Source organism: Magnolia sinica, chromosome 19 (assembly GCF_029962835.1).
Source record: "Magnolia sinica isolate HGM2019 chromosome 19, MsV1, whole genome shotgun sequence".
NCBI classification, from domain to species: Eukaryota; Viridiplantae; Streptophyta; class Magnoliopsida; order Magnoliales; family Magnoliaceae; genus Magnolia; species Magnolia sinica.
In genome coordinates, this window is record NC_080591.1 from 21,312,636 (window position 1) to 21,384,724 (window position 72,089).

A 72,089-nucleotide genomic window follows, 5' to 3' on the forward strand; every position below is an offset into this window, starting at 1 on the left:
GAAATAAAACCCTAGCTCTCTCATAACTCTCTCCTTTACTATAACCACCAAGGAGTAAAGGGAGAGTAAGAGAGTAAAGGGAGAAGAAAGAGAGAGTGAAGAAGAGCAAGGTGGACCTTAGATCGAGGTGGGGCCCAAGGAAATCAAATCTTGTGATTTCCTACCTCTCCTCCAAGAAGAAACTCTTCACCAAAACCACACCAATCGTTCCGTTGATCGTCTAGGTGAGATCCTCCATCCATTTTCTTGAAACCCTTGTGTTGAGGAGGGATTTGCTTGGGATTCTAACATGCAAATGGTTGCTTTAGGGATTCCGGCCGTTTGACCCCAAAAGCCTTCATTCTTAAGTTGTTTTCCAAGTCTCTAACGGTCCATAGGTGCGGACTATTGTTCTTAAGTGGCTTAACACCAATTTCACTTCACGGTCATTTTCACACATTTCACGGTCAATTCGCTTCACTTCACAGTCATTTCCATGCATTTCACGGTCATTTTCGGTGATTCTGTTTAGATTCACTGTCATTTCCATGCACTTCACGGTCAATTCCCTTCACTTCACAGTCATTTCTATGCATTTCACGGTCAATTCGCTTCACTTCACGGTCATTTCTATTCATTTCACGGTCATTTTCGGCGATTCTGTTTAGATTCACAACCATTTCCATTCACTTCACGATCAATTGCCTTCACTTCACGGTCATTTCCACGCATTCCACGGTCAATTCGCTTCACTTTAGGGTCATTTTAATGCATTTCACGGCAATTTTCGGCGATTCCATTTAAATTCACGGTTATTTCCATGCACTTCATAGTCAATTCCCTTCGCTTCACAGTCATTTCCATGCATTTCACGGTCATTTCGCTTCACTTCACGGTCATTTCTATTCATTTCACAGTCATTTTCGACGATTCCGTTTAGATTCACAGTCATTTCCATTCACTTCACGATCAATTGCCTTCACTTCACGGTCATTTCCACGCATTCCACGGTCAATTCGCTTCACTTTAGGGTCATTTTTATGCATTTCACGGCAATTTTCGGTGATTCCATTTAAATTCACGGTCATTTCCATGCACTTCACGGTCAATTCCCTTCACTTCACAGTCATTTCCATGCATTTCACGGTCATTTCGCTTCACTTCATGGTCATTTCCATTCATTTCACAGTCATTTTCGGCGATTCCGTTTAGATTCACGGTCATTGTCATGTACTTTATGGTCAATTCCCTTCACTTCACGGTCATTTCCATGCATTTCACGGTCATTTCGCTTCACTTCATGGTCATTTTCATGCATTTCATGGTCATTTTCGGCGATTCTGTTTAGATTCACAGTCATTTCCATGCCCTTCATGATCAATTGCCTTCACTTCAAGGTCATTTTCATGCATTTCACGGTTAATTCGCTTCACTTCACGGTCATTTCCATGCATTTCACGGTCATTTTCGAGGATTCCGTTTAGATTCATAGTCATTTTCATGCACTTCACGGTCAATTCCCTTCACTTTACGGTCATTTACATGCATTTCATGGTCAATTTGCTTCACTTCACGGTCATTTCCATGCATTTCACGGTCATTGACTATGAAATCGAAATGAAATCGCCGGAAATGACCGTGAAATGCATGGAAATGACCATGAAGTCAAGTGAATTAATCGCGAAATGCGTGGAAATGACCGTGAAGTGAAGGGAATTGACCGTGAATCTAAACGAAATCACTGAAAATGACTGTGAAATGAATGGAAATGACCGTGAAGTGAAGCGAAATGACTGTGTGCATGGAAATGACCATGAAGTGAAGGGAATTGACGTGAAGTGCATGGAAATGACTATGAATCTAAACGAAATCGCTGGAAATGACCGTGAAATGCATGGAAATAACCCCGAAGTGAAGCAAATTGATCGTGAAATGCATGGAAATGACCATGAAGTGAAGGCAATTGACCATGAAGTGCATGGCAATGACCATGAATCTAAATGGAATCGTCGAAAATGACCGTGAAATGCATGGAAATGACCGTGAAGTGAAGCGAAATGACCGTGAAATGCATGAAAATGACCGTGAAGTGAAGGGAATTGACCGTGAAGTGCATGGAAATGACCCTGAATTTAAATGGAATTGACGAAAATTATCGTGAAATGCATGGAAATGACCCTGAAGTGAAGCGAATTGACCGTGAAATGCGTGGAAATGACCGTGAAGTAAAGGCAATTGACCGTGAAGTGAATGGAAATGACTGTGAATCTGAACGGAATCGTCGAAAATGACCTTGAAGTGAAACGAATTGACCGTGAAATGCATGGAAATAACCGTGAAGTGAAGGGAATTGACCGTTAAGTGCATGGAAATGACCGTGAATCTAAACAGAATCGCTGAAAATGACCGTGAAATGCATGGAAATGACTGTGAAGTGAAGCGAATTGACCGTAAAATGCGTGGAAATGACCGTGAAGTGCATGGAAATGACCATGAATCTTAACGGAATCGCCAGAAGTGACCGTGAAGTGAAGGTAATTGACCATGAAATGCATGGAAATGATCGTAAATCTAAACGAAATCACCGAAAATGACTGTGAAATGCATAAAAATGACATTGAAGTGAAGCGAATTGACCGTGAAATGTATGGAAATGACCGTGAAGTGAACGGAATTGACCGTGAAGTGCATGGAAATGACCGTGAATCTAAATGGAATCGCCGAAAATGATTGTGAAATGCATGGAATTGACCGTGAAGTGAAGGAGAATCGCCGGTATTGACCGTGAAATGCATGGAATTGGTCGCGAAGTAAATGAAATAAATGAAATTGACCGTAAACTAATTGAAGTTGTCCACGAAGTGAATGAAATGGATTTTCGACCATTGACCTGATCTAATCTTGGAAAATAACAAGGTTAGTTGGCTAACGTAGATTCTCCTACCCCAAAATCATATATGGTAAGCCAAGTAACTAATTTTGGTTTAGAAGATATTCTTGTTAAATGAATAAAGAAAGAAATGAAAAAAAGAGAGAAAAATTTTTATATGCTTATATATACATATTTATATAAATATGTGTTAGAGAAAATTGTAGGCAGAATAAAGTTATCCATGTAAAATAATAATAATAATAATAATAATAATAATAATTTTGCATAAACTTTTACGGCCTATAGTTGTGGCTACGGCTAAAATCCGTAGCTATAGCTTCGATACATATCGAATACACTTCGATATGTATCGAAAATTGCAGGATTTTTTAGGCAAACTCACTGAACAGATGTGGACCTTTTTCGATCATATCGAAAGACCTTTGATACATATCAAAGTACATATTGAAAGACCTTCAATACATAGCCAAGGATATAGGGAAAAAGGATGGGCTGCGGTTATGGCTACGGTTATAATCCGTAGCCATAAGTTCCCCGCTTTCTTTTTTCTTTTTTTTCCTGTTGTAATCTCAACTGCTTTTTGTGGGTTCTGTTATGAGGTATGTGTTATATCCAAACCGTCCATCTATTTGGCAAACTCGTATTAAGTCTTGGGACGAAAAATAATAAAGATTTACCTATTAAGTGGACCACACTATAAAAGGCAGTGAAGGATTGAACGTCTATCATTGAAACGCTTTTAGGGGTAGCAGAAGTTTTAGATCATTATGAACTTTGTTTTTCCTCTTCATCCAGGTCTTTGTGACCTTATGAATAGATTGGATGGAAAATAAATGTTATGGTGGGCCCTACAAAAGTTTTAACGGTGAAAATCAATTTTCCCGCTGCTCTTTGTGGTGTGGTCCAGTTGATCTTTTGGTACGATTTTTTTTTTTGATAATGCTACGAAATGATCTCGAAATATGGATAAACGTTGTGGATATAATAAATACATAACTTTGGGGCCCATGTAACTTTGATATCTTTTGAACCGTTCGTACAACTCGGTGTTCGAGGAGCGTCAGCGCTCGTCTTCGAGCACCAGCCGATCGCTTGCGGAAGGAAAAGCAGGGGCATTTTCGACCTTTGGGAAGCCGTCCGTCCGTACGGGGCTTATTCTTAAAAGGAAAAAAAAAGTGGTCTTACAAATATAAATGGGCCATAAATGGGTCTTACAGTTGTAAATTCTCTTTCAAAAATCCAGCACGTGAACATGATATAGTGCTCTAAAGGAACTTATAAGGTCTAGCTCCTATATTTCCATCATAATATATGGGGCCCTCCATTTGATCGATCTGAACCGTTAGTTAGGTACAACACAAAAATTATAGCAAATCAGGAAAATATGACACTGATCAGAAAGATTCGAACCATCCGATCAAAAACCCATAAAATGAACAGTAACTGTAACTACTTCTAAGTAGATCCAATCGATAAATTTTCAGCCATCTATTTATTAGGGCCCACCATGGATTTTTTATGATTCTTAAGAATTCTTTATAATGAAATTCCAGTGGTACGATCCGTGCCTGGGAAAATGGAAAAAATGGATGGCTTTTTGAAAAGCGGGCTAACTTTTCATTGGTCTGGATGATGAGATGTCAGTGACTGTTTGAAGGATAGCCAGTAAACCGTGCTCTTGGCCTAATCAACGGTCTGGATCGATTTTATTGGACTATTAAACTGCCAAAATGCAACTGGGAGCACTGTAAAGATCAATTCTATTTTCCCTTATGTGACGTCAAGATAACCTGCACCTAATTTTGACGGAATCGGATTGGCTACTCCCCCGGCCGCCCGCCCCGTGGCCGGTGGTCAGTGATCTGTTGATTAAGTCATACAGGCCCAGATGAAGGAAAAAAACAAAAATCAGCTTCATACATAGCTTTTATGGCCACCAAAATGTTTTTAACGGTGGACGCTCTTTCAACACTGTTTCCTGTAATGTGGCCCACTTGAGATTGGGATATACCTCATTTTTGGTATCATACTGTAAAATGATCTATAAAAATATATGGACAGCATGGATGAAACACATATATCATGGTGGGGCCCACAGAGCACCGACCACCAGCCATTGGCTGATGTCAGGGGGGTAGCCAATCCGTTTCCAATTTTGACCATCAAAATCGATACTTTTGTTGACCGTCTGACCAGCTATTAATATACTTTGCTAGCCCCAATTACCAATCTGGAAAGGGTGGGGTCCACATCAACATTGAAAAAAATCAGAACTGTCCAATCTTCAGGTGGGCCTCAGTTGGTGATAATGGGTGCAAGTTGTTTGACACTGGACTGACGACTTCATAGTTTGACTTTTGAATGTTCATCTTCACCGTGGGGCCCACATTATGCTCGGATCCGATGCTACGGACATTTTTAGGTTGGCACGTGTGTTACGTATAAAAGCGCGCATGGAGAGGGTGCGATGGAATGCATCAGATATTATAAATGAAAGGAGGCTACTGTGGTGTCAGTTCTATTAAACGGTGACAACTCATTGACCAGAAACGTGCCACATATGTGTATTAATCTAGACCGTTCAAATTGTGGAGCCATTGCAGATGAGCATAAACGTTAACGAAAATTGTTAGACGATCCTATTCATCCAATCAAGGCTTATCAAAACTGAAAATAGAAAAACGGTCAGGATTATCTGCTATGTATGAATTTCGTCCTTCATTGGTAGGGCACAACTTGAACAGTATAGATTAATGTTCATCAATGTCACATGTAGGATGGATGAGCTTCCACCATTTAGTTAATGGTAACAAAAGCACACCGTAACAAAAGGTTAACGATCCCGAATCGAACGGACGCGGTTTGCGCCCTACCCCCCGCCGGGAACGGGAAGGAGCTTTGAGGGGCCACCGTGTATGGGTCTTATCGACACCGTCCATCCATTTTTTTTCGTATCATTCTAGATTATAGGCCCAAAGATGATGCAGATAAAAGGCTCAAGTGGACCACACACAGGAAGCAGCGGTGATAATGATTCTCACCGTGTAAAAGCGCGCATGGAGAGGGTGCGATGGAATGCATCAAATATGATAAGTGAAAGGAGGCTACTATGGTGTCAGTTCTATTAAATGGTGACAACTCATTGACCAGAAACGTGCCACATGTGATTAATCTAGACCGTTCAAATTGTGGAGCCCATTGCAGATGAGTATAAACATTAACGAAAATTGTTAGATGATCCTATTCATCCAATCAGAGCTTATCAAAAATGAAAATAGAAAAACGGTCAGGATTATCTGCTATGTATGATTTTCGTCCTTCATTGGTAGGGCCACAACTTGAACAGTATAGATTAAAGTTCATCAATGTCACATGTAGGATGGATGAGCTTCCACCATTTAGTTAATGGTAACAAAAGCACACCATAACAAACTGTCAACGATCCCGAATCGAACGGACGCGGATTGCGTCCTACCCCCCGCCGGGAACGGGAAGGAGCTTTGAGGGGCCACCGTGTATGGGTCTTATCGACACCGTCCATCCATTTTTTTTCGTATCATTTTACATTATGGGCCCAAAAATGATGCAGATGAAAGGCTCAAGTGGACCACACAACAGGAAGCAGCGGTGATAATGATTCTAACCGTTGAAACTTTTCTAGGGCCCACCGTATGTTTATTTTCCATCCAACCTATTAATAAAATTCCATACACCTGGATGAAGATAAAAAAACAAATATCATCTCCATCCAAAACTTCTGTGGCCCCCAAGAAGTTTTCAACCGTATGATTTTAATTCCCATTGTGTAGTCCGTTTAAGCCTTAGATCTACCTCATTTTTGGGCCTTAGAAACTTCTTATTGGCCACAAGTTTTAGATGAAGATGATATTTTTATTTTCCCTTCATCCATGTCTGCGTGACCTTATCAACAGGTTCGATGGATAATAAACATTACGGTGGGCCTTAGAAAGATTTTAATGGTGACCGTTCAATCAGCAATATTTCTTATGGTGTGGTCCACCTGAGATTTCAATATCATTCATTTCCGATTCCCAGTTTATGTAAATTATCTGTTAAAACGTATGAACGGAGTGGATATACAACATATACATCAAGGTGGGCCCCACGGTCACTGAGTCAGTGAAGTCGGCTTCCCCGCCTCACCGAATCCGGGTTCGGTTGAATCTGTGACGGTCCTCTCTCCTCTGATCATGTATTGGAGGGCGTGTAGTGATCTGGACCGTCCATCTAGTGGGATCTTTTGTGGATGAAATAATTTCAAAATCCCATACTTAATAAACTATAATATCCATCACTCGCCTGTACTTTTTCCCACCGAATGTTTGCTGTTATAATCTTTATTTTCTACCGTCCGTTTAAAGTATACTGAATGGACAGCTTGGATCATCTGATTATGTTCTTTCTTTACCATTTTCAATACAAAGCAGGGGACACTTGATGGACAGTCCAATTTTAAAAGTCTCCCTGCCGCGTGAGCATTCAAGAGATTGCTCGTACGTAGTAACGTATTGCTTGTCTGTCGGCAGTGCATGCATAAACCATATCATACGCCGCATGTATGTACTTAAATCAAATTTGGGGCTGTCCAAAAAGGGATCCCACCTATTAGATGGCCCACTTAAGATCAGATTGATTACTCTGACTGTACACGTATTCTCTTTAATTTGAAACATTGCCGATTTTTCATTTTAACCGTCCATGAGTGACTATGAATCAAACAGCAGTTAAAATCATTCACTAAGTGTGATTTTTTTGGAATGGCCCACCTGTAGTTGGGCCCATAAATGGAACAGTTGAGATCGAGGTACATTAATGATACATGTATTATCTATATATTCATGCACATGAACTGCCATGTTTTAGCAGAGTATCAAATAATCCCCAAAAAATATTATAAATTTGAAAGAATATCTCATCAATGCAATGGCCCAACTAATCCAGATGCCCAATTGGAGTGTCCAGATCTAGGGCATGTTACATGGGCGTGCAATACTATTTTTTAATCAGAAGGTCTCAAGCCCAACTGGTTGGACCACAGGTTATGGTCCACCAGGGGATAATTTCCAACTTATTAAGTGCATGGGACATCCAACCCGTTCAATAGATAGATAACACTGTTAGAAACATGTATGCAACAAATCAATCCCATACACTAATCAATTGCACGTATATATTTTTGTTATTTATCAATGGCTATAAGAAGTTTTCTATGTGGCTCACTTGATGAGTCCACAAGTATGATTTTGGCATATGCTTATCTTTATGATGAAGCCAACCTATTAGAAGGATTGGATGTTGCAAAAACTTAACAGGTTGGAAGTTATCATATGGGTGGACCGTAAGTTGTGGTACAATCGGTTGCATTTGAGACCTTTTATTTTTTAATATATATAATACTTAGCAGTATGTGATATTGATGACTGTCATTCCTTATTTTATTTTACTTTTTCTGTCGTTCCTTTTTTTAATTTTGCTTTTTCTGCCATTCCTTTTTTTATTTTGTTTTATTTTATTTTTTTCGTTGGACGGTTGGAAATTCTCCGGTCGCTGTATCTTCTGCCAGATATGAGATAACATAAACAAAGACCAGGTTTGCTAGCTTCACACGCACCGTTGCGTCTTTTCCACACGCACGTTTACACGCGGGACTCGTTCCCATATGGCACTTGTATAGGACATCAGATCCATGCAACATGTGGGGCCGACCCTTCAGAATGTTTGGACAGAAAATGATCCTATTCCACTCATCAATCAGCCACCTCTTGTGCGAAAACAATGGACGGTTCAGGTAAACTTGTGAAGAGTCCTCATTCAAAGTACATGTGCCGCACCACCCGATGATTGGACCTTCTTGAATTCTCACCAATTTATCTGTTGCCGGGCCCCACCTGAAGCCCGGATCTGGTGTTCCACTTACGGGCTTCCAAATTCAAATAGCCATCGGTCCAAATTCAACAAAGAAGCGTCAATCAATCAGAGTTGGACCGTTGATTTTAGGGTCATCAGTCATCACCCATCCTCTCTGATGGTCCCACGATATGAACGGTTCGAATTGAGTTACAAGCGTATGGACCGTTGCACCATTCACATCATATATCAAAGAACTCTCCAAATAATTATTTTGTGTTTTTTCTTTTCGAAAAACGTGGGTCGTTGATTTCGAAAACTACTGATTGAGTGACACGTGTACGACGGGCAGATCATTGATCTTTGCGTCCCTGTCTTAATTAACGTGCACAGGTGGTTGTTAATGGTAAGTCTTATCATTATCTTCGTTGAAGGATAAGGGAAGTAAGGAATGATACGGTAGTCCTGTAGAATCCGAACAGATACAGCCGTCTCTGTATTGGACACGTGGCAGGTCTAAGTATCAATCCGGACCGTCCATTTAGTTCTATACAGTCTGGATGGAAAAATTTTCAAAATAAGATCTCAATAGATGATACTAGCCATCGATCTGTGACCTTTAAATTAACGGATACATAATAAAAGTTAACGATCTATGTTTATAGAGGTAGAGAAGAAAGTTGATGGGTAAGATCGAGTAATGTTCTTGGTTTCATACATGAAAGGTATCACTAAATTGACGGTTCTGATCGTTCATAAACCTGCCACGTGTACCGTTGAGATCTGAATCTTCTAATCCCGAGTTTTTCCGAAGATCCCGTATCATATCCATTCCTTTCAGGAAGCGGATTGAGTCCTACGTGTGCCAACTCAGTGCCGACAAGGGTTCTTTTTATGCCACCGTGATGTATGCGTTTTATCCATTTTTACAAATCATACATAAGCGTAAAAATAAAGCAGAGCAAAGGCTCATTGGGCCACACCATAGAAAGTAGTAGTAATAAGACGCCTACCGTTGAAAAACTTCTTACAGCCTACGTGGTGTTTATTTGCCATGTAATCTCTTCGTAAGACGTAACTGTGGGCGTTCAGTTCCCACTGTATGGTTTACTTGAGCTTTGGATCTGTCTCTTTAATGAGATGGACGACACGGATAAAACACATACATTACGGTGGGCCCCACATGGTGTGGCCAGAACGTAGGGGTAGGCCGCAGTCCACGCCCTTCCTCTCAGAGGCCGAATGCCTACTGAATAACTCAGTAGTCTCTAACTGTCAATGGGCCGGGCCTGGGTAGGTCTCCACGGGGCTTTGAACTGTTTTTTAGGCCCGGTTGTCGGGCTGGTTCCGTTTAAAATTCTGATTTTTTAACCCCAAGCTTGGCGCATTGACACCCCTACTCATTACTTTGTAGTCTACTGAGTAAATTTTATGGGTCGACGTTAATGTATGTCTTATTCATGTCATTCATGCGTTCATGTCATTCATGCGTTTTAAAGCTGAGCTCATAATTGAAGCATATCAAAAAATAAAGTGGACCATGAAATGGAAACGAAGAGTTGAACGTTTACGAAGGGCCACAAGTTTTCCGGTTAAATTAATATTTGTATTTTTTCCTTCATCTATTTATGGTGACCTTATGAACAAGTTAGATGACAAATAAACATTTTCTTAGGCCTTGAGAAGGTTTTAATGGTAGATGTCGTTATTTTCATTTTTCTACCATACTAAATGGATTCTCATTAACTATCACTAATATTACATACCAGTTTTTCAGTTTTTCTTGATTATACAAGTATGTAGAGATTGTATCTTGAAAGTGGTCATTCTTAAGCGATAAGGGCCTACTTGATTTTCTCGGTCAAATGTAATTACCTTGTAAATGAGTAATCATTATTTACCAAAATAATTACCTTCATCTTTCTCAATGCTGACTTGACTTGTTACTTTTTGAACACTTAAATAGAGAAATTTGTAAAATAAATATGGGGCCCACCATAATGTGTGTGGCTTATCCACACCGTCCATTCATTGTGCCAACTGAATTTAAGGCATGAGCCCAAAAATTAGGCAAATCCAAACTCAAGTGGACCACACACATGAAATTGTGAGAATCGAATGCCTATCATTAAAAACTTGTTGAGGCCCTTGGAAGTTTTAAATCAGCCTTATATTTATATTTTCCCTTATCCATGTCTATGTGACCCTATGAATGGGTTAGATGGTGAATAAACCTCAATGTGGGCCCAATAAAAGAATCAACTTTCAACGGTGGACAAATTAAGTCCACTGTTTCCTTTCATGTGGGCCAATTGATCATTGGATCTTTCTAAAATTTTCGGATCATGCCCTAAAATATTCTAATAAAACAGATGAACGACATGGATATATTATATACATTATGGTGGGGCCCACAGATTTAAGTCAACATTTTTGGACTGATTTTCTAGGTGGAATTACAAACTCATTTTCAAACAAGTGAAAAAGTAATAATTACTTCTTTACAAGGGATTTACTAGGATCAGGAAAAATCAAATAGGCCCTAAATGAAAGCAGTTATTGTACTGCACTCATTGATGTTCCTAATATCTTTATACATTTATCAAGATCTCTCTAATAATGAATAGTAGAAGAAATAAAATGCTTGCCGCAAATAGTTTTATAATACTTGCATATAATCTTAAGCAAACAATCTAGTAGCGTGATCTCATCAAAATTTGTTTATATTGTTGATTTCTTTCCCCTTTCACTGAACCTGAAGTTATTTAAACTTTGTTTTCCAATATGTCTCCTTTCATAATAAGAGGAGATGTGACTGATGCACTGGCACTGAAGGTACTTGAATTTTTCTCGCCAGTCATCTATAAATCAAAAGATAACAAGGGTAAGGTAAAATCATGACTTTTAAAGGTTGAAGTAATCAGTCCATCACATTTATATGTATTAAAATTTATAATAAAAACAATATCAGATCCCCTCCATAAACTGCAAGATACAAGTGTCTCAAATAATCTTCTAATAAATAAATCTGTCTGGATACATAAGTATAAATAACTATAGAATATCCTTAATTGTTTCAAATTTTATTTACTAATTGTCTTTAATTGTCTCATCTATTCCTACTTGTTTATATCTAGAAGTACTAATTATCTTTATCCCATTTGGTAACATACCATTACTATTTTCATACAGTTTACATGCGAGTCGAAATTTCATCAGCATCTCCCCATATTCTTTATATATATGTAAAATTCAATACCGATTAGTTGTCACATATAATCCATTATACATAGATAGATGTAACTAATCAGTAAGGAATCACATATTCGGATAAAATATAAGGAGACGCTATGGAAATTCCAATTGCACGTAAATTGAAAACGAGGACAATCTAAGTACATGTATAATATCTAATTGTTCAAAATAAGATACTTTAGGAATCCATAAAGAATAAGTATTTCCAATTGAATGACTGTATTTGTTCAATATGAATTCGTAATAAGGAGATACATTGCTAAACTACTAAGTGACCTAAAAACTAATTGATAACATTAGTAATTAGTATAAATATTTAAAAAATAAATATCAAAATATATAAGAAAAAGAATAAGATAATAATTTAAATATAAGTTAAGTTAGTGTATTTATAGTAAGCAAGTTAATATATTTAGCCTACAAGTAAAAACTTAATATATCTTTCATAATTTTAATGTTCTCCTTAATACTCATATCTTCCATCTGAACCAGGATTGGATCCATCATTTTCGTCGTCTATGCCTGAGCTGGTAGTATCTTCTCAAAGATGCTCGCTAGCAGCTTCCCATGAATCAAAAGGTGGAGAGACTTTTCCATCATGTTCTTGTATAAATTCAACTAGCTTTTTCAATCTTTTTTTTTTTAATTAGATGATCTCTACAAAGTACTCAAGATCTTATAGAATGAGATGAGTCTACAGATAAACTTCAATGGCTTCTTGTTAGTTGAGCTCAACCCTGCTTTGACGTTATGTTGTCGAGGAGGACATTGCTGATATTTATATACTTTTGTCTCTTCCTTGCTTAATTTTAACGCAATTTTTAATTGCTCTTCTTCCAAAGCTCTCAATCTAGATTCTTTCCCCTCTTCCTTTTCTCTACTGATTTTCTTCACTCCTTTTATTTTGAATTTTTCATTGATTAAAATAGGCCTGTTATGGTATGTCTTATGGCTAATTGTATTCAGTATGAGGGAAGGGCTGAAAAGCTTCTTATTGGAGTCTACGAGAGCTTGTAATAAAACTTGTACCTCCTATGATGCTTTGGGATACGGTTTTGCCTCTCCCCCTAACCTGATAAGTGTAGTCTACGATGATTTATTTTGTTTACAAATCCGGCCCCACACAAATTGCATTAAATTTTCATTCTTCTAGAGTCTGGGGAGTAGACTTGGGAACCATAATGCCAAATTTGGTAGATTGATCATTTAAAGACATTCTTGCACGTGCTTTTGTTGTAAGAAGAATAATTTTATAAGAAAAATAAAGAAAATCATGCAAATCTAATCCATAATATCCATTCACAGATTCACAATTAGAATTCAACTCTACAAAATTCAAATTTTATACAATTACACAAATATAACTATCTATAAATAAAATCATTTAAATCTAATTCAAATGCAAGTCTAATAAAAAATGCAAATCTAATTTAAAAATTAACCTGACCAACTCGGCCCAACCCAGCCTCACTTGACCCAACTGACCTAATTTGACCCAATTGACCCCCACCTAACCCAACCCAGCCCAACTCGACTCAACTGACCCAACCTGACCCAACCCGACCCACACTTGACCCACACCTGACCCAAGCTAGCTCTAACTCGACCCACACCCGACCCACACCTGACCCAATGCAGCCCTAACTCGACCTACACTCGACCTGACTGACCCTACTTGACCTGACCCAACCCAACCCAACATATCCCTAACTCGTACCACACCCGAGCCAACTAACCTAACCTGGCCCACACCTGACCTAACCCAACCTCACTTGACCCAACTGACCCACACCCAACCCTACTCAGCCCAACCCCCAAATCAAAGATTCGAAACCCTAAATCTTAATTTTGAGATTTGGGTTTTTTTTTTGTTTTCAAATAATTACATAAAAATCAAATATTAAATTTAGGTGTACCTTGTTGTCGAGAGAGAGAGAGAGAGAGAGAGAGAGAGAGAGAGAGAGAGAGAGGAGCTCTGGTGGGCGTGACATGTTGGGTAAGATGGAGTAGGGTTTATATATAGGAATGATCACCTACGCACCGGTTCGTACGTCATTATGTGTAAACCTTGATGTCAATGGTAGGATTAGACGTACAGTCTGGATGAAGGCGTGATGAAGTACGAGTTTGAGAGTGAGTTTCTGTGTCGTGCACACCTCGCAAAGAGAGATGCTCTCCCACTAGCACGCTTCCTCTCCGGATTATGGGATGTAGATTGCATGCTGGCGTTGGTAGCAAGGCGGCTACTAACAATGCTCTGTGGTCGCATCATGATGTATGTATCCTATCCACACCATCCATCCATTTTCCAGACTGTTTTATGGCATAAGCTCCGAAAATGAGTGAGATCCAAATCTCATATGGACCACACCACAAGAAAGAGTTATGATTGAACACTTACCATTAAAAACTTGTTAGGGGCCACAAAAGTTTTGTGTTATGTTGACCTTTTTGTTTTCTCTTCATCCTGGTGTGCGTGACTTATCAACGGGCTGGATGACAAATAAACATTATGGTGAGCCTTAGGAAGTTTTTAATGGTGGGCATTCAATCGCCACTATTTTCTTGTGGTTTGCTCCACTCGAGATTTGTATCTCCCTTATTTTCGGGCTAACATGTTATAAGGATTTGAAAAAAATAGATCGACGGCTTTGATAAAACACACACACACACACTATATATATATATATATATATATATATATATACATGCGGGGCCAGCAGAGCACTCTTAGTAGCCACCTTGCTACACACGCTATTTGTACATAATCTGCCTCCCGGATTCTCTAAAGAGCGGATTGGCCGGTGATCCTACCACTAGCTAATGGCTAGTGGTTGGTGCTCCGTGGGCTCCACCATAATGTATGTGTTTCATCCATGCCGTCCATCCATTAAGATCATTTTATGATATGAGCCCGAAAAATAAGGTATATACCAATCTAAGGCGGACCACATTACAGGAAACAATGTTAATTGAATGTCCACCATTAAAAACTCCTTGGGGGTTGTAAAAGTTTTGGATCAAGCTGATCTTTGTTTTTTCTCTTCATCTAGGTCTGTATGACCTAATCAATAGATTGGATGTCAAATAAACAGTATAGTGAGCCTTAAGAGAATTTTAATGGTGGACATCCAATCACTCCTGTTTTGATGTGGTGTGGTCCACCTGAGATTTATATCCCTCTCATTTTTTGGATCAAGCCCTAAAATGATATGTAAAAATGGATGGAAGACAAGGATAAAACATATACTCTATAGGTGGCCCACAGAGCACCGACCACTAGCCACTAGGTTAGTGGCGGTGGCACTAGCCAAACCACCTCCGGAATTCTTTGGATGTGGATTTCCTGCCAAAGCCTTTCGTAGCAAGTTCTTGTGCTGAAAACCTAGGTGGGGCCACCATGATGTTTGTGAGAAATCTACCTTGTTCATCCGTTTTTTGAGCTCATTTTAGGACTCGAGGTCGACCTCATGGGAACTTCCCATGAGGTTGAGCTGTGTGGGCCCCCCGTGATGTATGTCAAACATCTACCCCATCAGTTAGATGCATCATTCCATGGTGGGCTATGGGCTTAAAAATCAATTCAATCCATGACTTGGGTGGGCCACACCACATACAACAGTTGAGAAGGGTTACCCTCCCATTAAAACATTTATAACCATTTATTTGGCTGACCGAGACGTGTTCACAAATCTAGCCCATCCATTGTGTGTGTCCCACTTGGATGAGAGGTCAAACAAAGTTTCAGCCACATACAAAACTTAAGTGGGCCCCACCAAGTGTTTTTATATGTTTTAGGCATCTTTTCACATGGTTTTAGATGGTATGGCCCACCTGAGTTCCGTATATGGATGATTTTTGGGATATCTCATAAACTAAAGGGGACCCATCAAATGCACGGTGTTGATGTTCAACCGACATCATGGTGGGTCCCACACAGGTCGACCTCATGGTACCATCCCCCCTGTATGTAGAGAGAGAGAGAGAGAGAGAGAGAGAGAGAGAGAGAGAGAGAGAGAGAGAGAGAGAGGAATGTTAAGCTATGCACCAGTTTTCATGAGAACTCTTTGAGAACTCACTTTCAGAGATATAAGCCCAACATTTTAACCATCCACCTGATGTAACAACCCATGAAACCCTCACAACCCAACTTTTACCCTTATCTAAAACTCTGGTGGGTCATGACAAAAGGAAATAGTTTCCTCCCTTGATTTTCCTCTCTTTCGTCATGGCCCGCCAAAGTTTTAGATTTAGGATAAATTTTGGGCTCTAGAGGTTTCATGGGTATTGCATCAGGTGGACAGTTCAGATTTTGAACTCATATCACCGAAAATGAGTTCTTAAAAAGTTCTTACGAGAACTCGTGGGAATTGGTGGGAAGCTGAGCATTCATATATAGGGCTGTACACAAACCTAGTTAGCTTGGTTAGCTCGCCTCGACTCGACTTGAAAAGGCTCCATTCGACTTGATTTGAAACCGAGTTCGAGCTGAGTCAAGCTGATTTTTTGAGCTCGAAAAAATTTCAAACTGAGTTCGAGCTTGGTCGAGCTTGACTTGACTTGGATCGAACCCCAACTTGAATTGAACTAGCTTTGGTGACTTGATTACTTTGATATTGATGTTGCTGACCAAGTGTTTGATGAAATGACTCAACGACATGTCGGCTAGTGTCAAGGAAGGTATGTACATGAAACAAATACCCTTTTTTCTTGATATTGATGTTGCCTCAAGGTGTTTGATGAAATACCTGTAAACAGCCATTGCTGCTTTGCATACAGTAAGAAATTGAAAGTGCACACCATGTGTTTGTGAAAATGCCGCACAGGCTCAATCTTGGCTCGAACTAGCCCGAGTTGCTGACCAAACAAGTGATGGTCGACACCAGAGGTAATTCTGATCCTAGATCATTGAGATTTTGAACCATGAGCTGTGTATGGACAAGACCCACTGGATTGATGGTCTAGGTCCACCACCTCTTTCTCTCTCTCTCTCTATATATATATATATATATATATATATATATATATATATAGAGAGAGAGAGAGAGAGAGAGAGAGAGAGAGAGAGAGAGAGAGAGAGAGAGAGGAATGCTCACTTGCACTTCTTGCGTGAGCACTCATGCGCACCTTAGCACAAGTGTCATGGGCACATAATCAGAATGGTATGTCCATGTGATGTAGCACCCCTTGAAACCTCACTAGCCCAACTTTCAGCCCAATACAAAACTCTGGTGGGCCATGGCAAAAGGAAATAGTTTCCTCCCTTGATTTGCATTTCTCTTTGCTATTGCCCACTAAAGGTTTGGATCGGTCACTCAAAAACTTAAGCAGATCCAAATCTCAGGTGGACCATACCACTGTAAACAATGTTGAATGACCATTAAGCACTTTTTGTGGGACATAAAAGTTTTGGAACGAGCCGATCTTTATATTGTCCTTCCATCTTGGTCTGGTTGACCTTATCAACCAGTTGGATGGCAAATAAACATAACAGTGGTCCCTAGGAAGTTTTTAACAGTGGGTGTTCAATCACTACTGCTTCCATGTGGTGTGATCCACCTGAGATTTGGATCTGCTTTATTTTTTGGAACCACATCCTAAAACGGGTTGGAAAACGGATGGTCAGTGTGGATATATGACAAATCATCAAGGTGGGCCCCACGGTAACACCTAATCCACTCCCCTTTAAAGTCAAGATGATGTGAGAAAATATAACTTAAAGTTTGAAATGTGTAAATATAATTATTCAAAATCTTTAAAAAATAAAAAAAACCATGAAGATATTTTCTTATACTTGAGTTTGAAAGGTGCAAATATACTAGTTCAAAATTTCAAAAATAAATAAATGAAGGTAGTTTCTCGGCCAGTCTTCAACAATTAGTGGTGTGTGAGAAAACAACTTGAGTTTGAAAGGGGTAAATATACTTATTCAAAACCTTAAAAACAAACCATGAAGATATTTTAATACACCAAGTCTTCAACAAATAAGGGCCGTAAGAACGGCCTGTTGAAGTAGTTGAAGTGCAGGACAAACCAGATTTGTAAATTCGATAATCCAACGACAAGCACATATCACATCTATGTGCGAAAGCCAACCATTGACAATTTAAGTGCATGCTGGTTGTATAATGCACTTCAATTGAAGCACAAATAGGTTGCAGTAGCTGTTGATAACCGATTGACCCGGCTAGATCAGATGGCCAAGTAAGCGAACATGTGATGGTGCTACTGTAGTGGCGGCACTTCTTTATGGAAGATCAAGATGAGATCCTCACATTTGATGTGATCGGCAGATCATGAACTAGAACAAATGGGACGATTTTTCCAGTCTCAGTGACCACTACCAATGAATGGGATAGAATGGAAGAACTCCATTCACTATCTAAAAATAAAGATCTATCATATACCTCTACTGTGTATGGAATTTATGGTTTCCATTGGTGCAAATCCAATCACCTTGATTTGAGATGAAAAGCAATTATGGAAATCATGAAGTATAAAGAACATTAGTTCTATGAGACGTGTGATTATGCCTTAAGAAAAATCTATTGAGTAACACATGGTGATGCAAGAAAGGGCATACATTTCGTAGTGGCTTAGAAAAGAAGTCACAAACACTGTTTTGCTTGGTAGTGATGCTTCTCATGGCACATGGCCAAAAACGAGTGGTTGCATACACATGAAGTCATAAGCGAAGCGTTTTGATACACACTATTAGCTAAGGCGGTGATCAACATGGACACATCGCACGACATGATTAGCCAAGCACATCTGTAAGCAAGTTTATTACTATAAACCATAGAAGATTAATAAAGTGGAAGCATGATCAATTATATTTACTAAATAAGTGAGCAATTGGAAGAAAATCTGGCAAACTTGTCTTGAGTTAGAAATGTAATCGATCGCATCTGCTAAATAACTAATTAATCAAGAGAAGATCTCGGAGGTTGATTCCAATATGCATCTCTAGCAAACCGTCTTACACATTTATAAATTTAGTAAAGAATGAAGAGCTCGAAGCCCCACACTACTCTAATTCAACGCAACACTATTCTTTTCAGCAATACACTACCTATCCTTCATCTGCCATAGACATTTATCATTTTCTTATTATTCTATAATCTAACTCCTCCACTGATAAAGCCAACGCCATGCTGCAAAACCAATCTAAATTGAGTTGGTTAGGTACCCTATGTTCGTGACTATGTTGTTAGGCTTACGAAGATCCCTATATTTTGGATGGATGGCAAGTGATTCCACTTGCTACATGCCTAGTGATTCCACTTGACCATCTCACTACGAAGTTCGATGAAGCTATGAACATGTTGTCGTTTAATTACAGCTACATTGCCACATAGCTTACTTGAGCAACAGACAGGTGGTCGTCCCATGACAGCCTCATCCATTGAGTCAAGATCCAAGTAATGAATGGATTGGATAGTCATTATCACGACTGTCTTGCAATGAAGTGAGGACCCAAATCCATGAATAGGTTGTCATCCTACAGACATTCGGGATATTGTGGTTGAGTGCCGAATAATCAATTATCTTAACAATGACCGACTTTTTTTTTTTTCTTCATTTTTTTCTTCAAAAGGCAGGATGTACAGAAGAGGAGAAAAGGGATTCCTAGGGACAAAAAGGAGCCAGGAGCACCCAACCAGCTAAACACAAAGAAGCAAAAAGGAGATCCCAACCATCAGGTCTCTCTAACAGAACCAAATCCCAACTGATCTAATCGATAAAGGCCCTTGACTCGGATCGGGAGCTTCGAGGGGGAGAGGTACATGAAGTTAAGTTGGGATGTGGTAGCTGCCTTCGCCAGCTCATCAGCCGGGCCGTTAACTTCTCTTGGGACACGAAAAATCAGAAAAGTACCTCCAATTCTCAATGCTCTAATCCTCGTCCACCAATATCTCCATTTCCAGGTAGGGGAGGATTTGCCAATGAATGCGTTCACCATGCATTTAGAGTCAAATTCGAGGAAGATCCGATTGTATCCCCGACAAATAGAGATTTTCATAGCATCGTGAAGGGCCCGGAGTTCTGCTTTGTTGTTGGTTGTCGTACCATAGCCATGGGAGAATGCGAAAAGTAAGCCCCCGGATGCATCCCAGCCGATCCCACCGCCCCCAGCTGGCCTAGGATTACCCATAGCAGCGCCATCAACGTTTACCTTTATCCACCCTTCTTTTGGTCTGGACCACTTGACCACGTGAAAAGATTTCGTCGGAAGGGAGCTCTACCGAATGTCGAGCCATTGGAGGAGAGACTGGTCAGACCGACTGAGGGATCGGACACCGGGGGTGGCATGGCTGAGAGTAGAGAGTCACCAGAAAATTCTGTTTACTACCAATTGAATGGAGGGGCAAACATTGTCAAACCGCGCTGCATTTCGAGCCTTCCATATCTCCTAGAAAATCAGACAGGGTATGGCACACTGAAACGTAGAGGGGCTACGATTATCGGGCTGGCCGATCCACCAAGAGGACAAGCGCTCCACAACAAATTGATGGTGGGGAAAGTGGAAACAGAGAGCTCCATTGAAAACTGCCCACACACCGTTGGCAAGGCGTCCGATGATAAATAGGTGGTCGATGGATTCCGGATGGGGAGAAGATGAAGATGGATGTTGCTCACAGCAGCAACATTTCGATGCTAGGCTAACACCCCTACGCTGGATCTTGTCATCCGTTGGAACCGCACGCTGAGACAACCTCTAAACAAACATTGAAATCTTTAGAGGAAGCAGGCGGTTCCAGATATTGGTTGCTCCCACCACCTCGTTGTTCCTAGATCGGGTAAGATTCCAGGCAGAAGAGACAGTGAAGGAACCAGTTCGATCGAGGGGCCAAAAACGCTCGTCTGGGGTTGACGAAATGCAGAATCCATTTGCAGATATGTGGTGGAGAATCTCGTCAGGTATTAAAGCTGAGACGTGAGTAGGGATATGTGGCCCATCATGAGATAGGACATCCTTCATCGACAGGGAAAGGAGCTACGTCGGGATGGGAAGAGTGATGAGATTTTGCAGAGGACCGAGTCCCGACCAATTACAGCTCCAGAGGTTAATTTCTCCTTGGCCGACGAACCAGAGGTTAACAATGACCGACTTGCTCACAAAACGAAGTTGTGCAGAGTAATGAACAGACTATCATTTCCCAAATGGATTTCTATTTCCCGAATGACCGTCTTACTACAAAACCCCACTGTACAATGAATGTACCGCTGAAGATCCGCCCACCATTGGGTCTTGCTATGAAATTTGTTTCTGTATGATGAACAAACAGTTGCCACAACAATTGTCTAGCCACAAAGCTAGCTGAAGGACGAATGGGTGTCCACCTTCCTGTGAACCAAGAGTGTCTCTCGTAATTAACTTCAACCCACGACAAACAAATTGTCGTTCCTAACGACCATCCAACCACAAAGCTAACTGAGTAGGTGATCCGACTTTCATGCGCGGTGGCCTTTTTGCCACGAATAGGCAATCATTCCCGACGACTATTTCACGATAAATAGATTGTAATTAGTTATCAATTTTTCTTTTTCTTATTTATTTTATTAACCAAGTATAGATAAAATTTATTTAATTGATCGACTTCAGTCTAGTACATTTTATGTTATTATATTTTTCTTTTGCTAAACGTTGTAAAGCAAATCACGTGCTTAATTATAAATAAAGTCTTTATTTTAAAGATAGAAAGAAAACTTACCAAAAGGATGAACCCTCCCCTTTGTAAATTGGTTGATTATGCACAATTGGTGGCCGAGAAGCTAGGCTAGTCCTAAGCCATTCATTTGGATGCCATTCAGTTTGAATTGAGCCACTATTAACTCTGGCACATCTGACACACACACACACATACACGTTCGAACAAATTCAAAATCATCGGTAGCTAGTGTATAAATGGTGAGTACAACCAGTTGGTTCAAGAAGCAAATTGCATGCAACATCCATTATGAGGATATCCCGGTGGCATGGTATGGCCAAGCTCTGCCTCGGTAATGTATGTGTTTTATCCGCACCATCATTTGTTTTGCCTTCTCATTTCAGGGCACGAGCTTAAAAATAATGCAGATCCAAAGTTCAAGTGGACCACATCACAAAAAAATAATAATGATTGAATGTAGGCTGTTGAAAACTTTTTGGGTAGAAGTTTTGAATCATGCTTTATATTTGTTTTTCCTTGTTCGCGATTATGACCTTGTGAACAAGTTGGATGGCAAATAAAATACCACGGTGGGCCTTAAGAAGTTTTCAATGGTAGGTGTTCAATGTCACTATTTTCTAGAGTATGGTCCACTTGAGCTTTGGATTTGTAGCATTTTTGGGCTCATGCCCTAAAATGAACTTGCAAAAGGAATGAAAGGTTTGAGTAAAATGGGGGTGGATCCCTAATTGTGGGGCCAACTGTGATGCATGTGCCTTACATCCACACCATCCATCTATTTTGACAGCTCATTTTGGGGTATCATAAAAAAATGAAGCACATCCAAATCTTATAGACCACACCACGGGAAACAATCGTTATTGAATAACCACCATTAAAATTTTCATGGGGGCCACTGCAATGTTTATTTGCCATCCAACCTGTGGATAAGGTGAAAGAGACCTGCATGAAGAGACCACACAAATATCAGCTTGATCCAAAAAAATTTTGGCCCACAAGAAGTTTTTACTGGTCAATTATTACTGTTTCCTGTATCATGGTCCACCTGAGATTTAGATCTCTCTCTCTTTTTTGGATCATGCCCTAAAACGAGTTTTCAAGAAGGATGGATGGGGTGGGTATAAGACATACATCAAAGTGGGCCCATGGTCACGATCCCACTAACCTTGGTGGATCCGGGAATCCACCGAAGCCCCACCCGGATAAAAACACATACATCACAGTTGGGGTCCACAGAGCTTGAGCCATGTCAAGCCACTGGGCTATCCCTGTGGCAGGTGGTGCAGGCAATCCGCTTCCGTTGGTACAGAACTTGAAATGATGGGTTTAAGTCTCGGGCATTTGATCAAATGACAGTCACTACATGTCCACATTTGCATAGAAGTGCTAGAAGATGTTAGGCAAACTGTAGTAGGAAGCTGTGTGGGGCCCACAGGGATGCCCGTCACAAATCCACTCCGTCTGTCATTTTTACAAGAAAACAACGATTCTAAAAGTCAGGCGGATCCAAAAGTCATATGTAGCATACTACACCAAACAGCAACGATTGAACACCCACCATTGGAAACTTTGTGGGGACCGTAGAAGGTTTGTATCAGGATGATATTTTTGCTTACAGTTTATCTGAGTAGTAATAACCCTATGAACGGTTTGGATAGCATATAAACATCATGGCCAGCTACAGGAAGGTTTCAACGGTGGATGTTTCCGTTCCCACTTTTTGTGTGGTGTGGTCCACATATATAAGTTTTTGAATCTACATGATTTTTTGATTCCTGTGCTATTGTGGTCTTTCAAAACTGATGGACGGAGTGGATTTGTGACAGACATTTCTGTGGGCCCCCACAAAGCTTCCAACAGCAGGCAACTGATCGTGCAGGTGGGCAAAGCAACGCTTGGGGTCGAAGGTCCACTTGATACATTGCACTTGCAGGGGACCAAATACAAATATAAAGGCTCAGCCATTCAAGTCCGCAATCATGTTGTCTCCCCATTATATTTCATGTACCTGTCAAGAATAATATCGATGATCCAAACCATGTGACTACTGTCCCAAAAATATTTCCAGATGAATGGTTAAATCATCCAGATGCACTGGCCATGATGTTGGCGCCGCTTTCGAGTCCATGTGATTGTAATTAGCGAAGCGGATTGCGTGCTGACCCCAATACCATGGATATCCCTAGTGACTGGACTTTGTGGGCCCACCATGATGTATGTGCCTTATCCACACCATCCATCTGTTTTGCTAGCTCATTTTACTGCATGGTCTAAAGTAAGCACATCGAAAGCTTGAGTGGACCGCCCCACAGGAAAAGTGGGATAATGGCTTCTAATGTTGAAACCTTCTTAGGGCCCAGCATGGTTTTTATTTGCCATCCAACCTGTTCATAAGGTGACTTGGACATGGATGGAGGGAAAGCACAAACATCAGCTTGATCCAAAACTTATGTAGCCTACAAGAATATTTCAACGGTAGGCATTAAATCCCCACTGTTTCCTGTGGTGTGCTCCACCTGAGCTTTAGATACATCATCGTGGCCGCATAAAGTCCGGTCACCAGGGATATACGCAGTGTGGGGTGACCACACAATCCTCTTCCTTTAATCACATGATCTGAATCATCCGATCATGGGGGAAAAGATAAACTAAATCAATTATGGGTTAGAGTTCTGTTTATCAATTTGGATCGTTCATCATTTGGGCGGCCACACTTGATTGCACATGCCTTTTGATAATCACTGTAATGAGATAAGCCTAGCCATCTACTCAGTGGATAGGAAAATGGAAATTCCACACCTATTAAGAGCCAAATGATTGATCTAGACTGTCCATTATGTGGGCCTACTTTTAATTGTATACGTCCCCAAGAACCACTTTGATTTGAAAATCCTAATCATCTTATCAATAGCCAGGAAAGTGGATAGTATAGATTGATTACAAGAAAAAAAAAAGTATAATCAGAGAAGATGATCATATCCATTCAAATGATTATAGTGTTGGCCTCAAGTTAGGGTATGTGTGCCTCTCAAGAATCACTTTGATCGGACCATTACCAAATTCAACCATGGCCAGTGGATGGTCCAAATTTATTATAACCAAACATACATATTGGGCAAAAAGATATTTCATAGTGCCAAATAGGGTTCACTCCCTTCTAATCCATCATCATTCTCTAGAATTCTAAATCTGATATGCAGGTCCATTCTCCAATGTCGTATTCCCATTGTCTTCCTTCACCTTATCTAGACACCGGCTATTGGTGGATCCTTTTACCTTGCTAGCACCATCATTAACGGTAGATAATTAGAATACTACTTTGATTTAGATCTTTCTTTTTTCCTGTCAAATCCAATTCCATTATTGATTTGCTGTCAGATCATCAAGCCACCAAAAAGCCAATGATTCAATTCCCAGTTATGAAAGAATCCTTAATCCTTCTACAACCACTCAATGTGCTGATGGTTTACATCGTAAGAGTCATTGAAAGTGCATTCCTTCTCTTTATCAGTTCTTCTCAGACCTATTTACAAACTAGATATATATGATATACATGCTTCAACTTGGGAGAGAATGTTTGAGTACAAAGTCTTTGTTGTACATGTATTGTAGTATATTTGAGTGTATAAGCAAATATCTATTTAGTGCTCATATTGTACATGATATCTTTAGAGATAATGATGTATCTTTTTTAATTTTTTTTTATTTACTGGCGAATTATCCCTTGTGAAGGGTTATTTATTTATTTATTTTTTAAACAGGCAATGAAAACATCAGTCCATCAAAGTACAGTACCACAAAATCAAGTCCGAAAACACCAACAAAACCATTAGAAAGAAATAACCACTACACATCAAAACGCTCCATCAGTCCACCAGCACAAAACCACCCCACGTCACCAAATGGCCATAACAACCTCAGTGGTCACGCAAAGAACAGAAATTCCCGAAATTCCCACTTGGCCACCCTCCCCCCTCCCTTTTTTTTTTTCTTCTGGTTAGCTTGTTAGTACACACACTCCATGTTAGCCACCCCCACTAGGGATCGATTTCAAGACCTCAAGTGCTGAAACGAGTAATTACCTCTTCCTGGCGCTTTCACTAATTTCTTAGTACTATTATTTCCACAGCCAGATATGAGATGGCGCGCACCATATGTGACAGCACCGACGACTACGGACTGTGTGCACGATGGTAGAGAACTGGTGCAGCACGATAGGATACGCTCCAAAACAGCTGACACGCGCAACGCGATACGAGACGAACAACATGAGATAATGACCGGATAGAAAAACCTAAGCTCGGTGACATGAGATAATTAATGCCACCGATAAAAGAATGTATGCTTGGTAATACGAGATAATGGAGATTTTTCCTACTGTACAACTTATGAGCCACGCACCTTACTAAGCCCTCCCATACTTAATTTTCAAGAATACTCTCCTGCTATATGGATGCACATTTACTGGACCAAAATACCCCTGCTTTATCAAAAATGTGAAATCTAAAAGCTAGGGTTACCTATGGCTACGGATTATAACTGTAGCCATTGCCGTAGCAATTAACAATGCCTTTGCTTTATCAGAAATGTAATTTCTGAAAGCTAGGGTTCCTTATGGCTACGGATTATAATTGTAGCCTAACCGTAACCATTGAAATTGACCGCGAAGTGAAGGAAATTCACCACGAAGTGAATGGAATTGGCCGCGAAATGAAGAAAATTCACCACAAAGTGAAGGAAATTGACCGCGAAGTGAATGGAATTGACCGCGATGTGAATGAAATTTACCGCGAACTAAGTGAATGGAATTGACCGCAAAGTGAAGAAAATTTACCATGAAGTGAATGAAATTGGCCGCGAAGTTAAAGAAATTGACCGCAGAGTAAATGGAATTGATCGCGAAGTGAATGAAATTCACCATAAAGTGAATGGAATTGATTGCGAAGTGAAGAAAATTTAACACGAAGCGAATGGAATTGACTGTGAAGTGAATGAAATTCACCGTGAAGTGAATGGAATCAACTACGAAGTAAAGAAAATTCACCGCGAAGTGAAGAAAATTCACCACGAAGTGAATGAAATTGATTGCGAAGTGAAGGAAATTCACTACGAAGTAGATGAATTTAATAAAATTCATCGTGAAGTGAAGGAAATTGACCGTAAATTGAAGGGAATTGACAGCCAAGTGAAGTAAATTCACTGCGAAGTGAACGAATTTGACCGCAAAGTGAATGCACTTAATGTAATTGACTGCGAAGTGAAGAAAATTCACCCCGAAGTAGATGAATTAAATGAAATTCACCGTGAAGTAGGGTTGTACATGAGCCAAGCTAGCTTGAAAAGCGCGCTCGGCTTGGCTCTATCTAGCTCGAGCTTGACTCAGCGTCTGCCTGACTTGTCTCACCCATACGGCCTGCACTCACTCGGGTACTTTTGTCTCTTTTAGCACAAAAAAATAATGTACCATCGATGGCTCTATCTAATATATATATATATATATATATATATATATATATATATAGTATTTGATTTAGGGCTGGGTCAGTTGGGTCGGGTTGTTGGGTTGAGTCAGGTGCGGGTTGGGTCAGGTTAGGAGCAGACTCGACTCTACTCGGGGTAAGCTCGCCTCGAGCTTGACTCGAAAGGTTTGACAAACAAGCCAAGGTCTAATGGTAAGCTCGAGACCATCGAGCTCGAACTCGAGGAGAGTATAGATGAGCCAAGCCAAGCTTGACCCACCTCGATTCAACTTAGCTCAATGTACATCCCTACCGCAAAGTGAAGGAAATTCGTCACAAATTGAATGAAGTGAATGTAATTGACCACGAAGTGAAGGAAATTGACTGCGAAGTGAATGGAATTGATCGCGAAGTAGATGAATTAAATGGAATTCACCGTGAATTGAATGAAGTGAATGTAATTGACCACGAAATGAATGGAATTGACCGCAAAGTAGATGAATTAAATGGAATTCACAGCAAAGTGAAGGAAATTCATCGCGAATTGAATGTAATTGACCACGAAGTGAAAGAAATTCACCGCTAAGTAAATGAAGTGAACGAAATAGACCGCGAAGTGAGTAAAATTGACTGCGAAATTTATTAGCCATCCAACATTTTGATAGGATCACACACACATGGATGAAGGCAAAACACAACTATCGGCTTGGCCCAAAACCGTTGTGGCCCATAAAAAGTTTTTAATGGCCATTGATCATTGTTTCTTGTGGTGTGGTCCACCTAGAATTTCATTCACTTCGCAATGAAGTTCACTCACTTCGTGATGAATTTCATTCACTTTGTGATGAAGTTCACTCACTACACAGTGAATTTCAGTCACTTCATGGGAATGTTGATGGACCTTAATGAGTTACATGATTGACTAGGAGGAATGTTGATGTTTTGTAGCCAGAATCCTTCCCCTTTCCTTTGTCTAATCTATCTTACCCTGATAAGGCCGATGAAGGCCAATGATGGAAAGCACTACCCTGTAGCGGAACTCATCGCCAATTTCGACCCCGGGCATGGCTTGCCAATGTTCATATACTTGTTCACTTCCTTGAGAAGCTTATTAGCAGCTAGGTCGATTCACCTAATGGCCTTCCCTTGTCTACTCTTTGCTTCCCTTGTCACCGTGAATCGAATGAAATTCACCACGAAGTGAGTGAATGAATGAAGTAAATGAAATTGAACACGAAGTTAACGAAATTGACCGCGACGTGAATGAAATTGACCGCGAAGTGAATGAAATTGATCACGAACTGATTGAAATTGACTGCGAAGTGAATGAAATTGACTGTGAAAAGAGTAAAGTTCACCGCGAAGTGAATGAAATTGACCGCGAAGTGAATGAAATTCACCGCGAACTGATTGAAATTGACCATGAAGTGAATGAAATTGACCGTGAAATGAATGAAATTCACGCGAACTGATTGAAATTGACTGCAAAGTAAATGAAATTAACCGCAAAGTGAATGAAATTCACTGCGAACTGATTGAAATTGACTGCGAAGTGAATGAAATTTAACGCGAACTGATTGAAATTGACCACGAAGTAAATGAAATTAACCGCGAAGTGAATGAAATTCACTACGAACTGATTGAAATTAACCGTGAAGTGATGAAGTAAATAAAATTCACTGTGAATTGATTGAAATTGACAACGAAGTGAATGAAATTTACTGTAAACTAATTGAAATTGACCATGAAGTGAATGAAATTGATTACGAAGTGAACGAAATTCACTGTAAAGTGAACGAAATTGATCGCGAACTGAGTGAAATTGGCCGCGAAGTGAATGAAATTCATCGCGAACTGATTGAAATTGACTGTGAAGTGAATGAAATTGACCACGAAGTAATGAAATTCATCGCAACTACTTGAAATTGATCGCGAAGTGAATGAAATTGACCAAAAACTGATTAAAGGTGACTGTGAAGTGGATGAAATTGACTGTGAAGTTTATGAAATTGACCACGAACTGATTGGAATTGACCGCGAAGTGAATGAAATTGACGACGAATTGATTGAAATTGACCGTGAAGTGAATGAAATGGATTTTTAACCATCAACCTGATAGAATCTTGGAAAATAACCAGGTCGGTTGGGGAAAGTAGCTTCTCCTACTACAAAATCATATATGGTACATCAAGTAACTCATTCTGGTTTAGGAGATATGCTTGTTAAATGAATAAAGAAAGAAATGAATAAAAAGAGATTTTTTTTATATGCTTATATATACATATTTATATAAATATGTATTAGAGAAAAATGTAGGGGGAAAAAGTTCTTCATGTAAAAAAAAATAAATGCATAAACTACCGCGACATTACCGCCGATATGGTAGTACTGTTGTGGCAGACTGCTAAATTTTGTTTTTATTTTTAGTGCTGGTGTAATCCCCCACTGCTTTTGTGGGTTCCATCATGAGGTATGTGTTATATCCAAATCGTCCATCTATTTGGTGAGCTCGTATTAAGGCTTGAGATGAAAAATAAGACAGATCTAACTATCAAGTGGACCACACTGTAAAAGGCAGTGGGGGATTGAACATCTACCATTGAAACCCTTTTAGGGGTCATAAAAGTTTTGGATCATTATGAAATTATTTTTTCCTCTTCATCCAGGTCTTTGTGACCTTATGAATAGATTGGATGGAAAATAAATGTTATGGTGAGCCCTACAAAATTTTTAATGGTGAAAATTAATTTTCTCGCTACTATTTGTGGTATGGTTGAGTTGATCTTTGGATATGATTCATTTTTTTTTATAATGCTCCAAAATGATCTTGAAATATGGATGAACATTGTGGATATAATAAATACATAACTGTGGGTCCCATGTAACTTTGATCTCTTTTGAATCATTCGTACAACTCGAAGTTCGAGGAGTGTTAGCACTCGTCTTCGCACACCAGCCAATCCGCTTGCCGAAGGAATGGCAGGGGTATTTTGGTCTGGTGAAAATTCACCTGTACACCAGGGGCATAGTTTGGTATAGTAAGGGCCTGTTTGGATTCGCGTATAAGGGTGTATTGTATTATATCCAACTACTGTTCATGTATACGTTCGATTAATTTCAGAAAACATGCAAATCAACATGCCATAAATCAATGTTTGGATATGAGGTATTGCTCGGACAAGTATACAAATTCTTCAGCTGATTAATGTTTGGATACGACGTATTAAGGCTGCGTATTGTATATACATATAATATTCATAACACTTGTACGATAGTGGTTATTTTTAAGATGATACTTGATTGATGCTGGCAACCCAGGTGGGGGCCATTGTCATGTTTGTGAAGAATTCTCCCCGTCCATCCATTTTGTGATACCATTTTAGTACGTGTTGGCAAAAATGAATTGTATCAAAAGCTCAAGTAAGCCGAAAAATTGAGAATTAGGCGTTCACAATTGATATATTTATGGGGCCACGGAAGTTTTGATGAGGGATTATATTTTTGTTTTCCGTTCATCCCAATAGGAATGACATTGTTAACGGTATGGATGGTATCTAAAATGGCAAGTCCTCCTAAAATGAACTCATAGAACTAATGGACGAGGTGGATTTGTCACAAACCGAGCAGTGGACCCCACCCGGGTTACCAGCACAGGTTGTTTCCTGCAAAAGCACGTGTACTTGTTGGAGTAGACTTGATTCTCGGTAGTCTGTGTGGGTCCCTCAAGTGGACAGCCTTCATCCATGTCGTCCAATTGATTCCATGCAAAATTAAAGAAAAAAGGATGTAGAATATAGGGGGATTTTGCCAAAGCAAAAATGTTAAAAAAAGATGGAAAAAATAACAACTTCATAAGCGCAAAACACGTGATTAGATTGACGACCCGATCTGAAAGTCACTCGAATACTCAATTCAAAGGTATGTTTCAAAGAAAAAAAAAAGGCTATTCACTCTGATCCATCATTGGTACTTTCAAACAGACTTCTGAATCTTTAAGAGAGAATGATTCAAACAGGAATCATTATCTCCTGATCCTCACATAGATAATGATAAAATAAACTCCCTAATAGCCGCATATAATATTAACAGACCAAGCAACAATCCAATAAGCGAACGATCGATGAGAAGTTCATCTCTAATAATAACAGCTGCCACTCTTTCAGGTACGACATCTTCTGAACCCATATTATCAAATACTATTCGCTCTCCCAGAGTAGGTACACATGTCTTAGTCTCCATCGTTGCCGGATGATGTGATGCATGAACACTGTCACCGCGAGGTTTATTTCCAGCTGCTCCATCGAAGACTGTAGCCTATATGATATAGTAAACAATCATAACATCTGTTAATCCCAGTCTTAGTAACATGTAATACTGAATGTTATGAGGATGAAATGTAATTACATACTTTTACTAGTAACAACCAACCTTGTGATGATTCCATGCATTCATGGCATCTTCGTATCTTCTGAAGGACTTGTGTTTGCAGCCACTGACTTGGTGAACCTGACGTTTGCAATCCTCCCACGTGTCATATATTCTTGGGTTTCTTCCCACAAAAACCATGTAAAACTTTTGGTTTATTTCCCTGTAATTGATAAACAACTAGATAATCAGTGCAAAAAATCTAGGACAGAGGCTTATCAGTAAAAAATCGAATCAGAAGCAGCAAAATCAAAGTTATCCAGTAATATATTTTTGAGTTCTGAAGTGTATCAGTAGAAATCTAATTCATAGTCAGTAATTCAATGATATCTTCTCAATATTACCTATCAAAATATCAAGTACATGACTGTATTAGTAAAAAGTTGAATCAGAAACAGTATTTCAATATTTTCCTGTCAAGATTATGTAGGACAGAAGTGTATTAATACAAAATGGAATCAGACGCAGAAATTCAATGTTATTCTCTGAAGACTACTGATGAAAATTTACCAAAAAAAGAATTGAATCAGTAAAAAATTGAATCAGAAATAGTAATTTAATGATATATTCTCAATATTACCTATCAAAATATCCATTATAGGACTGGATCAGTAAAAAACTGAATCAGAAATAGTATTTCAATATTTTCCTATTGAGATTATGCAGGACACAAGTGTATTAGTACAAAACTGAATCAGACACAGAAATTCAATGTTATCCTTTGAAGACTACTGATCAAAATTTCTCAAAAGTAGAACTGTATCAATAAAAAACTAAATCAGAAATAGTAATTCAATGTTATCATATCAATATGATACGAAACATAAGTGTATCAGTACAAAATTGAATCAAAAGTAGAAATTCAACATTATCCTTTGAAGATTAACCATAAAAAATTCCTAAAAGCAGAACTGTATCATTAAAAAGCTGAATTAGAAACAGTAATTCAATGTTATCCTGTCAAGATTATCCAGGACAGAAGTATATCTATAAAAATCTGAATCAAATACAATAATTCAATGTTATCCTGTCAATATTATCTATTTGATATGCATAATAATCAGACACTGGACTAGTTCAATGGCCACACATCACTGCTATAAATCTAAGAGCTCAGTAGAGTGCACGAAGTGCATGATACAAACCTACAGTAATGTCATTAATCAATATAATAAGCAGTTCAAAATTATAAAGTTAGAATTGTTGTTCCAACAACAATTAAAGCACCAAGAGTATTAAGTTAAAATCCCCAACCGAGCCAACACAAGCTCCCATAAAATAGTTTCCACACTAATCTAGCAAAAAAGAAAGAAAGAAGGGTTGGTCTAAAACAAGCTTGTTAACATATATAATAAGTGGCCCACTTTCACTTTGGGCCACTGCGAGGAAGGATAACTTTCTCTATCCATTCCTTTCTCCTTTCATGTCATATCTTCATAAAAAATCCGACACTGACTAAATCGGACTGCAAAATCCTTGCAGCCCTAATCTGCTCCTCATGGCTAAGACCATTCACGTCCTATAGAATCTCAAGTAGTCTCTGAACATGTGTCATACTCTTTCCCTGTGCCATAGTAATCGTCAAGGTCTTCACAGCTTCACACTACAGGAAATTCCACTTTTACCTACGAAAAAATTCGTAGGTAAATGATATGATTTTGTAGCCAAAAAGTTTTACCTATGAAAAAATTCATCGGTAAAAGACCGTGGGTAAAGGCTTTTACTTACGAAAGTTGTTGTCGGCAATGGTAAGACTTTTACCTACGAAATTTTTCGTAGCTAAAAACTCTGTTAAGACTTTTACCTATGAAAAATATGTTAAGACTTTTACCTATGAAAGTTTTCGTAGCTAATAAATGTGTTAATACTTTTACCTATGAAAGTTTTCGTAGGTAAAAATGGTGTTAAGACTTTTACATACAAAATTTTTCGTAGGTACAAACTGTGGTAAGACTTTTACCTATGAAATTGGTCGTAGGTACAAATGTTGATGAAACTTTTTCCTGTGAAACTTTTCGTAGGTAAAAACTATATACTTTGTGTTCGTCGGCACTGGTAAAACTTTTTACCTATGAAATTTGATGTAGGTAAAAACTATTGACGAAACTTTTACCTATGAAATGATTCATATGTAAAAAATGTGAATGAACCTTCACTACCAGAAAACTGGGCAATGGCTACGGATAAAATTCATAGCCATAGACCTATGACTACATAACAAAGAACTCGAAAAGGGCAACTGACCTGCACGGGAAACGTAAAGGGCATGCCCTCAGGCCCGTGAGCTGTCACTAGTCGGGTCTCGCAGTCAATCTCGGCCCTCACTTCAGTTAGCCAATCTATACTAAGAATGACGTCGAAATGGTATATTATGGTGACAATCAGGTCAATGCATATCGTCTTGCTCCCTAGATCTATCAAACAACCCTCACACATTTTGGTGGCATCTGTAAAAGTCCCTGGTGCTGCGATAACTCGTACCCTAACCATCGGGGTCGTATTCAGCCCTAAGAGCTGGATTGCAGAACATGATATCACGGATATAGTGGATCCCGTATCCACCAACAGAAATATAGGGGTACCTTCAATGTGGGCGGTGAGCTCGAAGGCTAAAGGTACGGTAGCTGTAGAATTAGGCGCTTCTGCTGTGAGTGCATGGACGCATGCCTGCTGAGATCGGTTGGGCTAAGGAGCCATAGGTCGCTGAGGCGGCTTAGATTGAGGTGTGGGTGACCGGAATGATGGATGAGTTGGTGCCGACCGTAGAGGCGCTGTTGATATAACCTGAGGATGCTGGCGGTTGATCCTCTGGGGTGGTGAGAAGCCACTATCCCTCATCCTGGTGAAGTAGTTCACCTCCGTGTGACTAAGCCTCTTGCAACAGGCACACCACACATCAGGTTGCCTCATTGGAGCAGGTGAAGCCATCAGCCTCGCCGGTGAGTCTGCACAGGCCTCTTACTGAGGAACGGTCTACTCGAAAGATCAGGTCGCGGCCTGGGAGCCAAAGGTGCTCGCATACGGGATTACCTGTCCCCATCTTGCTCAGCTCGTATAGACATGCTCACTAGCTTGGCATAACTGGGTTCGCTATCGCAACACATCTGCGAGCGGATCTCGGGTCATAGGCCCTCAGAAAATCGTCGCATCCGCATCAGCTCATCTGCCAGAATCAACGGGGCGTACCTGCCCAACTCCGTAAATCTGTTCTCATTCTCTGCCACTGACATCCCTCCCTGTCGAAGGCGAAGGAACCCACTCTCCTTCTCGTGGCGATAGGTGACGGGGTAGTATTTCTTGTGGAAGTGGGTCTTAAAATCTGCCCATGTCCATATGTGTCCAACCACAACAGTACGGAGGACACTGTCCCACCATAAGCTGGCCTCCTTCTCGAACATGAAGGTGACCAACTTCACCTACTCAGGCTCTGTGTAGTGCAGCAGATTTAACATCATAGAGATGCGGTCAAGCCAATACTCGGCCTCCTCGGGTCTATGAGTACTCGCAAAGGTAGGGGGCCGCAAGCTCTGAAATCGCTCGAAAAGGCCGCTAGCACCCACATTCCCAGCAGGGGCACGGGTGATGTAGGGGGTGCCACGCCCATGCCCTGGGCAAAAATCCCTGCCATGGTGGTAAAAAACTGCTGTTGCTACTGCTGCTACTGCTGTGCCTGCTGCTGCTGCTATATCAACAACATCATCTGCTCCAACCTATCAGTAGGGGGAGCTGACTGAGGTCCAGATGGCGTAGAAGAGGACGCACGGTTCTGCTCTGAAACTGGTGGTACAACAGGTGTAGGCTTATTGGTGGGGCCAGTGGCCGACTGAGAATCCGACATAGTGTCAGAGGAAAACGGGCCCAAACTGGGGTCCGTATGGCTATCGCTCAGGAGAGGTGCCCCGTCAAACGACTCGCCAATAGTGAGACATGTCGTACTCCATGCGGCCTTAGGTGGCATTCCCTATATACAACATAGGGTGCAACCCAGGTCAGATTCAGCATGCCCATTAGCTCAATCCCACAGCATTCACACACAGTTTAAAGAAACTTCATGCATTTCATGTACCAAAATTACCACAATTACATGAGATACGACATTACATGAATCATGACAGGAAATGCATATGAGCTATTCAAGCAAAGCTGTAAACATTAAAATAAACTAACAACCATAAACACACTTTCTACCTACAATGCTACTAGGCCCATAAACATTGAAACACAGACATCCCTAAACAACATCAAAACAAACACAGGGCAACGGTATGGATGACTAGACATCTGAGTCTGGCGATGGAGGAGGGGCGCCCTTATCCTGTAGGCAGCACAGGATAGCTTTCAAGGTGCGAGTCACCTTCTTAAACTTGTGCTTCACGAGAGTCCGGGTATCAATGATCTCCTATCGTAGGGCAGCCTGGCCCTCCTCAAGTCGAACTAAACGAGCTTCCCTAGCAGTCCGATCAGGTTCATGCTCTATTGCGGTAGGAGGGGAGCTCTCATTCGTGTCTTGAGCCTCCACTTCTTCTTCCTATTCTTCTTCTATCTCTTCTCTACTTTCCTCCTCGCTTTCATACTCCTCACTAGACGTCTCGTCCTCACTCTCATCGAGTCGGGCTTACCACTACTGTGGCCCAATTTTCATTTGATTGAGAGTAGGTTCATTAATGTAATGGGTCGGCATTAGTATTTTCGCCCCGAGTCTATAGCCAAACTCACATGCAATTTTACATATGAGTTGGCCGAATGGGAGCGAATCAGACGCTCTAGTGGAGCGTGCAGTAAGAACTATCTGTCACAGAATATGCGTAGGCATGCACAACTTCTCTCCCTGCCCCACTTGGTACAGGAAATCTACCATCAGACGGGTGCACTCGCTGCGGTTGCTCTACCTGGGGTACACATTATACGTGAAGATGTAGTGGAGCAGGCGGAAGTCGTCAGTGATATTGGTTGCTAGGAGGCTATTGTTTGGATTCTAGTGGGCTAGTTGTCCGCAATGGAATCGCGTGCGGCGATCCCTTTCAGTGCACTCCTCAAATTCTTCTCGCTTCCATGGGCCTCGCCAAGCGGCATTCTCATGAGTCGGGCTATCAAGTCAGCATCAATTGTGGCCTCCCGATCTCTACCCACTGGGATCTTGAACTGCAAAGGCTCCAGCGTAGGCTCTCGAATGTAGGTGTAGAAGGCTCGGACCGTGCCCACATTTGCGTGGTACTTACTCCCGAATATAGGACCCCACCCGGCCTCGACCAGGTGGTCCATCATCAGATATTGCCCAAAGAGCCTCTCATCCACATGAGCTTCAAAAAAGACCCCGTGACCATGAAACCTCCCATGAGACAGATCCTCCAGTAGGATCCTTTTGAGGGGAGCCCTGGGATCAAGCTTCCACTTGGTCCTTATCTCTCGATCGACACTTGCACTTGCGGTGGCGCCTTTCGGCCTCCTTGAAAGAGTAGGGCGACTAGGCCTAGCTTCATCCACAAGAGCTCTTTTCTTTCCCATGACAGAGAGAATGATGGAAATCGAGAAAAGGGACGTCACAAGCTCGAATAGAGCCATTGGAGTGGAATGATATGTGGGGAATAGGATGGGTTGTTGAACTTGGAGGTATTTGAGATACAAATGAGAGATTTGTGCACTCAAATCGAAGGAAAAGAGAGAGGTAGGAGAGGGTTTTGATGGAAAATGATGGAGGGGTGTGTGTATTGAAGGAAAATGGGGAAATGGGTGGATGGAGGGGAGAAACAAGAATTTTTGAAGAAAAATGAGAGCTTAGAGGGGTAGGTTATGAAGGAGGTGAGCATTGGGAGGGGTTTAAACCATCCCAACGTGCGTCAGTGGGCCACACAACGCCCTAGAGTCGTCGCCCCGAACCAGTCGGCCCGGCCAGGCGGCGAGGCCTCGCGGAATCGGCGAGGTCCTCGCTGACCTCTAGACAAATCGGTGATGGCTCGCCGGTGGGGCGAGGTCCTCCTACCCTCTAGACCCTAAAAATGTGTGGGTCCCATCCTGGGTCCCTCTGAAAGTGTCTCATTTGGCCCCCGACTCCCTCTTGAGTCGTTTCGGGTCACTTCGAGTACTTTCTGATGTACATTCACATTTATCGATCGTTGAAGGTTGGGATGGGATAAATCATGATCTAAAACCATCGATGGATGGTCTAGAAGTGATCCAGGACCATTTCATATGATCACGGGCATGTACGGGCCCGATCTCGGCGGTCGATTTCAGTGAATTTCGCCGATTAGTGAAACTGGGAACCCTATGCCTGTTTCTATATTTTCTCGCACCCTCTTAGGTCAAAGTACGTCAGTGTGCATCGTGTGACCATAACCCACGTCCAGTTTAATCCAAATCATGCTCTAATACCAACTTGTAACGCCCTGAAAATCGAGAGTCGAGCAGGTACCCAACTCCCGAGTTCCAGCACATCACTTATGCAACAAATATAATGATGATTAGATGTTGTCCATGTTAGTGCATAAAACATGAATGAGATTAAACTAAATCAGTGAATCATACTCCAGGGACAGTTGAATGCTCGCAAGTGAAAGACTGTGATAAGGGGAGACCATATATATATATCATTGTAAGTCCCCAAAGTATGAACTCATTGTCAGGTTAAATAGTTACAAGAACTGATTCAAAATACAAAATGTCAAAAGAGTGGTAGTCCTCTACAAGCATAAACCCTGAAGCCCCGTCGATTCAGAACGGTCTATGTAAACCCGCCTGAATATTGCATGTATGAGAATGCCTTCTCGTCATCCTCAAAGTTCGGCTTCGCCTCGCAGGCTATGCCATCATCTGAACCTACAACAGGGTCTGGTTGGTGTGTACAACACCGTCCCATAATGTGGGGGTGAGTGATCAACTCAGTGGAACAATAAAGCAAAGGTTAACATGTTATCAATTCAGTCAAGCAATAATGATAGCGCAATACAAGCAAACATCCCTAAGTACTATGATTAATGCAAGAATGATATGAAATAGTGATGCATGCCCTCGCCTACTCTCCCTTAACGACTTCATCTCATGATCGTGGCATACAACCCTTCTTTAGTGCTTGACCTGCTACGCCAAACGCACACGTAATGCAGTGCATGAACATGATTATCGAGTTTATTTTTAGACCCTTTTCATACAGCAGGATTAAGAAGCTAAGGTACCTCCCTTATATAAATTCTCAAACGATGATCCATTCTAGGGTCGTCAGTTCTAGTAAATCTCATATGATGTTACGGTTCCAGGTCACTACAAAGGGCTCGTCACCTTATCAATACAGGTCTAGTATGTACTCTTGTTGCTACGTAAAGGCTCGGCACCTCTACACGGTCTTAGAGTACACTCGAGGTCACTATAAAGGTCTCGTCACCTTATCAGTGTAGGTCGACAGCTCGAATACGGTGTCCCAACCACCATATTCAGCTCACGAGGCTGTGTTGCTCATTGGACACTATGGGGAGGCTTGTCACCCCAGCGTAGGCCGACAGCTCGACCACGGTATCCCATACCACCATGCCTAGCTCATGAGTCTTAGCGGATCGAGGTACCAAGGTTAAAGAGGTTTTCACTGGTGAGTTTGGTACCTTAGATTCAAGCAATAATGTCCATATATGGTGAACATACATCGGGTCAATCGGGTTACTTGATGAGCTCAACTAGTACGAGCGTACGTCGAGCCGATCGATATGGATTACGCAAGCACTCTGCGTGGCCTAACCACTGTCGACAAGCAGCGTACAACTCGGATTTATTGGGCGTGTCTGTCGTGGTTAAGTAGTTCAACCATCGTTCATAGACAATTACCGATTACCTGGACTACCTCGTAGCCCCAATCACATTCCAAAGATAGCATTCATATATAGTAATCCAAAATAGTATGTATAAATCGTACTTGAGCAATTTATCAAACACATACTACACATAGTATCATATATAGACATTTCATCCATACCGTGCATAGTAGAAATATGGGTTATATAAAGTTTACTATAACCATAGCTAAAGGAATTGAGATTTCTATCCCAACACCCTCATTACATGCATTTAAATAAGAATTTTCACATTCGGGCATTTTATCAAACACTTAGACTACACATATTATATACTTATAATAACTTAGTTAAAAACACATATAGTAGCGAATCCTATCACGAAGGAGTTGCCACGCATATAACGATCATGCATTAGCAACCAACAATCATGGCAAGCATGAATCATAGTTCCATATTCATTCGAACATTTTCACAAGCACTTAGGCTACACGTTCCAACATACACGACGTATGTTGGCCGTAATATGTATTAGGGCAAATCCTTTCGCCAAGGAGCTGTCGCATATACAACAATCATATATCCATGACAACTAATCATGGCAAGCACAAATCCAGATTCCATATGAATCTAGTCACTTCATCAAACACATGGAATACACTAAACTCAACATAGTTCATATATATCTGAAAAGTGAAACAAACGTCGCATTTGGCATGTGAAATGGCACCCACGTCAGTTATAAATCATTAACCAACATTGAAAACCTTGAAAACTATAACCTGAACGTTTATAGTCCCCACCTTACGCCGATAAACAAGTATCGAACTCAGTTTGTATACCGAGTTTTTGTCTACGGCACAATGGCAACCTACAATATGAAATAGGTTAGCTATTTCATGCTTTACACGATTTGAAACCCTAAAACAGATTAGGGTTAGGTTTTTTTTACCTAAGAACGGAATCAGAATTGCTTGTATAGAGATACAGGAATGGTGATTGAGTGCGTGGAGTAGTGGGATTGAATCTCAGGAAGAATCGCCAACTCACTCTCTCACTTTCTCTCTTTCTTCCTCTTTTCTCTCCTCTCTCTCTTAGGGTTTACTAAATTCGTATGAAATGAGAGAAAGAGGGTTTAAGACCCTTATATAGGCCTAGAACTGATGGGAATGGCCCCAGGGCCAAGGTATACTTAGGTTACAGCCAAATAATGTCTATTCCGATCCAACAGAGCACTTCTGGAGGCCCTTTTGTTGAATGTAGTCAGACTTAATCTCCTTGACATTAGATCTAGGTCAGGCTGAGTTTTCTCTCCGATCGGGTTTATAGATCAACCGTGGCGGACCAGTTTCAATTCAATGATCACCATCACTCGATCAGGGTCACAAGTACATTGCTATGTATGAAAAATTTCTCCTAATCCGAGGGTGTATTTGGGTCATATTTTGATGGTTTGAATCCTTATATTTGGCCCGCAAGCGACACAACTCAGTTTACTTAAATTCGAATTTTATTTCTAAAGATATTCACGTTTCTCACACACTATGCTCCAAGCTCAAGTTGTGCATTTCTAGATACAATTAAGACTTGATTTCTGAGGGAGTTGTCAAGTCCAGTAATGTGGTCATAGGTGTATAGTTTTGTGGTTATTGGACTTTCGACGTGCGGTCCAGGTCTGATATGGAGTTTCAAAGCGCTCCCAAGAATAACCAGGTTTAGGGATGGATTCTAGGTTTCAGGGTAATGTAGCGTCAATGACTCTGCATATTTTAGGTCTTGCAGATCATATTTAAAGTGATTAGTGCTAATTTCACAGATAAACTAGTTTAACACTAGTTAATTCCTGCCTAATTTCTAAAGGATTTAGTCCTGTGAGATTTCTGCCTAAGGTGGTATTCGGGTCTTTGTATGGATTTTTTTGAAACGTTACACAAATACAACACTGGTTTTAAGAGAAATATAAAGAGTAGTTAATTTAAGTCTTCGTGGAGATAAACAGGACCTCGAGCGATCCCTATGATGATCTTGTTTCATCTTTCCCAATTAAGTTCTAGGCATTTGATTGGATCAAATAGAAAGGAGTTAAGGCTGGTGTTGTGAACGTATTCGCAGACAAGCATCTTCTCTTCTCCTTCCAAGCAACAGCCCAGCAACCTTACAAGGTTCCTGTGCTGAAGCTTAGCAACCAACACTACTTCATTTCTAAGCTCTTCCACTCCTTGCACTGACGTCCTCGCCAGCCTTTTTACTGCTATTTCCTGACCATCCATTAGCTTCCCCTTGTAAACAGGTTTGAAGCCACCTTCACCAAGCATAGCATATGGCAGTTAAAGCAAGCAAAACGTAGCAGAGAAGATAGATGTTTAGAAGGACCATCGAGTGTTTACAAAGGTTGTCTATAATAGAACATTTTGCTATATTTCAGGAATATAAGCTTATTGTTAGGAAGTCACCATTTGCTTATAGTTAGAAGCTTATTCTTCAGTTTCATTTATTTCCTTACTAGTGGCATATGATAGAATCTACTGCTTGTTGAAGCTTATAGTTAGAAGCTTGTTGAATCTACTGTTTCAAAGGGAAATTGAATTTATTGCTTGTATTGTCTCTGAGGTATGATTCACTAAAAATAGAAGAGTATCACGCCCTAAACTCGAAAAATGGGCTCACAAAATTCCCGATCGCCTAATTCGGTGCCGACAGCCTCCGTAGTGCCCCATTCTCGGCTCCCGGCACTTATACGCCAGATTCCGATCTTGGGATCCTACAAGGAGGATTTTCAGTATAATTTTTTTTTTTGTAATGAAGCATAGCCACAAGCATAATCAAGTCATAAAAAAACATTACCACATATCCACTATATCAAAAATTTTAAGTATAATGTGAAAAGGGAAATACAAGGTGATCAAAAGGCTTCAAAATAATCTGATGCACGCTCTAGCTTCAACGTTGCTGCGATCCAACTTCACCTGCACGCAACAGTCGTGCATAAGCTTACAAAAGCTGAGAGGGTGGTGTAAGTGTGTGTGTAAGGCGAGTGCTAAGTATGCAGTATTAGAGTAATACAGAAGTATGTGGGTAAATCCATGAATGCTATCAGCTGTACCAAGCTATGTGATGCAAGGCATGAATGCTATTGGCCGTACTAAGGCCATGCGATACGAGGCCTACGTAGCCAAATGTCATATGCGAGATGCAAAACAAGCATGTCAGTCCCCATCAAGTACACATATCAGTACAGTTTCCCTCTAGGATATCACCGAGGTCTAGTACACTCCACACTGACTGCTGCCTCCCTAGCTGCGCAGCCTAGCGAGTGGAAGAGACTACACTATCTGCCTGACTAGTAGTTTACCAATATCTACCCGGCTTGTCGATAGCGGACTCATTTGCGAGACGGTCAAACTCAGCCTAGCTTACAACCCCTTCACTCGGGCGGATAATGCCACACCCCTTCCAACCGACCATGACACAGTGGGAGACGCGACCTACTAGTATTCGGCACTCTTACGCTCATGTATCCACTCGGTCTAGATGTTGGAGCATCTCCTGGTACCAAAAAAATTATGGGACTTTCACCTGATGACATTGTAAGTGCCCACAGTCTAAAACCAAGTATTTTCGGTATCCGATACGGCCATCCACGATGTGCCTGTGGAGCTATGGCCCTAATGTCACTAGGGTGTACAATGATCATGACACACAAATGCGAGATGCATGAATCACACTGTCCAATCATGCAACAATCCGGTGCATACCACGCGCTCATGTGGGTAACTCCTATCAGTGAGTCACATAAATAATCTGCCTAATGGCATATGTTATGATCAATCACTCCTCATATTGAGTATACATATGATGCGAATGGGTATGAATCATGGGATTATACTAAGCATGTTATACGGTGATGAACTATCCTCACAACGAAGGTGAGCCTAGATGGCCTACACACAACTAGTATGGGCCTATCAATGGGCACTAGGGAGAGTTATAATGCGGACATTTAACCAACATTATTCTTATAATGTGGGCGTCAAGCTATCATTTCTCCCAAGGCATAGCCCGCTATAAACATCATTACATAAACCATGGTAGAATCACACATTGCAATGGACTTGTGTACATCCCATTGGGCCTCAACCCATGGGCCTCATATATATCAAGATGGGCCTCAATGGACAGGCCACAAATACATCAGGATGGCCTTAATAATGGGCCTCATAAATTTCTAAGAATGAGTCATATTGAAGGATCATTTGGACCATATCACAAATAGTAGTGGAGATAATAATTCTCACTGTTAAACAAACATAGGGCCCACTGTCAAGTTTATTTTCCACCCAATCTAATCATAAGGTCTTAAAGACCTGGATTAAGAGGGAAAATAAATTTCCTATTGATCCAAAACTTCTGTGACCCAATTGGGTTTCAATGATAGACGTTCAAATCCCACCATTTTTGGTAATGTGGTCCACCTGATCCTAGATCTGTCTCATTTTTAGCCTCAAGCCTTAAGACGAGCTTGCCAAATAGTTGGACAGTATGGATACAACACATGCATCATGGTGGGTCCCATAAATGGATAGTGTGGATGAAGTAGGAGGGACCCACAAACTTGGTGACGCCACTACAACAGCTATGTAGCTAGAGTGAGGTACACCAGTCGTCCCACTCCCAGTACGTGGGGACGGTGTGGCTGAAACACAACATCAGTGGGTCCCATGTGGGACCCACCATAACGTTTATCTGCCATCTAATCTGTTAATGAGGTCACACAGACCTGGATAAAGAAGAAAAATAAATTTCATAATGATCCAAAGCTCCTGGACCACAAGAGTTTCAATGACAGACGTTCAATCCTACTGTTTCCTGCCGTGTGGGCCACTTGAGTTTCACATGCAGCAGATTTTTAGAGGGGGCCTACTGCCCTAAAAGCGCCATCAAATGCATGGCGTGGATGTTCTACACACATCACAGTGGGGCCCACGACTGGGACCCAACGGTCCCTGCCCTTCCGTCCGCAGCACAACAGGACGCTGCTGCGCCGTCCTTTGGACGTCCAACAGCAGCATTGTCTGCTACACCATCCTATGGACATCCAGCAGCAGCATCGTCTACTGCTATGATTTTTATTTTTTATTTTTTATTTTTTTTTGTTTTATCGTAGTTTTTCCTATGTAGGGCCTGCATCCGAAAAATCCAACCCAACCATTGGATTCTATGGCTTAAGACAGTCTAAATGAGCCCAATATTCAGTATGTTTTGGCATGTAGAAACATCAAGGTGGGTCCTAACAGCCTTGAACGGTAGAAATCACAGTTTTCTATGGTATAGCCTGCTTGATAATCGGATTAGCTTCATTTTTTGGCTCAACGCCTAAAATGACTTGGGAAATAAGATGGATGGCGTGGATTAAAGCCACACATCAAGGTGGGGCCTACACGAGTGGCCCTCCCCAAAGCTTGTTGAATCAAGCTAATATTTTTGTTTTCAGTTCAAGTCTAGCGTCTCTGGACGCTGGACGGTTTGGGCACAACACATATTTAAGGTGGGCCCCACCTATAGACGTGCTGTCCATGTGGGCCACCAAAAGGCTCGATGGTGTGGATAAGACATACATCAAGATGGGGCTCATTCGGGTGGGCCATACAACCACATCGTCACACCAAAAATAATGAAAGAGAGAGAGAGAGAGAGAGAGAGAGAGAGAGAGAGAGAGAGAGAGAGAGACGTGTGATGGAGGGACCTCGACACTATGAGCCCTCCCTTTCATATATCAAAATGTAAATCAAGTGGGTCCCATTACAAGTGGGCCCACCGATCAAAATCAACGGTGGAGATCCTTTCTCCACCAAATGCAAGGTCTAGATGACCCTATTCATGAAAGGAAAATAAACATCAAGATGGGGTCCATGAAAAATGGACCCATCATGGAATAGTCATGAGGATCAAGGTGGGCCATCGGCCACACCTAGGGTCCAAAGCGAGATCCATACCATCAATCGGTAGGCCTCACTTGGTCTATCATCAAAATATTAAATTTAGGCCTATAAAACACCCACTGTTTAATCTTCTTGGTCCGATGAAACGCCAATCTTCTTGTGTCTCACTTTGATGGAAGAAGATGAGAAATGAAGGGCTAGGATGATGGATCTTGGGATGAAAAGTGAGCCACACAACACACTCTTTTCTCTCTTGGAAGTGCTTGGACGTGCACTCCCTTGCTTGCTTGAAAAATGTGAAGAGAAAGAGAAAGAGAGAGAGGATGGTTGTAAGAGAGGTGATGGGTATGAGTTGATAGGTGTACTTGACATGTATGGGTGTGTGTGTGTGTGTCTGTGTGTGTGTGTGAGAGAGAGAGAGAGAGAGAGAGAGAGAGAGAAAGAGAGAGAGAGAGAGGGAGAGAGTTGACTTTGGGGTTGCTCTTATACTTGACATGAGGTGATTGATTGATTAATTGATTGATTGATTGATGGGACATATTATAGAGATTTTCTTGGGATTGCAAACGCGCGGTGTTTTCTCAAACTGAACGCAGGCCCACATCTCCTGTCCAAGGTGTCGGATCAGTATGTAAGAAGCGGCGTTAGAACCACGGCGATGGCGCGGTCGCTAGGGTACAAGTCTCGGATTAAGCTGACTCAGATCTACGGGATACGACTTAGGGTCGCACGCAAACGTCGATTATAGGTCGCGGATTGCCGGAATTCGACAAGAAGGATCGCGGGAGTCTACGGAATGGTACGGACTAGGGTACGGGCCTTACAAAGAGTATAAAAAACTCACCAATGACTTCTCTGTTCACCAGTAACTAACAACACTAAAGCATCTTTTAATCTAAAAGTAAAAAAGAAAAATCCAATCAGCCCAACTTTTTGAAGATATAAGAGCCATACATCCCATTTCTAAAACCAAAACAATATCAAAACTAGTGGTTCTTTCCAAGACGAGCTCTAAAAGAATGAACTCCTGACCAAAACAAAAAAAAAAGAAAACAAGAATAGAAGTCTTTATAGTTTGAAATTTTTTGCTCAAAAGAAAACAAGAATGAACTCTTGACCAAAATAAAAATGTCCTGTGAAGCATTTAATGATCACTTTAGCTCCCTATCTCCAATCTCTACTCAGAAAATTAGATGAGGCTGTAATTGACATTAAAAGCGTGAGAAAAGCAATGCACACTTGCACAGCCTACTCAAAGAACACCCGTACGGAAACAAGAATGCTTGATGACTAAGTTAAAATCAATAACACCAAAATTGTTCCCATTAGAAATCCCATATAGTCAAAGTCAACCCATCGCTCTAGTGGGAGAACAACCCAAGTAGCTTGAGTTATCTCTATTGCACAAAGACCATCTATCCTTCTGAAGAGGACTTGATTCACCCCTAAACAGCTTTAGTTGTATATGTTGCACACGGACCATCCATCCTTTTCTCTATAACCATCTGTTTGATGGTAGCCACTAACTAGAATAATATGACTGTAAAACAAACGTGATGTCTATTGAGTTACCCATCTAGAATGGCCATCAGGCTGACCACTAATCAGGCAGGTCAAAATGTTAGAGAAAGGCAGACAGTCTAGAAAAAACTTGAAGTTATTCTAACCAATCGATTTGTTATGTAAATATGAACTACATGAGGAGTATACAGGCCTATTTTTAAGCCAGAGAATCTAATTGGGTATCGCCAACCTGATGACAAGAATGGATTCAATTGTTTGCGTGCCAACCCAGTACACATAGAAGCATGTAGCTAAGCTGCCTTGTACATGCATGTGATCATAGAAAAGCTTAATATGAACTATCAAATATTTGTGCAAGTTGTATAATATATGTATTCTGATAGGGATAAAATTGGAAATAACAACTATGAATAGGGAAAAAGTTGGGAAGTAAAATGGTGTGGAAACTCTCTTTCTATAGTAGTACAGACAATCATATCCCCAACCATGAGATTCAAGGGTTAAAGTGAGTCCAACACCTGTTCCATACCAGTACCCAAGACTCGTATACACACCAGACTAACATAGATATGAAGAAAGAATAACACCAACATGCACTATAAATGGAATAGTTACTCATATTGGCTGCAATCTTCAGGTGAGGCAGTGACAACAAAACATACAATCATTTTTATATGAAGGTGTGTGATCCGCCTGCGACCCTATGGCTTAGTGGTGGACTCGCAAGAGTTTCAACACGAGGTTATGGGTTCGAGCACCCATTGTGGTGTGAGTGCATGGGCATGTGTGGGGTGAGTGAGAGCATGAAAAAAAGGCGCATGATCCCAAAACTTGTTACTGTGAAAAACTGCCTTGGATTGTATGTAGCCTAATATCTTAAAATAATCATTGCACAGAAAAACCCAATGGTAAACATTAGAGAGTAATTCCACTAGACTACATAAGTTAAGAACTTTGCCAACATGAATAGCTTAATGGGGTTAGGACTACTAGTTGTATGAGAGGTTTTGCTGATTGGGTTCAAGCATGAGTCTATGGATCTCCCTTTCGAATGGTTAAGTCTCTCTAGCCATGTCTCTTCTTGGGTTTCTACAGGGTGGGTTCAGAAGTTTCCAATTTTTTCTAGTAAAAAAGGTCTTCTTAAGACCATGTCTGACCATTGTCCAGTTTTGCTGGAAATGAAGGAAATTAATTGGGATCCTAAACCCAAATTTGCTGGGTTAGACTTAAAGATTCCTGGTGGAATGCCAAAACCCAGCTGAGTTACATAGCCAAACGCCCATAGGTTGATGTGAACACATGCCTGAATTAGAATTCCACAGAAACCAAACAACACCTATATGTGCATCTGTGCTCTGTTTATCTTCTCAGTTTTCCAACTGTCGGACACCGATCTCAGCATTTAGATCTATCCTCCAACCTGAGATATTTTTAGGGTATCCCCATCCATGGTAGGGCCCATCATATCAAGCATCTTTATCATCAAATCATGTGGCCTACATGTTTGGAATTGAAAGTAGCAGCACGATGTGCATTAGCTAAGGCTGATGACCCAACAATTAATTAAAAAAAAAATGTAAACTCAATGATCACCAAGTGAATTAAAATGATACTAGATTTCAAGTAACAAAAGAAAAATAAATAAGTCCAATATAAGAACCACCTGCCCATGCTATTATTCCCTATAGGGGGCTCGATTAAATAAACTACATAGGATCAAAGATAGATATTTGTAAGATTTGTAAAGATCTATACCATGATTATTTATTAGTAGCATAGTTGCGTGATGAATATTATAGGACAGCATGACATAGCCCAACAAAAAGAAAAAAATATGACAACAAGCTAATAGTTAAGGAATTGTTCATGTGATAATAATGGGGAAACATCTTTTTTTTTTTGGCTCAATAATGACAGAAGGATATTATATGGGCTTCAGAAAAAAAATAAATTAATAAATAAATAAAATTGTGTATGCTTTATATCCAAATATGTACAGAATGCATTGTTTCTTACCCTGCATAAAAATCCCTGGCATCACACAGAAGTTCATTGAACATCTTTAGTTCAGGGCGTGTTTCCCTAGATATCTGTAAGAAATGATGCCAAATTTAGTTAGTTACAAAGATGCCAACTTCTTCAAATAAACTAATTTATGACTAGAACATACCAAAGGATGCCTGCCATTCTTAGAAATAGCTCCAGTCTCAATACAAAGGCAGAAAGGGCATTTATATTCTTTTGCCATGCCTGCATTAGCCAGTGATGGCCTCATGCATGAGAGATGGTACCTAATTTAATGAATCAAATCCACTCATGAGATACTTGAGAATAATAATCAAACAGAAAGCAGAAGCTTTACAAAAGTGCAAACTGGTGCAACATAAACCGCCTCCCAACAGGGAAGTTTCTGCATATAAAAAACAAGGTAAATCAACCTACCATCATATACATGAAATGCACATTGATGCTTTTAATCGAGTTTATCACTATATTGAGTAGTGATAATAAAAAGGGAATCAGTGTTAGGTTTTGACCTGCTTTAGTCCCAGTGTATTCCAAGAATAGCTTAGATGAATAACCTTTCTACATTTTGGAAACTTTTACAAGATTTTGCAAACAAGTGCCTTTTATATGACACTATCTTAAAGATTTTCACTCTTTAGTTTCGTGCTAACCAAGTTTCACGCTTTTTTTTTTTCAACAAAATTTACAAGACATTATGGGGACCACAATGGTTCTGACATTTAATTTCTATACAGATGAGGACTTCCAGTGCAATTTTTAAACTTAAGTAGGTTTAGGGTTTGGATTTAACAATCATATACCAACATTAAGTCCATGTTGTAGGAGACCAAACAACACCTAACAGAGCTGCCAAGCATGATACTATAGTAACAAACAGAGACCGCATGTCTGTATGGATAAACGTATACTACAGTACCAAACCGAACTACCAAGCATGATAGGTTACTTTCAAAAAGGAAAAATAAGTAACCTAAATCCCCAAATCCCCAAATCCCTAAATCGGTATTGAGATTGAGAAAGATTAAGAGAGAGAGAGAGAGAGAGAGAGAGAGAGAGAGAGAGAGAGAGAGAGAGAGAGAGAGAGAGAGAGAGAGAGATACCTCATGGTCCCCAAATCCATACCCCTCACGGCGTTGGTAGGGCATTCGGTAGCAGTCCGCTCGAGATAGTTCAGAGAGAGAGAGGAAGAGAGATACAGAGAGACAGAGGAGGGAGAGGATGCGAGAGAGAGAGCTCGAGGTGGGTGGAGAGATCAGAGAGAGGAAGAGAGAGAGCAAGATAGAGAAGGTGCTAGAGAGAGAAGCTGCGAATGGGTTTCTCGCTGGCTGGGATATCTCCATAGGGGATTTTTACGTACGGACGGACGAGAATGCCCCTCAGTCCATCTATTTTATGTGGGCCCCACTATGATGTATTTGTTATATCCACACCGTCCATCCATTTTGAGATATCATATTAAGTCATGAGCCGGAGAATGAGGCAGATATAAATATGTAGTGGACCCCACCAAAGAAAACAGAGGGGAGAGTGATTCCCACCGTTGAACCTATCTTAAGGCCCATCATAATGTTTATTTGAAATCCAACATGTTCAAAAGTTAAAAAATACATGAAACAAGGGAAAACACAAATATCATCTTCATGTAAAACTATTGTGGCCTTTAAAAGTTTTTAATGGTGGGTGTCACTGTCCCATTGTTTTGTGTGTTGGGGTCTGCTGGAGCTTTGGATTTAAATCGTTCTTTGCATATTGCCCTAAAATGACCTCTCTAAGTGGATGGAAAGTGTGGATATAAAACATACATCATGGTGGAATTAGAGGTATATAAATCTCAGGTGGACCACACCACATGAAAACAATAGTGATTGGTTATCCATCATTAAAATCGTCGTAAGGCCAACTATTGTTTATTTGACATCCAATTTGTTTATTAGGTCATACAGGCCTAGATGAAGGGGAAAAACAAAAATCATCTCGATCCAAAACTTTTATGGCCCCCAAAATGTTTTAAATGGTTGACGCTCATTCAACACTATTTCCTGTAATGTGGTCCATTTCATATTGGGATATGCCTCATTTTTTCATGCCATAAGATGATCTTTAAAAATAGATGGATAGTATGGATTAAACACATACATCATGGTGGGGCCCACAAAGCACCAACCACCAATCATTGGATGGTGCCAGGGGGAGTAGCCAATCTGTTCCCCTTATTTGTGGTGTGGTCCATTTTATCTTTAGATATGATTCATTTTTTGGAAAATTCTCTAAAATGATCTTGAAAAATGGATGTACGGCATGGGTTGATCCCGAATTTTTAGTAAATCCGAAAGTCAAGTAGACCATGCCACTTGAAACAGTGTGGAATAATGATTTTAACTATTAATACCTTCCATGGGTCCATAGTAATTTTATTTGACATCCAACATGTTCATCATATCAAAAAGATATGAATGAAGAGAAAACACAAACACATCAGCTTGATCTAAAAATTCAATGGCCTTTAAGAATTTTTCAATGGTAGATGTTCAATCACACTATTTCCTGTGGTGTGGTCCACTTGGGCTTTTGATATGCTTTCTATTTCTTCTTTATACCTGGAATTATCTGTTAACATAAATTAATGGAGTGGATTAAATAAAAAATGGTGGACCCCACAGAGTTTACTCTATTAAGGGTAATGAGTAACTCACCTAAGGGCCTATTTGATTTCTCATTGCAAGTGTAAATACCGGGTGAATAGGTAATTATGACCCTTTCACCCGTTTGGAAAATTTTGAAAATTCTTGCCTTGGAAACCGTTCAAAAGTGTTAGTTGAAATACCGGGTGAAGTTATTTACTCTTCAATTTGGATCGATTAGATTGTCCAAAAATGGTTAAAGGTACAATTAGTGGATGCGCCTCAAATGACCAAAAAGGACGGTCATGGACCGTCGCAAGGGCCGTCAAATTTTGACGTGTCGTATTACTTAAAGGACGGTCGAAAACCGTCATTTTTATCGACGAAAAAAGGACGGTCATGGACCGCCTTAAAAAGGACGGCCATAAACCGTCCTTAAAAAAGACGGCTCGGACAGTCTCTTATGAGCTTTTAAAGGACGGCCATCGATCGTCCTTTAAAATGACGGTTATGGACCGCCCTTAAAAAAGACTGTCGTAGACTGTCTCCGATAAGCCTTCAAAGGACGGCCATGTATCGTCCTTTAAAAGGACGGCTATCGACCGTCCTTAAAAAGGACTGCCATGGTCCGTCTCTTATGGGTTTCAAAGGACGGCCATGGACCGTCCTTAAAAGGACTCATATAGACCGTCTCTAATGAGCCTTCAAAGGACGGCCACGGATCATCCTTTAAAAGGACGGTCATGGACCGCCCTTAAAAAGGACTAGACCGTCTCTTATAAGCCTTCAAAGGATGGCCATGGATCGCCCTTAAAAAGGACTGCATGGACCGTCCCATATAAGAGGGTCAATATACACCGGTTACATCATCATATTCTTCCTGATATACACCTGTTATATAATGTATTTCATCATATTCACATTCACATCCATTAAACCTAAACTACATAAATCCAACATAAACTACATTCATCCAACATAAACTACATCCATCTAAACCCAAACTACGTAAATCCAACATAAACTACATTCATCCAAACATAAACTGCATCCATCCAAACACAAGCAATCTTATCCACATTACATTCATCCACACATAAATACATATAAGTTTAACATTATAAATAAAAAAGGAAAAAAATCAGCAACAATTTTCTTTTTGTCTTTCACCTGAAAAAAAATAATTTAAACCAACAAAACATTATAATTCAGAATCATGAAGAATTGCATAAACTTCTTCCAAAAAAGTGAGCACTTTTTAAAAATAAAATTGATCATTAAAATAGGTTTAAGTTTAGGTTTTAGGTTTTAGGTGTTAGGTTTTAGGTTTAGGTTTAGGTTTAGGATTAGGTTTTAGGTTATAGGTTATAAGTTTAGGTTACAGGTTATAGGTTACGGTTTAGGTTATAGGTTTTGGTTTAGGTTTAGGTTTAGGTTAAGGTTTAGGCTTAGGTTATAAGTTTAGGTTAAGGTTTAGGTTTTAGTTATAGGTTATAATATATAGGTTATAGCTTTAGGGAATTGAGAATAGGTTAAGGTTAAGGTTTAAGTTTAGGAAATCGGGTCCGAGTTCGGGATCGGGTTTAGGTTTGGGTTATCAAGTTTAGGTTTAAGTTTAGGTCAGGGAGTTGAGATTAGGATTAGGTGTAGGTTTAGATTCAAGGATTTGAAAATACATTTCGATTTTAGGTTTAGGTTTAGGTTTTAGGCTTAGGTTTAGGTTATAGGTTTAGGTTATAGGTTGAGGTTTATGTTAGGTTATAGGTTAAGGCTTAGGTTTAGGAAATTGGGATCGAGTTTAGGTTTGGATTAGGGATTTGAGATTAGGATTAGGTGTAGGTTTAGGTTTAGGGATTTAAGAATACATTTAGGTTTAGGTTAAGGTTTAGGTTTAGGTTTAGGTTTAGCTTATAAGCAATAGGTTTTAGGTTTAGGTTTAAGTTATAGGTTACAGGTTTAGGTATAGCTTTAGGCTTAGGTTTAGGTTACAAGATAAAGGTTTAGGGAATTGAGAATAGGTTAAAGTTTAGGTTTAGGAAATCGGGTTCGGGTTCGGGATCGGGTTTAGGTTTGGGTTATCAAGTTTAGGTTTAGGTTTAGGTTAGGGAGTTTAGATTAGGATTAGGTGTAGGTTTAGGTTTAGGGATTTGAGAATACATTTAGGTTTTAGGTTTATGTTTAGGTTATAGGTTATAGGTTTAGGTTTAGGTATAGGTTTAGGTTTCGGTTTAGGTTATAAGCAATAGGTTTAGGGAATTGAGAATAGGTTAAGGTTTAGGTTTAGGAAATCGGGTTCGGGTTCGGGATCGGGTTTAAATTTAGGTTAGGGACTTGAGATTAGGATTAGGTATAGGTTTAGGTTTAGGGATTTGAGAATACATTTAGGTTTTAGGTTTAGGTTTAGGTTATAGGTTATATGTTTAGGTTAAGGCTATAGGTTATAGGTTTAGGTTAAGGTTTAGGTTTAGGTTCAAGGATTTGAGATTACATTTAGGTTTTAGGTTTAGGTTTAGGTTATAGGTTACAGGTTTAGGTTATAGGTTACAGGTTTAGGTTTAGGTTTAGGTTTATGCTATAGGTTATAGGTTTAGGTTAAGGTTTAGGTTAAGGTTTAGGTTTAGGTTATAAGCTATAGGTTTAGGGAATTGAGAATAGGTTAAGGTTTAGGTTTAGGAAATCGGGTTCGGGTTCGGGATCGGGTTTAGGTTTTGGTTTTGAAGTTTAGGTTTAGGTTTAGGTTAGGGAGTTGAGATTAGGATTAGGTGTAGGTTTAGGTTTAGGGATTTGAGAATACATTTAGGTTTTAGGTTTATATTTAGGTTATAGGTTACAGTTTTAGGTTAAGGCTTTAGGTTAAGGCAATAGGTTATAGTTTTAGGTTAAGTTTTAGTATTAGGTTTAAGGATTTGAGAATACATTTAGGTTTTGGGTTTAGGTTTAGGTCATAGGTTACAGGTTTAGGTTTTGGTTTAGGTTAAGGTTATAGGTTTAGGTTTAGGTTTAGGCTTAGGTTATAAGATTTAGGTTTAGGGAATTGAGAATAGGTTAAGGTTTAGGTTTAGGAAATCGGGTTCGGGTTCGGGATCGGGTTTAGGTTTAGGTTTTCAAGTTTAGGTTTAGGTTTAGGTTAGGGAGTTAAGATTAGGATTAGGTGTAGGTTTAAGTTTAGAGATTTGAGAATACATTTAGGTTTTAGGTTTAGGTTTAGGTTATAGGTTATAGGTTATAAGTTTAGGTTTAGGTTAAGGTATAGGTTTAGGTTTCGGTTTAGGTTATAAGCAATAAGTTTAGGGAATTGAGAATAGGTTAAGGTTTAGGTTTAGGAAATCGGATTCGGGTTTAGGTTTGGGTTTTCAAGTTTAGGTTTAGGTTTGGGATAGGGAGTTGAGATTAGGATTAGGTGTAGGTTTAGGTTTAGGGATTTGGTAATACATTAAGGTTTAGGTTTAGGAAATCAGGTTTGGGTTCGGGATCGGGTTTAGGTTTGAGTTTTCAAGTTTAGGTTTAGGTTTAGGTTAGGGAGTTGAGATTAGGATTAGGTGTAGGTTTAGGTTTAGGGATCTAAGAATACATTTAGGTTTTAGGTTTATATTTAGATTATAGGTTATAGGTTTAGGTTTAGGTTTAGGTATAGGTTTAGGTTTCGGTTTAGGTTATAAGCAATAGGTTTAAGGAATTGAGAATAGGTTAAGGTTTAGGTTTAGGAAATCGGGTTCGAGTTCGAGATCGGGTTTAGGTTTGGGTTATCAAGTTTAGGTGTAGGTTTAGGTTAGGGAGTTTAGATTGGGATTAGGTGTAGGTTTAGGTTTAGGGATTTGAGAATACATTTAGGTTTTAGGTTTATGTTTAGATTATAGGTTATAGGTTTAGGTATAGGTTTAGGTTTCGGTTTAGGTTATAAGTAATAGGTTTAGGGAATTGAGAATAGGTTAAGGTTTAGGTTTACGAAATCGGGTTTGGGTTCAGGATCGGGTTTAGGTTTGGATTTTCAAGTTTAGGTTTAGGTTTAGGTTAGGGAGTTGAGATTAGGATTAGGTATAGGTTTAGATTTAGGGATTTGAGAATATATTTAGGTTTTAGGTTTAGGTTTAGGTTATAGGTTACATGTTTAGGTTAAGGCTATAGGTTATAGGTTTAGGTTAAGGTTTAGGTTTAGGTTTAAGGATTTGAGAATACATTTAGGTTTTAGGTTTAGGTTTAGGTTATAGGTTACAGGTTTAGGTTTAGGTTTAGGTTTATGCTATAGGTTATAGGTTTAGGTTAAGGTTTAGGTTAAGGTTTAAGTTTAGGTTATAAGCTATAGGTTTAGGGAATTGAGAATAAGTTAAGGTTTAGATTTAGGAAATCGGGTTCGGGTTCGGGATCGGGTTTAGGTTTTGGTTTTGAAGTTTAGGTTTAGGTTTAGGTTCGGGAGTTGAGATTAGGATTAGGTGTAGGTTTAGGTTTAGGGATTTGAGAATACATTTAGGTTTTAGGTTTATATTTAGGTTATAGGTTACAGGTTTAGGTTAAAGCTATAGGTTATAGGTTTAGGTTAAGGTTTAGGTTAAGGTTTAGATTTAGGTTTAAGGATTTGAGAATACATTTAGGTTTTAGGTTTAGGTTTAGGTTATAGGTTACAGGTGTAGGTTTAGGTTTATGTTTAGGTTTATGCTATAGGTTATAGGTTTAGGTTTAATTTTAGGTTATAAGCTATAGGTTTAGGGAATTGAGAATAGGTTAAGGTTTAGGTTTAGAAAATCGGGTTCGGGTTCGGGATCGAATTTAGGTTTGAGTTTTCAAGTTTAGGTTTAGGTTTAGGTTAGGGAGTTGAGATTAGGGAATTGAGAATAAGTTAAGTTTAGGTTTAGGGATTTGAGAATACATTTAGGTTTTAGGTTTAGGTTTAGGTTATAGGTTATAGGTTATAAGTTTAGGTTTAGGTTAAGGTATAGGTTTAGGTTTCGGTTTAGGTTATAAGCAATAAGTTTAGGGAATTGAGAATAGGTTAAGGTTTAGGTTTAGGAAATCGGGTTCGGGTTTGGGATCGGGTTTATGTTTGGATTTTCAAGTTTAAGTTTAGGTTTAGGTTAGGGAGTTGAGATTAGGATTAGGTGTAGTTTAGGTTTAGGGATTTGAGAATACATTAATGTTTAGGTTTAGAAAGTCGGGTTTAGGTTCAAGATCGGGTTTAAGTTTGGGTTTTCAAGTTTAGGTTTAGGTTTAGGTTTAGGTTATAAGCTATAGGTTTAGGGAATTGAGAATAGGTTAAGGTTTAGGTTTAGGAAATCGGGTTAAGGTTCGGGATCGGGTTTAGGTTTGGGTTTTCAAGTTTAGGTTTAGGTTTAGGTTAGGGAGTTGAGATTAGGATTAGGTGTAGGTTTAGGTTTAGGGATTTGAGAATACATTTAGGTTTTAGGTTTAGGTTTAGGTTATAGGTTATAGGTTTAAGTTTAGGTTTAGGTTAAGGTTATAGGTTATAGGTTTAGGTTTAGGTTTAGGTTATGGTTTAGGTTTAGGTTTAGGTTATGGTTTATGAATATTTTTATGATATAAGATATAGTTTTAGGGAATTGAGAAAGGTTAATGATTACGTTGAGGAAATAGGTATCCCGTTCAAGTTTAGGCTTAGGTTATAGGTTAAGGAGTTGAGATTAGGATTAGGTGTACGTTTAGGTTTAGGGATTTGAGAATACATTTAGGTTTTAGGTTTAGGTTTAGGTTTAGGTTATAGGTTATAGGTTTAGGTTTAGGTTTAGGTTTAGGTTATAAGATATAGGTTTAGGGAATTAAGAATAGGTTAATGTTTAGATTTAGGAATTCGGGATCGGGTTTAGGTTTAGGTTAAGGAGTTGAGATTAGGATTAGGTGTAGGTTTAGGTTCAAGGATTTGAGAATACACTTAGGTTATAGGTTTAGGTTTAGGTTATAGATTTAGGTTTAGGATAGGTTATAGGTTAAGGTTTAGGGAATTGAGAATAGGTTGAGGTTTAGGTTTAGGAAATCGGGTTCAGGTTCAGGATCAGGTTTAGGTTTGGGTTTTCAAGTTTAGGTTTAGGTTTAGGTTAGGGAGTTGAGATTAGGATTAGGTTTAGGGATTTGAGAATACATTTAGGTTTTAGGTTTATGTTTAGGTTAAAGGTTATAGGTTTAGGTATAGGTTTAGGTTTCGGTTTAGGTTATAAGCTATAGATTTAGGTTTAGAAAATCGGGTTCGGGTTCGGGATCGGGTTTAGGTTTGGGTTTTCAAGTTTAGGTTTAAGTTTAGGTTAGGGAGTTGAGATTAGGATTAGGTGTAGGTTTAGGTTTAGGGATTTGAGAATACATTTAGGTTTTAGGTTTAGGTTTAGGTTATAGGTTACAGGTTTAAGTTTAGGTTTAGGTTAAGGTTATAGGTTATAGGTTTAGGTTTAGGTTTAGGTTATAAGATATAGGTTTAAGGAATTGAGAATAGGTTAATGTTTAGGTTTAGGAAATCGGGATCGGGTTCGGGATCAGGTTTAGGTTAAGGAGTTGAGATTAGGATTAGGTGTAGGTTTAGGTTTAAGGATTTGAGAATACACTTAGGTTATAGGTTTAGGTTTAGGTTTAGGTTAGGTTATAGGTTAAGGTTTAGGGAATTGAGAATAGGTTGAGGTTTAGGTTTAGGAAATCGGGTTCGGGTTTAGGATCAGGTTTAGGTTTGGGTTTTCAAGTTTAGGTTTAAGTTTAGGTTAGGGAGTTGAGATTAGGATTAGGTGTAGGTTTAGGTTTAGGGATTTGAGAATACATTTAGGTTTTAGGTTTATGTTTAGGTTATAGGTTATAGGTTTAGGTTAAGGTATAGGTTTAGGTTTCGGTTTAGGTTATAAGCTATAGGTTTAGCGAATTGAGAATAGGTTAAGGTTTAGGTTTAGGAAATCGGGTTCGGGATTTGAGAATAGGTTTAGGTTATAGGTTTTGGTTAAAGTTATATGTTAAGGTTAAGGTTATAGGTTTGGGTTTAGGTTATAGGTTTTTGGTTAAGGTTTAGGTTATAGTTATAGGTTTTGGGATTTGAGAATAGGTTTAGGTTATGAGTATAGGTTTAGGTTAGGTTATAGGTTAAGGTTTAGGTTTAGGAAATCGGGTTCGGGTTCAGGATTGGGTTTAGGTTTGGGTTTTCAAGTTTAGGTTTAAGTTTAGGTTAGGAAGTTGAGATTAGGATTAGGTGTAGGTTTAGGTTTAGGGATTTGAGAATACATTAGGTTTTAGGTTTAGGTTTAGGTTATAGGTTATAGGTTTAGGTTTAGGTTTATGTTTGGTTTTGGTTTTGATTTAGGTTATAGGTTATAGGTTTAGGTTAAGGTTTAGGGAAAGGTAATAGGTTTTGATTTAGGTTATAGGTTATAGGTTTAGGTTTTAGGTTTAGGTTTAGGTTTTGATTTATGTTATAGGTTATAGGTTTAGGTTAAGGTTTAGGTTTAGGTTATAGGTTTTGGGATTTGAGAATGGGTTCGGGTTTAGGTTATAGGTTATAGGTTTAGGTTAAGGTTTATGTTTAGGTTATAGGTTTTGGGATTTGAAAATAGTTTCGGATTTAGGTTATAGGTTTTGGTTTTGGTTTAGGTTATAGGTTTTGGGATTTGAGAATGGGTTCGGGTTTAGGTTATAAGTTTTGGTTTTGGTTTAGGTTTAGGTTAAGGTTTAGGTTTAGGTTATAGGTTTTGGGATTTGAGAATGGGTTCGGGTTTAGGTTATAGGTTTTAGGTTTAGGTTAAGGTTTATGTTTAGGTTATAGGTTTTGGGATTTAAAAATGGTTTCAGATTTAGGTTATAGGTTTTGGTTTTGGTTTAGGTTATAGGTTTTGGGATTTGAGAATGGGTTCGGGTTTAGGTTATAAGTTTTGGTTTTGGTTTAGGTTTAGGTTATAGGTTTTTGGATTTGAGAATGGGTTATGGTTTAGGTTTAGGAAATCGGGTTCAGGTTCGGGATTGGGTTTAAGTTTAAGTTTTCAAGTTTATGTTTAGGTTTAGGTTAGGGAGTTGAGATTAAGATTAGGTGTAGGTTTAGCTTTAGGGAATTGAGTTTAGCTTATAGGTTTAGGGAAAGCTTAGGTTTAGGTTATAGGTTTTGGGATTTGGGAATAGTTTTAGGTTATAAGTATAAGTTTGTTTTAGTTTTAGGTTTAGGTTAAGGTTATAGGGAATTGAGTTTAGGTTATAGGTTTAGGGAAAGGTTAGGTTTAGGTTATAGGTTTTGGGATTTAAGAATAGTTTTAGGTTATAAGTATAGGTTTTGGTTAGGTTATAAGTTAAGGTTTAGGGATTTGAGTTTAGGTTATAGGATTAGGTTTAGGTTTAGGTTTAGGGATTTGAGTTTAGGTTATAGGTTTAGGTTTAGGTTTTAGGTTTAGGTTTAGGTTTAGGTTTGGATTTTGGGATTTGGTTTTGATTATATGTTTTGATTTAGGTTATAGATTATAGGTTTAGGTTTTAGGTTTTGGTTTTAGGTTTAGGTTTGGTTTAGGTTATAGGTTTTGATTTAGGTTATAGGTTAACGGTTTAGGTTATAGGTTTTTGGATTTGAGAATGGGTTCGGGTTTAGGCTATAGGTTTTGGCTTTGGTTTAGGTTATAGGTTTTGGTTTAGGTTATAGGTTTAGGTTTAGATTATGGGTTATAGGATTTGAGAATGCGTTCGGGTTTAGGATATAGGTTTTGGTTTTGGTTTTGGTTATATGTTTTGATTTAGGTTTAGGTTATAGGTTTAGGTTTTAGGTTAAGGTTATAGGTTTAGGTTAAGGTTTAGGTTTAGGTTTAGGTTTAGGTTTAGGTTTAAGATATAGGTTTAGGTTTAGGTTGTAAGATATAGGTTTAGGGAATTGAGAATAGGTTAAGGTTAAGGTTTAGGTTTGGGTTCGAGATTGGTTTTATGTTTGGGTTTTCAAGTTTAGGTATAGGTTTAGGTTAGGGAGTTAAGATTAGGATTAAGTGTAGGTTTAGGTTTAGGGATTTAAGAATACATTTAGGTTTTAGGTTTAGGTTTAGGTTTTAAGTTTTAGGTTAAGGTTGAGGTTTAGGTTAAGGTTTTAGGTCATAGGTTTTGGTTTAGGTTAAGGGTATGGTCCCTGCAAATCCAGATATAAACACAGCCATTCGGCGCAAATGGCAGGCCCCTCCAATGCTGTCCATAAAAAATGGACAGCTTCATCAGGGTCATAAGAGCGGTTCCCTCTGTCCAGGGCACCCCGCTCTTCCGACAAGCTCCGACGCACATCCGGGTCTACACCATTAATTTCGCACAAATACGTAAACATGGCATGTCCAAATGGCCAGGCCAATGTAGGTTTAGGTTAAGGTTTCATCATGGTCATAATAGCGGTTCCCACCTTCCGGGGACCCCGCTCAACATCCGGATAGCTCCGATGCAACTAGTCCGCTCCATCAATTTCGAGTTAATACATAAACATGGCTGTCCAAATGGCCAATGCTGGCCATAGGAAATGGACAGCTTCACCATGGTCATAACAACGGTTCCCACCTTCGGGACCCCCGCTCAACATCCGGATAGCCCCGACGCACATTTCGATCTAATACATTTAAAAATAACATAATTATATCTAAAAGCATTTGGATACCTGGGGAAGGCCTCCCATATTCGTATTGTTGGTTACTCATCCCTTTGTCTGTAAGCCACAATCGACCAACACTTTCTATTGCTACCTGTACTCTGAAACCAACACAAATATAACTGGGAAACAATATAAGGAATAAAAAAAATGAATTTACCATGGATGATATTACTAATATTACATTTGTTCTACATGATAGAAAAGAAAACCAATAAACAATCAGCACTAAAAATGAAAATATGAAGAAAAATTGTGTTTTGATCTATATAACATGTTAAATTCATTGGCATTTTGGTTTCCCTGGTGGTTCAAAAGAATTTATTTTGTACCATCTAACAAGTATTTTCTTGAATCAGTTCACCCTGATCATAACTAGCGGAAGGAATATACCTAATTCACATTCTACATTGGCAAGCTCAATAAAAAGAATTTATTTTGTACAGACCAACAGAAACTAGCAATCCTCATTTTATCCAAAGCTCAGCTGGACCACACACAGGAAAGAGTGGGGTACGTTGTTGTGGTGGTGGTGGCTAAAAACGTAATGTATCGCTATTAATGGTACATGTGCCTGTAGGTGATAAGTTCTCTTTCTTTTTTAATGCTATGCAATCTAATAGCTTAAATCCAAATAGGGAGGCCAATGTGATTCACGAATAGGTGAGAAAAGACATCATACATACATAACTTATCTTAAAACTTATCTTAAAACAGGCACAACATGTTTAGAACCAAAATAGGCAATATGTATCATTACGTGATCATGCTATATCCACTATCCAATTAGCTGGGCCACATCATTTGAGAAAAGATGATTTATCTATACAGGTTATCTGAAAGTCATGTGGGACCCGCTGGTTTAGAATTTCAATGGGTAAAGTGTGTGATTATATACAAGCAAGTTACATCCATGTGAACAGGTTATACCATATGATTACATGAACAGGTTATCTAAATCATGGGTTGATCAATTGACAGGCCCACCATGTCCACTCGGCCAAAAATTAGGCCAGTTGGCCATCATGTGTATGGCACATGAAGAAACAAAAATTATAGCTTAAAAGGTTGACTAACAAATAGGCCCTAAAATGGATAGAGAGGTTAAAAATTCTCCATAAGAAATGCCATGTATCTCTTTTAAAAAAGCACACGAAGTTGGCATATCTACAACCCGCATGCCAAGCGGCACACTTGAGATGGGCCACATATCAAGTTAAGCCAAATAATAATGTAAGATTATCCAAAAGGCCTAGAATCAAAATTGTTATTTAGGCCAATATATACCAAGTAAATTAATTCCATGAAAATATGTTAGCCAAACAAGAGAAACGGAAATTAAAACCAATTTGCAAGAAACTTTTCTGTGAAAACAAATGGCAAAAATATCATTTGCTTCCACCCCATTTCTTGGAAATATCATTTCTAGGAAAACATTGTTTCCTCTTTTTTCATTCTACGGATCCAAACAGGCCCTTAAGGAGCTATAATGGCTAGAGAGATGGCAATGAAGAAAAAATATTAAGTTCGTTTAAGGTGGATGATCACCCACCCAAGATATCGATTTCTTCTTTCCTTTATTTATTCATTTTCCCCCCTTTTCTCCATTTTAACACCCTTATGTTATGGGTTTCTGAGAGGGCCATAACAAATTGGTATCAGAGCCATGGTTGATGAGATGCGCTTCAGAAATTAGAGATGGAGATGAGGCTATTACAGGAAGCTGTGGAGAACATGAGCAAGTCACAATGGAATAGCTTGCAACAATGGCAACTCATGTCCATCAACAAAGAAAAGTTAGATTGGTTGCTGAATGAAGGGAATCCGGTCCATGATATGGAACATCACTTCTCAATGTTCATAGAATATTCCCAGCATGAAGCAAGCAATTCAAGAATGTCGGATTCGACTATTGATCAAAATGGGCAGCTAATGCTATCGATGGAAACATTGGAGCACGAATCGGGTAGATGAGAAACCTTAAAAGAGAATAATTGTTATTAAAAAAAAAAACTTTCGAGGGAGATACAAAAGAACAAAGATTGGTATTCACCATCCATTGATGGAATTTAGTAGAAGGTGAAATTTTTATGGAGACAAATTGTTTATATAAGGATTACTTGAAAACAAAGGATTTGAGAGAGGCAAAGAATAATATTAACACACCATTTGATTACCTATGTACATTGTTCCTTAGGCATGTCGAAATTTATCCATTTTAGTTGAAGCTTAGTATGTCAACACAAGTGGATATATAACCGTTTTCTTTTTCATTCCATTTTTTGGCGTTGAAATCATAATAAACCTGAACTTCCCATTCTCTGATTTTTTTGGTGTTTCCATTTCTTTGACTAAATTTTTTATAATCTTTTTAACAATTGAAACCCAGCTGAATGTAAACACCTGCCATTAACTTCTTTTTTTCATATGGTGTTTTTTGAACTATGGGTACAACACCATCAATCATGAGCCCAACAAGCAAATGGCATGCAAGGTAGTACATTAACAAAGACAACCTACACGTTAACTGACACCACCAGAATGACTCCAGTACATTAGTAGGCTAAGAGTGGCAAGTCCATTATCAGGTTGAATCCCTTCACAAAGAAAATCTCCGGTGGTCCTAACTCCTAGGTATGTGGGAGGCCAGAAGACAACAAAAAGCACACTGAACATGAAATCCAAGTTGATGACAAGGTTTATCTTCGGTTTCACACATATCAGCCATTGCTGGATGGTGTGACATGAGAACCTGGGCATTGTTGCCACGGCAGTTTCCAACTTCAACACATGAGAATAAGGGTTGTCTAAAGCAAGAGGAATGCCAAGTTTCACTTTAGGAAACCCCCCGCCCCCCAAAATTTTATTTTAGTAACTGCATTAATCACGTAGCAAAGTATTAACAAATTTGAGTTTTAAAAATGTTAGCAAGCATAAACAGATAAGAAGCAGGAGCACAAGCATAAAGCATGATTAGAAGTGGGAGCATCACCTGGTTAGACCGTTTGTGCAACTAAGCTTCCTTCCATCTTTCCTCTTTTTCTCCCTTTCCTTTCTTCTCCCTTTCAACACCCTTGCACAATGATACCCCAGAGGTTCTTAACAATATGATAGGCTCATTCAACCGAAAATGTTCAAACATCTGACGCTTAGCTCATGACAATATGATAGGCTCAATGAAAACATCAATAACCTCTTCGTTCACACCTCTTCGTTCACACTCAATGATCCGGCGAAAACCTTCCAATCTGGGAGATTTTCATGAGTCAGTGATCCATGTCGGGCCCATGATAACAACAGTTAGGTTTGCTGAACCATTGGCTCCATAACTGAAAGTACAAATCGCCCAAATCACATGCTCACACAAATACATGTAGAAGAAAACATGATGACAATGCATTTGGCTTCAAATACCATGATTTGATAATGAAGCACCACATATTTGAAACATTTCTTAACACAGTAGAAGGAGACTTTTCCGCTCCAACCAACACTTTGAATTGAGATAATAAATAGATGTTTCAAAACCATGGTTTTCCTGGCAGTTTCAGAGTGCAGACTCGCCTGGAGAATGAAGTGGGCACAACTCGCCCTAGCTCATTTCGTTTCCATCTGGTTTCATCCTATCTTGGTCTGGTGACACATTTTGTTGCCCACTGAAACTGAAACAACTAGGCCGAGTCAGCTCAGTTTCAGATGATATTTAGAACCTTGGTTAAAACCACAGCTAAACCCAAACCCACTTTTGCTGGCAGTTCACTCCAAACCAGTTCAACCCAGGGCATATACCTAATTCACATTCTACATTGGCAAGCTCAACAAAAAGAATTTATTTTGTACAGACCAGCAGAAACCAGCAATCCTCATTTTATCCAAAGCTCAGCTGGACCACACACAGGAAAGAGTGGGGATTATGACATCCACCGTTGAGACTTTCGTAGGGCCCACAGCGATGTTTATTTATCACCCAACTTGTTCATAAGCTGACACATATAGGGAAGACACAAATATCAGCTTGATTCAAAACCTAAGAAGTTTTCAACAGTGGGTCTTCGATTCCCACTGTTTCCTGTGGTGGGCCCACTTGAGCACTGGATATGCTTCCATTTAGGCTCATGCCATAAAATGAGTTGAAAAATAGATGGCCTGCACGGATAAGACACACACATCGCAATGGCCCCATAGAGTTTACTCGCATGCTTGAGTTGCAAAGTATGCAATCCACCTTCTCCCGCAGAGACATTTCATCAAACACATGTTGTGCACACCTTAAACATTCACAACAAATGATGAATGGCAAGACTATTCTATGTCTGCATCCATTGTATACATGGTATACATCTATAGCAACCCAGGCCATCTAGATCATTGGTCCCATTGTTTACCAGACATGGCCAACGAACCCCCACTGCGGATTTACAAATCTGAAAATTAAAAACCTAAATAGAGAAATGAGTACCTGGCCGGGGAAGAGATGAAGGGCAGGGGCTGCTGAGATTACTATACTGTATGCGATGAAGAGAATAGGAGAGAGAGAGAGAGAGAGAGAGAGAGAGAGAGAGAGAGAGAGGGGCGGGGGGACTGTTTGGGAGAATTGAACCCTTTTTTCATCAAGGGCGAGGAGGAGAGAGGGGAGGGGAGGAGAGGAGAGAGGAGAGAGAGAGAGAGACAGAGAGAGAGAGAGAGGTTGGGGGCGGAATGTTGAAATGGGGAGGGGAGGGCAATTGGGCGCGCGGCTCTGTTTTGAGGCGCGCCCAATTTGGGCGTGGCTGGTGGTCGTGCTTTGTGGGCCCCACCATGATGTAAATGTTTCATCCATTCTTCATCCATTTTTAAGATCATTTTAGTGCTTGATGCAAAAATGATAGGGATATAAATCCTAGGTGGGCCACACCGGACAAAATTAATGAATGGATATTTACAATTAAAATCCTCCTAAGGCCCAGTACTATTTATTTGACATCCAATTGTTTATTTGGTCATAAAGACCCGATGAAGGGAAAAAAATAAAGATCAAAAAATTTATGGCCCCCAAAACATTTTTAATGGTCAAAATTCATTAAACGTTTCCGTAATGTGGTCCACTTGAGATTGAGATATAACTCCACCTTTTTTATCATCTCATAAAATGATATATATAAAAATAGATGGACGGCATGGATGATACACATACATCATGGTGGGCCCCATAGAGCACCGACCACCAGCCATTGGCTGGTGTCAAGGGGAGTAGCCAATCTGTTCCCCACCATAGCAAATACATGTGATTTAATCTCCATGTTTCCTACCGTATGGTCCACTTTAGCCTTTGATCTAGATGATTTTTGGTTTCATGCCCTATAATAATATTTTAAAATATATAGACGGCTTAGATAAGACATATTTTTAGGCCCTATAAGGCCCTTATACCGTAAGCATCCTGGGGGGCCCACTATGATTTATTCAATTTATCCACTCCATCCATCCATTTTAACATATAATTTTATTACGTAAGGTCAAAATTGAAGCCTATAAAAATCTAAAGTGGACCACATCATAGGAAACAGTATAAATTGAACGTCTACCATTGAAAATTTTCAGGAGGCCACTAAAGTTTTGGATCAAGTTGATATTTTAGTTTTCCTTTCATCCATGTATTTGTGATCTATTGAACAGGTTGGATGACAAATCAAAATCACTGTAGGCCTTAGGAAGATTTCAACGGTGGAAATCATTATTCCCATTGTTTCTGTGGTATGGTCCACTTGAGCTTTAGATATACTTTAATTGTGGACTCAAACACTAAGGGCTTGTTTGGATGGGTGGATTGGAAGGGATTGAATGGTTTTAGGGTGGATGGCATGGATTTCAAGGTAATGATGGTGTTGTAAATGGATTGTCTTAAGATCCATGGAATTGCTATATTCCCTCGGATTGCTATATCAAGTCTGTTTGGCACACTCGGCCAATCCCAGGATTAAACCTTCCCATCCCTTCCAATCCCTCGAACCAAACATGTCCCAGGCAAATTTGACCGGATTAGGGTGGATTGGATGGGATTTAAAGGTAATGATGGTGTTGTCAGTAGATTGTCTTAAGATCCATGGGATTGCTATATATCCCAGGATCAGATCACCTAGTTTGTTTGGCACGCCCGGCCAATCTATAGGGATTTAACTTCCAATCCCTTCCAATCTACTTGTCCAAACGGGCCCTAAAATGATCTGGAAAAATGGATTGACGATGTGGATATCATAAACCGTGACTTTGGGCCACGAGCTTAAAAATAAAGTCAATCCATGACTTGGGTGGGCCACACCACATACTATAGTTGAGAGGGTTACCCTCCCATTAAAACATTCATAATCATTTATTGGGCCCACCTAGATGTGGTTCATAGATCCAGCCCATTCATTATATACGTGTGTCCCACTTGGATGAGGAGTCAGCCCAAGTTTCACACACATCCAAAACTCATGTGGGCCCCACCAATTGAATGCTTTTATATGTTTTAGGGATGTCTTCACATAGTTTTAGATGCTATGGCTCACCTGAGTTTTGTATACGACTGATTTTTGGACTTAAATGGGACACATCAAATGCATGGTGTTGATGTTCTACATACATCATGGTGGGGCGCACACAGATTAACCTCACATGGGAAGTTCCCAAGAGGTGACCTTATAGTACCATTTCACTATTTAGATAACTCCTTCATGGGTGTTACTCTAACCGTGTATGGCCCACCTTGAGATATTTTATGTATATTGATATCGTCCATATATTTTTCCATCATATATTTAGAATGTGATTTCGAATCATAAGAACTCAATAATCTCAGGTGGGTCGTGAAATCGCTCTTATGATGATTTTTTCGCCTTTAGATTTTACTGTTTTGATGAGGCTGTATGTTGAATTCTAGGGGTTGTAGGGCTTGATTTTATTTTCTTATTAAAGATTGTTCGATTCTACTAGTGGTGTTTGGAAACTAATCTCTGATATTAATTTGATTCCATTTGGGAAAAATTCTATCTGTGTCAATGTCTTGTATTTTTGCAAGTTCTAGGGTTTCTAGTGAGACTTATGTGTTGTGTTTTACTGCTTTGGAGTCCTTAGAGCTAATATGTGGGGGCCGACTGTGGATGGGTGGAGAGCTGGGAATGCCTTTCATGGAACAATCTCTGCCACTTGATTGGTGGACTTGGTACGATTGGATGGATGTTAGTCGTCTTTTTTTTCTTTTTTGAGATTCTATTTGGCTTAATTAACTATATTCCAGTTCCTTTTTAATTAACAAGCAGCTTAAATTATATCTAAGTTGTGCAAGTTTACATCTCATTGCTTTAGAGACGAGTTAATAGCCGAAAAATGATAACATGAGAATGGCCTATACTAATGTATGCATTTGGTACCAATTCTTAATGTTGGCAATACCTGGCATACCTGTACCCTCTCCAAAGGTCACACTGATTGGATGATCTGAAATTGCTGTTGGATTAATTTGGACCATTTTCTTTTTGACTATCCCGAGGAACATTGACTTGTACTATTCTTTTTAAACATCTATATGCTTCACTTGTGTCGCTGGATCTTAACCCTCTCCTTTGGTCTGCACTTGTGTTGAAGGGCACATCTATTCTGTTGGGTAGAACACTTATTTTAATATCACAATGATTGGATAATCTCAACCATCTGATATTACCGTTGAATTTAAACCATTTTCTTTTTACCAAGGTATTGAGGAACTTTGATTTGCACTCCTCTTTCTTAAACATGTATATTTTTTTTAACCTCGAGTTAACACTCCTCTTCTTCTTTTTCTTTTTCCTTTTTCTTTCATGTTTATATGTTTTTAATCCCACCTTGTGTATTGTAGGCCACATCCATTCAATTTGTTATATATCTCTTTTTTTTTTTTTTTTCTTGTCAAAATACAGAATCTAGTTTTCTTTTTAAAATATATATTTTTTTACATTTTTTCAATTTTTTCACAATTTTGTTTAATTTCTTATTTTTTTTTCAAAATATCATTTTTTAATCTCACTTTTATTATATAACTTTTAAATTTTTGTTGTCAAAATACAAAATCTAGTTTTCTTTTTAAAAAAAATATATTTTTTTACAATTTGTCAATTTTTTCACAATTTCATTTAATTTTTAAAATTTTCTTTTTCAAAATATCATTTTTTTTATTGAAATCTTGTTATATAACTTTTTAATTTTTCTTTTCAAAATACAAAATCTAGTTTTCTTTTCTAATACATACATACATACATACATACATACATATATGTGTGTGTGTGTGTGTGTATATATATATATATATATATATATATATATATATATATATATATAATTTACAATTTACAATTTGTCAATTTTTTCACAATTTTGTTTAATTTTTTAAATTTTCTTTTTCAAAATATCGTTTTTTAAATATCACTTTTGTTATATAACTTTTTAATTTTTCTTGTCAAAATATAAAATCTAGTTTTCTTTTTTAAAATATTTTTTTTTTTACAATTTGTCAATTTTTCACAATTTTGTTTAATTTATTAAATTTTCTTTTTCAAAATATCATTTTTGTTATATAACTTTTTAATTTTTCTTTTCAAAATACAAAATCTAGTTTTCTTTTAAATATATATATATATATATATATATATATATATATATATATATATATATATATCTATATATATATATATATATATAAATTTTACAAATTACAAATTGTCAATTTTTTCACAATTTTGTTTATTTTTTTAAATTTTCTTTTTCAAAATATCATTTTTAAATATCACTTTTGTTATATAACTTTTTAATTTTTCTTGTCAAAATACAAAATCTAGTTTTCTTTTTTAAATATATATATATATATATATATATATATATATATATATATATATATATATATTACATTTTTTTAAAAAAAATTTCGTTTAATTTTTTAAATTTTCCTTTTCAAAATATCATTTTTTAAATATCATTTTTGTTATATAACTTTTTAATTTTTCTTTTCAAAATACAAAATCTAGTTTTCTTTTTAAAATATATATTTTTTTACAATTTGTCAATTTTTCACAATTTTGTTTAATTTTTTAAATTTTCTTTTTCAAAATATCATTTTTTAAATATCACTTTTGTTATACAACTTTTTAAATTTTCTTTTCAAAATACAAAATCTAGTTTTTTTAAAAAATATATATATTTTTGCAATTTGACAATTTTTCACAATTTTGTTTAAATTTTTAAATTTTCTTTTCAAAATATCATTTTTTAAATATCACTTTTGTTATACAACTTTTTAATTTTTCTTTTCAAAATATAAAATCTAGTTTTCTTTTTTAAAATATATATTTTTTTGCAATTTGACAATTTTTTTACAATTTTGTTTAATTTTTTAAATTTTCTTTGTCAAAATATCATTTTCTTATCGATTTTTTTTTTTCAAAATTATCAACATTATTAAAAGTTCTCAACTTTTATTTCAAAATCTAGATTTTTATAAAATTAAATTTTTTTTCAAAATCTAAATTTTTTTCTTCAACATTGTTAGTTATTTTTCTAAGTTTTTTGACCTTTTTTATTTTCGAAATTCATAATTTATATTATTCTTAATGTTTGACTTGAGCATTAGAGACGGTTTAGGACTGTCTCTAATGCAGACGGTTCTTAACAGTCTCAAATAACCATAATAAGACGGCTAAGGACCGTCTCTAACAGAGATGGTCATCGACAGTCTCCAATAGAGACTGCTAAGGACCGTCCCTAATCTAGCCTATTTTTTCCTCCCTTCCACCACCAGTAAAAGACGGCCATCAGCCGTCTATAATTGAGACGGTTAATGACAGTCTCAGATTACCAGCATGAGACGGCCAATGACCGTCTCTAATAGAGACGGTCCTTGATAGTCTCAAACAGAGACAGCTAAGAACCGTCCCTAATACAGACGCTCTTTGACAGTCCCAAATTATAGGAAAAGACGGCCAACGACCGTTTCTAATGCCCTTGACAGTCTCAAATTACTAGTAAGAGACGGTCAATGACCGTCTCTAATAGGGACGGTCTTTGACCGTCTCAAATTCCACCATATAAGACGGCCAGGGACCGTCTCTTATTCCCGACGGTTAATGGCCGTCTTTTATCTGCAGTTAACGACGGTTTTTAACCGTCTTAAATAAATTTTCAACATTCAAATTTTTAGGACAATAATAAGCACGGTCAAGGGCCGTCTAAAAATTTAGAGACGGTTTATAGCCGTCTCTAAAGCGTCTCTAAACCAAGCAATTTTAGAGACGGTCCAGAACCGTCTCTAAATATGACATATTTGACATCCAATTCCGTCCATCCGTTTTACTACAACATTTTGAGACATGAGCTGAAAAATTATGTAGATCCAACATTCAAGTGGCTTACACCAAAAGAAACAATGGCCCTAAGAAGTTTTTAGCGACAAGTATTTGATTCACTTTTTTTCTATGGCGTGGTCCACTAGAGCTTTGGATATGCCTCATTTTTGGCTCATGCCATAAATTCATCTGGTGTAATGGATGAACGGTGTGGATAAGGGACAGGCATCATGGTGGGGCCCACAACCATTTTGCATCGTTTTCGATTTTTTTGTACAAAAAGTAAGCAGTCAAATCAAATATAGGGAAGAGTGTCATAAATACACAAGGAAATGATCATTATGCAGTTACACTGCATTTACCTTTGAATTGGAAAATCAAACATGCCCTAAATGTAGTGGAGAGAGAGGTTTCCTTAAAACATTCATAATCATATATTGGGCTTGCCTAAATGTGATTCAGATATCCAACCCACTCATTACGTGTCCCCCACTTGGATGAGGGGTCAGACCAAGTTTCAGCTGCATCCAAAACTCACGTGGGCCCCACCAAGTTCTTTTATATTTTTTAGGATGTCTTCACATGGTTTTAGATGGCATGGCCCACCTGAGTTTCATATACGGATGATTTTTTACATATCTCATAACCTGAAGGGCACACATTAAATTCACGGTGTTGATGTTCAACACACATTATGATGGGGCCCACAAAACTTACTAACATCAACACTTAGGTTCTCACGAGTCA

General features: G+C 39.0%; 2 protein-coding genes across 2 annotated transcripts; both read right to left on the reverse strand.

Annotated features, from left to right (window-relative positions):
* Positions 1-19,694: 19,694 nt before the first annotated feature.
* Positions 19,695-20,150, reverse strand: LOC131234552 (uncharacterized). The gene has a single exon (XM_058231490.1). It carries the CDS (start codon positions 20,148-20,150, stop codon positions 19,695-19,697), a length of 456 nt encoding a protein of 151 aa, XP_058087473.1.
* Positions 20,151-30,962: 10,812 nt separating this feature from the next.
* On the reverse strand, positions 30,963-31,932 carry LOC131235095 (uncharacterized). Its single transcript, XM_058232210.1, has 2 exons — positions 31,557-31,932; positions 30,963-31,442 (listed from the first exon to the last, which is right to left on the reverse strand). The coding sequence occupies exons 1-2, from the start codon at positions 31,692-31,694 to the stop codon at positions 31,164-31,166; spliced, it is 417 nt and encodes a 138-aa protein (XP_058088193.1). The 5' UTR covers positions 31,695-31,932; the 3' UTR covers positions 30,963-31,163.
* Positions 31,933-72,089: the final 40,157 nt, after the last annotated feature.

What these genes read in the sequence shown, in the direction of transcription:
- LOC131234552 (XM_058231490.1), bottom strand. Translation starts at nt 20,150, where the DNA reads ATGGGTAATCCTAGGCCAGCTGGGGGCGGTGGGATCGGCTGGGATGCA.
- LOC131235095 (XM_058232210.1), bottom strand. Translation starts at nt 31,694, where the DNA reads ATGGTTTTTGTGGGAAGAAACCCAAGAATATATGACACGTGGGAGGAT. An exon ending in ATGCATGGAATCATCACAAG is followed by an intron (nt 31,443 to 31,556) that starts GTTGGTTGTTAC and finishes TATATCATATAG; the next exon opens with GCTACAGTCTTCGATGGAGC.